The sequence below is a fragment of the Anser brachyrhynchus genome (genome assembly GCF_964034855.1).
Source record: "Anser brachyrhynchus genome assembly, chromosome: Z".
NCBI classification, from domain to species: domain Eukaryota; kingdom Metazoa; phylum Chordata; class Aves; order Anseriformes; family Anatidae; genus Anser; species Anser brachyrhynchus.
Window position 1 is genome coordinate 39407239 of NC_137697.1, and position 71920 is coordinate 39479158.

The following is a 71920-nucleotide window of genomic DNA, read 5'->3' on the forward strand; positions in this document are numbered from 1 at the left end:
TCCCGGTGGTGCTCTGCTCCTTCCCGGTCCCTCCTGCCCTGCTCTGGGTCATGGTAACCCCTTGCCCTGCCACGGGGTCATCCAGTGGCAGGGTTATGCTAGATGTGACAGCAGCTATATAAATATTTAGGAGAACCATGCGGGTGCTGTAGGTCAGATGGGACACTGGTGAAGAAAAACCACGGAGCACACCAGAGAAAGTTGCTGCTTGCTTAATCTGTGTTTGGGGTTTGCATGGGTTGCCAATTGAAATGAGATTATTCTCCCTTCGGAGAAGATACTGATCTCTTTTTGCATACCAGCCACCCAGCAGCCCACAAACTGTGAGCTTTATCGTTTGAGCATCAACAGCTACCAGAACTGCAATTGTTTGTAAGATCGGCTACCCAGCACTAGGTCCTGTGCCAACAGGTGCTTGTGGTGCATACTGAGGGGGGGATAAAAAAAAAAAGACAAGCCATGGAAAGGCTACCAGCTGGGATTATACACAGATTCTGCTATGAAACCATGCTGAAATAAGGGCATCTACAGTGTGTTTGTGCTGACTGTAAGCCACTGAAACATCACATTATTCATATAATGGTGTAACTGTCCACAAAGAAACACAGATCTTAGTCACTACAGTGTGTGTGCCCACCACAACACAAACTTTCTTTCAGCAGGTGTCTAATAACAGTTGTTAGAGACCCTGTGGTTACTCTGGGGAGTACCAAGTCCCTGCACTCTCTCCTGGCCCCTTGGAAACAAGGCAGGCTTACAAGTGGTCTCTTTTCTGATACAGTTCAGGTGTTGCTATTTCCTACATGAGCCCCAAACTATGCTTGGTTTTAAGTTTCCTGTTTGAGAAATGTGATAGAATTTCTTGATAAACTGGTGAACCCAACAACTACCTGTGTTTGAGATGGGGATGGGGGGGGGGGTGAGTGACTATATATGAGTATAAATATATACATGCAGTGTGCACATATTTTGTTTGCCAGAAAAGAAAACTAGTGCACTAGCTTCACAGTCAGAGTGTACAATTACATTTTCTATGGTAAGGTTGCCTTGTCTATTACCTAGACCCTCCCAGCCTTTTCTCTTCCCAGCTTCCTCTTCATTCTCTGAGATTTAAGTGTTGCCTGTTTTGCTGTTGAAAGCAGAGATTCGGGAGCACATGACAAAGAACAGAACAAACAAGTACATGGTGTACTTGCTGATCCTAGGCGGATGTCACTATTACAACTTTAAAGAGTACCAGATAAACACCTGTAGAAAGAGTGCTTTGATACCTGAAGCAGTACTGAAATCACATCCACAACCCCTGTGATAACAATGCCTATGAGCTAATACCCATTCTGTATAAATTTATGCCTGCCTTTATTCAACCTGTGGCTTTATGAATAATAGAACATAGTTGTAAGCTTCGCAATAGCCACTGGGGTTTCTTGGCAGGAGTATTTTTAACTCCTGTCCATGTACTAATATAGTTCATGGTGAGTTCTTAAGTTCTTAAGTCTTGTCCAAGTATGGCTGGGGAAGTGGAGCAGGGGTGGAAATGAGCAGATGGGGCAGGAATTGGTTAAGACAAGACAGTCAAATAAATGTCCAGGTGATGACACCAGTAAGAGACAGAAGGGTTATAAAGAAATCAGTATGCCTTGTGCTTTAAGTGACCTAAACCGCCATTTTTCACTCTCCTATTGCTTAGCATAGTTACACATTTCTTTTAATTAATAATTTTTACTTTTATTGCTCAATGAATGCTTGCTAGTTTCACAGCTGATTCCATATCTCCTTAGGGAGTGTCAGTCATGGCAGCAGGGCACTAGTAGGAGTTGTCTAGGAGCAGTAAAATAATGTGTGTAAAAGGGCAAATGTAAATCTGAAATTATAACCTTTCAAAGCAAAGGAAAATGGAGGTGTATCAATGGCTTTGTGGTAATAACTGATCTTCTGTTGCAGCAGATTACAGATAAAACGGGAGTGTGTATGATTTGAGTGTCACATTTGCAGCAACTGTTTATTACAAATTGTGCCATTGAGAGTTCCAGGTCTGTAAATAACATCAGGCATTTTCCTGTTCACATGTAGACTGAAATTCTGTTGCAATGTAACTGCTTTTTCATCTTTATTAATTACACAGCACAAGACTTTTGGTCTTCTCAGGGCTGACAAGATAAAAAGCACCTGCAACAAAACCTCTGAAGAAAAGAAAATCCAGATAGTGGCATTGCAAAGGTTTATATGAAAATCCTGTCTCAAACAATACCAAAATGTAATGTCAGATCAGATAGGGGTACTGATACCATTCCCTTCTTTCTGTTAGTACTATGTAAAGTAAGTAGCTTCTGTTTACTAATTAGGCCTTTGTTTCTACATTTGCATCACATAAATCAGAGTTAGAGGATTTTTACATTTGTCTGCAAGGAGAAATGAAACTTTTGTTTTTCCCATCAGCCATTCTCGCTATTTCTCTTGCCCTCATCAAGTGGGATTTTCACCGAGAGGTGGGTGTTAAAATGCTAGACTCCACCATCCTGAAAGGTACTGTTTTTACTGTACACTGAAGACAGATGAGCAAGGTCTGAAGTAGAAAAGCCTTTAGCTGCTCTTCTGGTGTTTCTGTACACAAGCGAGGTACTCTTTCACATCGTCCGGAGAACCGAGAATGAGAGGAACCCTCTGGTGAATACCCTCAGGTTTCACATCCAGCACCGCCTCAGTCCCAGTAGTCGCCATCCCACCTGCCTGCTCGATGATGAAAGCCATAGGGTTGCACTCGTAGAGAAGTCGGAGCTAGAAAGGAAGAGGGAACAAGAAACTGTACTTGAGGGTAATTACATCAGAGGTCTTACCAGAACGTAGCCTGTGATTTGGGCAAATTTTGGACCTAAGTACAAAATTAACCTAAGTAGCAATGTATCTCTCATCAGTCCCTTCTTTCCTCCTTTCACCTCCCTTCACACTTTCTGTTTGAAGACAAATGCACTGACCCTGCTCTCAAGCATCAGTGCCATAGTTTCCAAGCTGACATACTGACGTGTATCATCAGTGAAGCTGTATTTTGTCAAAAGTGTCAAAAGAAGCTGTTGGGCCCACAGACATTAGCAAAGCACTAAAGCCAGCTAAGCAAGACAACCATACCGGGAAAGAAAAGTCAAAACGTCTTCCTATGTATAGGCTTTATTTGTTATCTCAAAGCTTGGGGTAATCACGTTGTGTTTGGTCAGGATATTTTGGAGTTTGAAACTTGAAGCTCCCAGTTTCAAATTTCAGGTTTTGATTGCAGATTTTCAGAAATGTGAATAGATATCAGTGGCTTGAATTCATGCAGATAGAGACTCTAGTTTTGAAAGTAACTGCAGTAATTATTAAAAGAAAGTTTTCACTTTTAGTATGGAGTCTGTTGATCCCTGTTCATGGCTTTAAAAATGTTGCCTCTGTTGTGCCTGTGTTCCAGCTGAATGCAAACTTATTTAGGATATGTGCCAAAATATTCTGTGTTTAAAAGAATATAGATGACAGCTAGTTATTTTTTAATGGACATTACCTCTGTAGATTTAGCTGAATATTTCGCTGGCATTCTAAAACATACTCGTGTATTATAATGTTACTTCATGTTATGCTTAAAAGTCTTTTCATGTGTGCAAGAGACAGAATGTTTTCTGGGTAAAAGGAAGCACAACAGAATGCAATTATTAAGAAAAGGGGTGGACACAGGACTTTCCTATCCATAGTTCCCTTATCACTGTGTTTGTAAAAAATCCATGATACACCACAAACATAAACAGCACATATTGACATCGTTCTTATCTTTAAGGCCCACCAAAATGCTGTTTCTGCTACAAAGCCTCTACCTGACAGGCAAAGTGGGACCATTAGCCCTCATTGTTTTCTGTAGTGTACGGCCAACTTTTGAAGGAGCCAGAAAACAGCAGTGGCACCACTATGGAACCATGTGTTGAGTTTCTTCTTTCTTCACTGTGACTACAAGACTGAAATAAAGCAGTTTTTCTTCAGGTAATAGTTCAATTGCTGTATCAAATATTGAAATCAAATTTGCCTGGACAGACATTAAGACATTTTTGGTGTGTATTCTGAAAAGAGTTGTTTTTCTGTTCTCCCCATTTTCCACAGCTCTTGGATCTGCTGTTCTTCTGATAAATACGTGTTCACCAGGCTGTAACCAGTAGTCCTCCATCCTTAAAGAACTGTAGACAGCAGCGTGTTCTGACTCCAGCGGGAGAGATGGGACAAGTAGTTTTAAGAAGGTAAATTCCTGTACATATCCAACCAAGCATATAAAAACAATTGAACAGAAGGTTTCAACCATGGTGTTGGTCAGGAAGGAAGAAGGTCTAGGAGTCAGAACACTATGACTAATATATTACACATTGAGCTACTCATTTCCTAAGCATGACCTGCAGGTTAGTTGTAGTCCACAAGTCAGCTGTATACTCAGACTGCTTTTAAAACATCTTTGTTGAGAAATTCGATAGTAAGGGCATCTGATGCCACAGGAGAAAAGTTGAGGTTGACTACGGCCCATGGTTCAGCATGTTCATGGAGTCACAACATTGCACTGTGGAGTCACTGCATTCCACTGAACTGCATTAAGCCATGGCATGTTTTGTACAGGTGCCCAAATGGGAAATCATATTTTCCCAGAATATTGGTCTCAGTATGCATAAAACTCACCTTCCACTGACAGTGGTTTGGTCAGTTAGTAGAAACCTGTGTTTTCAGGGCTGGTGATAGTAAGCTCAGTACACTTTGGAAAGAGTAGACAGGCAAACTCAGATGTCTAGCACTGAACAAAACCCTGACTGTAGTTAAGCATATCCCTTCTGGACTCTAGCTGCCAGTAAAAAGGGTGAAGGTCTTTCTTAGACCAGTGTTTTATCTGCTAGCTGTGCATAGGTATCTCAGTGGGCTTCTATGATACAGCAATGATTTTCTTCAGAAAAATGAATAAAGCCCTTGGGTTTAGTGAAAAATATTTGGGAATTTTTTAACATAAAAACACACAGGAACATTTCTTGCTTAAGCTGGCAACTGCCTAATTTTCTTGATTAAATTAGATTGCTGACCATCATATCCATTAATAATACTCTCCAGAGATGGGAAAATAATTATCTCTTTATATATCTAAACTATTCCTGTATATCTGCTACTATTTTCTTTACAGGAAAATCTGAGGTATTAAGCTGACTAAGTTTACCAGAGAAGTCAAATGATTTACCTTTCCTTTAGGACTCTTCTGATTAGCAGGATACATGAAGATCCCACCATACATCAACGTACGGTGAACATCAGCAACCATGGAGCCCACGTACCTGGCACCATATGGGGAACTGCCATCCTGAAAGACATAGAAATGGAGCATTACATCTACCAGGCTAGACAATTGTTAGCACAGGAAAATATCATTTTGTTATAAGCCAGGTATCTAAGCTACTTAAATCAATTTTTGCATATGGACACTGTAAATGCCTAAACCAGCCTTACTTTTGTAAGACTTGGTGATCATCATGAAGTTCTAAAATAAGGGCTTTAAAGACAAACACTCACAATGTGGAAACCGCTTTGCCTGTAATTTGAGTGCACAACAATATTGTATCAACTGCTCACCTGTGAAAAAGCAAGTAGTGAAAAAGTGAGTGAAATCTTCTTCCTGTTATCAGAACAAAGTACCCGTTTGATTTCTGATCCTCCACAGGTCCCTAAGCTGGGGCACAAGGAAGCATATCACTTTTCACTACACATCCAGGCAGTTCCCAGAGGACTCTCAGATTTTTCCCTCTGACTTGTTTTCAAGTTTTGAAGCTGGTTGTAGCATTCATTCTGGAGTTTAGTTTGGGAGATAATAGGAATTTAATCATGTAGTTGCTCTCAGATTAGAAATTCATATTGCTAAAGGAGAGGTCATTTTGGTGAGAGCAATTAGGGAGGTTTATTAGGCAACCAGTTTCAGGTTTGCTAGTGATAAAAATGGTAAGATAGAAGATAGAGAAAAAAAAAAAAAACACACACAAAAGAAAACACACACACACACACACAAAAACGGGTGACTTGCACAAATAGAAGTGATATACACCAAATTAGCTCCACCGTGAGAAAAGTGATGCATCACTATACTTTTAAGAAGGGGAGATACACAATACAGATGTAAACTGAAGGAAAGCTTTCTGAGAGCTAATATGCCAAGATGTCTAGTGGTCTACTGATATCTCTCACTCTGTCTTCAATAAAGCAGGAGTGGAATTTTGGTTTCCCCTAGAAATTGACAACGACTAAGGCTTCATGCAAATTTAATGTGCATACATATTTGTGTATTGCAATGCTAAAAGTTTGAAAAGACCTCTGCATGTTTTTGCAAGTGTTTTTTTTTTTTGTTTGTTTGTTTATTTGTTTTTTGTCTGGCTGAATCCATTGTCTAATAAAATATCTCAGAATATCTCAGTGCTTTCTACAAGGCTTGCCTTGTGCAAGTACTAGGTATAGAGAGACATATAAAGAGAGAACTTGTGTAACAATGCCAGCTCCAAGAACACGTCACAAGTCAGCCACCCTTCCCAGCAAAATCATGAGGTTAGCTGGGAGAAAAAAAATAAAAAAAAACAAACAACACACAAGTGGGAGGGAAAACCACAAGTGGGAGGGAAAACCACAGATAAAGAAAAGCATTTTTCTATTTTGAAATCACTTTATCTAACTAACTGTTTTATGCAGCTGTGAAGTTTTGATATTTACTGTCATTTAAAATGGGAACAGATTCTCTTCAAGTTACACAGCATAATGCAATAAAACACTAGGAACTCGAGTCCTAAGCCACTACATATGAGACTTAGATTTTTGTTACAGGTGGTAGTAAAACTGGACTACAGAATTGTTCCAGACAGTGTGATATTCCTTGTTCAACTGTATTTCTGCTATTTTCTATAATTCTTGCCTGTACAGATGAGGAGAACTATTGAAAATTCACAGGAAGACACTACAAAGTATAAAAGACTTGATGGATAATACACAGCCCAGAACTCTTAGCTTTTGTTTAGTTTAAACCTAGCTCTTGGTCTTATTACTTCCAGACACAACTGAATAATACCGTCAAGTACTTGCTCCCTAAATTTCCATGGTTTTTGCCTAAATAATTATTTAGACTTCCAATGACAGCTTATTGACCCCACAGCTGTTTGCATTTGTGACTTTGCAGCTGTAAAAATCTGAGGTCAGAAAAAAAGCACCTTTAGAGCTGTTAAAGAGAGACGAAAAGTACTTTTGCAGTTTTGGAAAAGAAAATTTTCAGGCAAAACTATGATTATAGTCTAAAGCTATCTTTAAAAATACAGACAAAGAAAGAGTTATTTCTTCCAGTTTCAGAAGGGGACTCTAAGAAAAGTTCTTTAAACTTTAGGAAAAGTCATAGGATATTGGTCACAAGCAGACCATGAAACAGAGTGCTAAGCACTGCTTTTAGGACATTATCAGATAAAGAACCTGCAGCACACGAGTATACTACTTACTGACCATGAGCTGCACAGCTGAGCCACCTGTGTACAAACCATCAGACACTGGGATGTGCTGGATTTCCTGTTCACAAGCAGATGATTTGCACAATTTGTGTGTGTTTGGGTGGTGTAAATTGAAGATAATGAGAGGCCACTGAGAATTTTAGTTGCTTCTTACCCTGACATAAATTCAATCTGCTAGGAACTGCAACTGCGTTACTGAGACTGTGCTAAGAAAGAAGAGAAATTTCTCCATTCCTATAGATTTGTCACTTCAACCACTGACTGAAGTAGAATTTTCACTTCCCTTAGTATCCAGCTACCTGCTTAGGAGGGATAAATAATCATTTTAGTTACTAGAAATGTTCTTGTTTCCCCAGTTTGGTCAGTCAGACATTTTTCTTACAGATGAGAAAGTTAATAGGTGTTGCATGTTTATTGGTATATTGCCCAGGCTTTCATCTCAAACAAAAGTGCAGAGCTAGGGAAATTCAACCCAAGTTCTGAAGAGTGCCAAATAGTGTGCTTGCCCAGTGAGCATTTTGTAGTGTTTTGATGTTAATGAAAGAGTTGGAGAACCTCGATGTTCCCTTCACCTGCATCCATAGTGTTTGAAGAAGCTTGTGATTGCTCTTGGTTTCACCCTTTGCATTGCTTTTCTTAACCCAGGGAAACAAAAGTGGCTCATAACAGACAGGTCCTCTGATTTTTTTCTCTTCACAATGTGATGGAAGTCATTTTCTCCCCTACTTATTCTACTAATTTCTGAAAGCTATGTTCTTCTGCAGCAGAATGAGACCTTGTTTTTCTTGCATAACTATGATGACTAGGAGAGTGAGGGGAAAGAAGTCTTTTCTACAGACTATGGCAACAATCTGCATCCCTCCCTCTCTGTACAGTTATGGTGACAAAAAACCACAATGCTTTTCTTAACATTTTAATGTCACTTGGGCACAGCTGGGCTGACTGGCAGAAGAAAGTTTCCTGCTCTTGATGGCAAGTTTTTGATGTCATTGCTAAGAGAAGTCTCCACTGCATGGCTCTCAGCCAACAAGCTGCGATAGGACTCAGCTTCTCACAAAGCTGCAGGAGGGTCTGGAGCTCTTCTCCTGTGAAGACAGGCTGAGGGATTTGGGGTTGTTCAGCCTAGAGAAGAGAAGGCTCTGGGGAGACCTCATTGCAGCCTTCCTGTACCTAAAGGGGGCCTACAGCACGGGGGGGGGGACTCTGTCAGGGGGTGTAGTGATAGGACAAGGGGTAATGGCTTTAAACTAAAAGAGAGTAGATTAAAGTTAGATGTAAGGAAGAAATTCTTACTCAGACGGGGCGAGCACTGGCACAGGTTGCCCAGAGAAGCTGTGGATGCCCCATCCCTGGAGGTGTTCAAGGCCAGGCTGGATGGGGCTTTGGGCAGCCTGGTCTGGTGGGAGGTGTCCCTGCCCATGGCAGGGGGGTGGAACTGGATGATCTTTAAGGTCCCTTCCAACCCAAACCATTCTGTGATTCTATGATTCTAAGTCAAGGTAAAAATGAAATGGAATAGCAAAGTATAGAGATGGCCACAGCATGTTTCAGAGTTCTACTGTCAGTGAACCAGTTCCAGCTGGGTGCTAGAGACCTAAGAGGATTACTGGAGGAAATGTTTAGACTAAAATTTTTGCAGAAACAATTTCTGGCACAATAGTGCCATTATATAGTGCAGGCTGAAGTAAATGTTGTTTTACAGGAAGCCTTACAAATAGCAGCTTGCTCTTCATCTGTTGAAGCAATAAGAGATTTTGGGATGCTTAAAAAAAAATACCTTTACGCTGGACTGTCATTCCAGAAGAGATTCGACTAGAAAAATATTTCCCACCAAGATCTGCATGACAATTGTAAGGGGCTTACAGCTGATCTGCAGAACAGTAGCATTTCTTTAGTGCTTTTAATTCAGATCTGATGCTTTTTTAGTGGTGTTCCACAAGAAACTTTGAGAGTCAACATGGCTCTGTGGTCCAGACTATCTAGTCTGGGACACTGCTGTTAGATAGTAAGGGAAAATCTCTCCTCTCCTTATAAAAGGCCAATTTTTAATGTTTGGTCATCAGTGACAGTGATACAGATCATGGGATACGCTGTGAGCAACACTCCACTTGGTTTTCCTGTTTAATGTTTAACTTTTCAATTCTGTTTGGCAATGTTAAGAGAGTCATCTGAACAGCATGTTGACCAAGAACCTCAGAAAAGGGGAAACAGAGTTTGGATCAAAGGAAAAAAGAGAATATGATAAAGTGACAAGAAGCTGAATTTGGTGCCTTGGCTCTTGGCTTACAGTGGCCAGAAGGCCATAGGGTAAGAGTGGTCCTCCTGGTTGAGAAGGGGCCTCCCATGCCCCACACAGCAGGAGATGGAGTCAGTCCTCCCTCAGGTCACAGCTATCCACGTGGTGGGCACCCAGCAGGTACTCCCCACTGCCCTTTTGCGTGCTGAAGAGCAGGAGACACAGACCACAGCTGTGCAATGCTCTGCCTGGGGCTGCAGGAAGGTGGGAGCACCAGCAATGGAGCTGTAGCTGGGCTGTAGCAGGAGCTGAAAGTTTGATAAATATGTCTTATAGATGATGCTAGGAAGCAGGTTTTATGCTACGGAAGAGTGCAACACCTCTCTCTGTACTCTCACAATGTGAATATAGGGTCCTTTTTAAACCAAGGAACCTATTTATACTATTTTTGGAGCTCAAGCTCAGGGCAAGCTTTCAGATGGGCAGATTTCCTTCTGCACTGTGGCCATAACATCAGTGCATTGGCTCTTCTCACGCAGACAGCACTATGACTTGGAGCAGCAAAGCACTGCTTGGCTTGATACCCTTGTGAAGTCTTCGCCTGTTCCAAACAGCCTATGCAATACTGTGCTACTTGCTTTAAAGTAACAAAAATATCTTCTGCTGACTGGAAGCAGTAGTGCAACAACACTTCCAATAGTTTTTCCCCAAATACAGCACAGATTTGAAATTAAATAGTGTTTGCAATCTTTTTTTTTCTTTTTTTTTTTTTTTTTCCTGTATGCCTGACCTAAGGATTTATGAATCACATGGTAGAGCTGTCCTCACAGAGCCTGTGGTGAAACATCTCTGTCTGGTCTTTCTACAGAGTGTATGAAATCTCTTCAGCCTTATCATTTCTGCCTGAGGTTGATTATTTGTTTAAGGTTTTGCTTTTTTATTTTTAAAACACTTGAGTGGTTTGCAAAAACACAAAAAACCTGTTGTCAGTGCATTACACCAAATACATAGCTCAGCATAATGTGAGCAGAATGAGAAGCACAGATCTCTTTCCCAGCTGGGCCAGCTTTCAGGAAGTATGAAAGGCGTGTAGTGGGCTTCCACTTCTCTCATAGCTGGTCTGAAAGTACGCATTGAAGTTTCAAGATAATCTCAATAAGCATTTACAGGATGCCGTGAAGTGATCCTGTCTGTAGCAGCAATGTGAGTAATACAAGAAAGAGGCTTTGGTAAGAGATCGGCATTGCCACTACAGCCAATGTGGTGAACTCTGATTTTCAGCTCAGCAGGAGCTTCTCACAGAACGATGGCTTGGAATCTTACTCATTACATTTCCATTCTACAGCACTCTGAAGTTTTCTACTGGATACATTGGTTTTTACATAAGTGCTGTGCAAGAATTTTTGACAGGTAATAGCTTTAAAAAATAATCTCATGGGCTTTTCTAGCAGGAAAGCATGAAAACCATCTTCCAGGCCAAGTTCATTCCTGAGCAGTTACACTTCTCCATATTTTGTTATGACTTACTGGTCACACAACTACACTTTCCAGGGAGCTTTTATATTTCCACACTGAGAGCTTGTGTTGTGTCCTCCTAGCCCTGACTGCAGGCCATACAGAGCTGCTTATTCTCACAAGAAAATTCATCAGACACAGGATGTTCCCAGCTCTGTCTCTCTGGAGGAAACTGTATAATCCTCTTAACAATAGAAGGTGGTGAAATTGTGCCTCACACCCTTTTATTTTTTTCATCCTCTGGGTGGTTTCATGGTCCATGTGATGCAAACAGATCATGCAAGAGTTATGCCATATTTCTCAGCTGTGAGCATGTACAGGAATATGATGGAGGTGCCACCCAGATCCCTGGAAGCACCTATGGGGCAGTAAGTGGAATCTAGCCCCAAATGCCCAGCTGCACAAATGACTGAGCTTCATATTCAAATATGCTAGAAAACAGGGTTATACTTCTCTCTATATACCCACATTCTGCTTGCATGGTTTCAGAGTATTTATTTCCTCCACATAGTGGTGAACAAAGCTATGAATTTATTTAGCAAAGTCTAAGTTATAAAAGATATCATGCACTGGAAGCCAGCGCATGAGAGGCATACCCACAGCACTGAAGTGTTACATAGAACTGGATTCGGAGATGTCTTCAAAACCCTTCCCACTAGCCTGGACAGTGTAGAAGGTAATGCTTACCAGTGAACACTGGATACAGTGCTAATATTCTCTTACCTCGGGGAATTTCTTCTTTTGTAAGTATTCTGTCATTGCAGGATCAAAATACTTTGCATAACCTTCATTGAGACTGTAAACCTTCCCTTTCTTCTTGATTTTAACATCTCTATCCACCAAAATAAACTCACCGAGACCCTACAGAAGAACAGAGGAGACCAGTTATTAGCAGGCACCAGAACGCTTTGTTGACTTCCCGTAAGAGTTGTCAGACCAGAGATGGCAGAAATGCTAGCACAGCTTGGTCTTTTCAGCACCAGTCTTGTGTATAACTTCACAGTATTCAAACAGAGCAGAAAGCACAGAATCTGTGTTAACTTCATGAAAACTTGTTACATCAGTAGCATAAACAAAAAGAAGTTTGCCTTCAACAGTTAGCATATCAGATGAACACCAGTCAACCCTGAAAGCAGATGGATTGTAGATCTTTGTGTCCACAAATCATGAGGTTATAAAGGAAGAAATTACTTTTTATTTTTTTTAAACTCTTCTTGACTGTCTTGACTTAAAGTGAATATGATCATATCCTCGCATGCACTGCTGTAAGCAGTTGGGGTGTGATATCCACCTTTCCCCCTCTGTCTCTGACCAGATCAGTTCGGATCACAGTTCTTCCTGCCTGGAGAAAGCTTATTTACAAAGATTAAAAGGCGTTTGGGCAATAATGCACCCTTTTATTAAAAACAACTTATAGTATTGGCTAAATCTCATGCCGGTTTCTAAAACGAGCAGCTTCCTTCTCACATTCCTCCAGTAACATTTGTCAGGCTCCTGGGCTGAGATTTAATGGGCAGCAAAAGTCTGGTTGTGTGGGTACCGTTCTGCTTTTGCAACTTGTTGGGTATGCAGATTAAAGGACTTCACCATAAAACTAAAATGAACTCGGGAATGATTCTTGCCCCAGGCTAAACACTGAACATGGTGGAGTCCTTTTGCAGAGAAGAAAAAACAACAACAACAACCAAAAAAAAACCAAAAAAAACCACAAAAAAACAGGAATCCTCCAAGTGGAAGCAAAGACACTGGTTGCAGTATTTTTTTTAAGTGTTTTTCTGTGCAAACCAGCAGCCTGACTTGAATGAATAAGGTCTCAAACACTGGTTTAACTTAAACTCTCACTCACTGAATGGACAAAAAAAAAAATGAACAGAGGCAGTGCAACCAACATACATGATTAAGTGCAAGTAAGATAGCTGTGGGATGCTATGAGAGTGAAAAGAGAATGGCATAGATCACCTAGATTGCAGAGACAAGAAGGAACCAAAAGCAAGTAGACCCAAGCATGGGAAGCTCTAAAAGACAGTGGCAATGTTTCCAACACTACAACCGTACCGGATCAAGCATGAAGCAGTCCACTCCTTGCCCTGTGGAGAGGGCGACCAGTGTAGCGCTGCCATACAAGGCATAGCCTGCAGCAACAATATTGCGTCCGGGCTGCAAAGCGTCTTTTTCAGAGGGCTCGTCATCCGTTTCCTATGGAAAAATTACCATTGGACTGAGGGTTAAATACTTATGAGAAACAGTAAAAACAACATCTAAATAATAACTTGGGGCAGATCTCCCTTTGGTGTCTTACCCAGGCCTTTGAAACTATCAAAATAGAGACTGCTCTCGTTAGTTCAGGGCAAATTTGGTGCAAGCAAATGTGCATGCTGTGACAGGACATGGGGAGTTTGTCATTTCATACATCTCATGTGATCAGTATGATACCTGCCACAAAACTGATACCTTAGCATTGCAGCCTACTGTATTAAGTCAAGATCATCAGAAATCTGAGACAGAACAGCGCTACTGGTTTTCTGTAAATTCAAACATAAGCTATCACACTGATACCACTCTGAGGGAATAACTGCGAGGGGAATGCAATAATTAACACTGCATAGCTTGCAAACAAATTGCTTCCAGTAAAGCAGAATAAAAGGGCAGAGGGTGTGACGCGGCAGAACCAGAATTGTGCATTGGTCTGTGCTGATGAAGAGATGGGCAACTGAAGTGATATAAGTGTTCATATGCATATAATAAATGCCTTTGTGTATGTAATGCATGTGCATGTGTAGGTATGCACATACAGCTCTGCACAGAACTTTCACATGCCATTTTACTTCAGGCATCTGATCTGGTATCACATTTCCTTTCAGCACTGCAGTTATCACTGAACAAGAATAGCCCAAGCAGACCTGGTACAAATATTTCCAGCCAGCTCTGGGAGTGTGTTTCAGCCATAGCTTACGAGAGATTTGTGAGAGTACTTGGGAAAGCTGGCTCCAACCTGCACTTCTTGGGACTATAAAACGGGTAGGGAATATTAATGCTTCTTAAAAAGTTTGCCATTTGTGGTGGAGATTCTGTGGATGTTTTGAAGCTGGTTCTCTGGCAATTAAAGTGAGAATCTCCCTCAGACGCTTTCTTGGGGCCCTCGTTTAACACCTTATTATTTCAAATTCATCCAGTTTCTCAGTAGTTGCATGGGTTTAAAGAGATTGAGTAACAGCTAAATAGAAATAGCAGGTCTAGCCCAGAGTATCTGTTCCAAAAATGAGTAAATAAATAAAAGTCAGCAGAGACTGTTGTGTGTAGCAAATAAAATATTTCATGAACTTTGAGTAAATTCTTTAAAAGATCAAGAATGCCTTCCAGAGATATTTCCAAAGGAAACCACCCCCCAAAAAAAATAGAAAAATTCTCTGCTCTGGCAAGAAGCCTTCAGGGTGTCCAACAGGATCCAGCAAGGTGGAAGGCGTAAGGGCAAGCTGAGGATCCTGTTCATCATAGGATGCCAACATCTAGAGGAAAGCAGACACATGGGACAACAGAAGTTCTTTTAAGACACAGGAGGACAGTAATTTCACAACAAAATGTTTTCATTTTCAGCTGAAAGATTTTGGCTGAAAGTATTTGCTACTTTAGTTCACAGAGCTTTTAGCTATGTTTTGCTCACAATATTTGTTAAATATTATTTTGTCAAATTCTTCCTTGGAAAAAAAAAAGAATTTCTAACCAGCTCTTCATGGGAGCTGAAATATGACATGGACAAAGGTACCTGGTATGCAGTCCCTTAAAATTAATCATTCTATCTCCAAGTGTTTATTCAGAAAGATTATGAGCGTGTAATGAAGGAAAAGTCATTAAAATGCCTGTCTGTGTACATCAGAGCTATGAATACTGATTATTTGCCAGTTGACTAGTTATTAATCCTCTGCTAAACAATTTTTTAAAGAAAAAATTATTTTTTGTTCCATAGCATCTTCTCTTTCAAAACTATATCCCCATGGCACATAGATGTCACCACCAAAAGCAATGGTTGTCTATAGTAAACTAATTGTTTGTAACATTAAATACAGAAATAAGTATATATTTAGACAACGAGTTGCAAACATACTACGTTTTTTTCTAGCTTTTTGTATGTTTTCCTCATGAAAACAATTTAATTTTGTATAAATACAAAAGAAATGTGTTTTACCAAACATATTGTGTATACAGTATGTGTAGCTGCAGGTTACAGATGAAGTTGATTTAAAATACATTTTTCTAAGGTGAGCTTTTCAGGCCTATCACTTAAATGCATTTTCTAGGTTTATATGGCTCAGCAGCCATACATTTGTTGACCACTTTGAAAAACAAACCAACCAACCAACCAGCCAAACAAACAAACAAAACTCCCTTGGAAGATGGGCAGTTGGGCAGAAATCACTTGTTTTTCCATCTTCATTCACAACGATGTTTCCAAGAGCCAACTTCCAAAAGGAAGGAAGAAAGTTCAGTTTCTAACAAACGTTTTGCAGAGCTCATTGGAATGTAAAAAAGCTACTGATCAGCCGGCATTTCATTGTTAACACTGCAGGAGTTTTGCCAAGTGCCATGTACTGTGGGACAAACCAGGGATTTAAGCTGACTCTGTTAACTGCTGAATATTTTCACTTCTTTCTGGTGCACAGATGGATTTCCTTTCTATTATATTTTGACTATGAGATGGAGGTAGTGAAATCTCTTTGGAAGTCTTCATGCAAATGACTGAAATAGGCATTGTCTTTCAAATCGGGGGACTGCAAAAAGGTTCTGTCAGCTCTGAGACAGCCACTTTAGCCCTTTGTTCTCATGAAGCAGATGAAAGATGCTCCACAGAGTCTAGCTATAGGGGAACCCTCAGGTGATACCTGAGTCTGAAATTTTTTGCATGTAAGATTTACCACATGATGTGATTTGCCCACATCAGCCCTTTGAGCAGCTCTAGAAAGCCTGGGTTTCCGGGTCTCCATTCATACCACGTGTTTCATGAATATCCATTACTTTTGCTCTGAATTTTTATACCTTCTCCATGGGGGACAACATGAAGTGTATGTATCTGCATGTGTGTGTGTGTGTGTGTGAGCTGAGTATTGTCCTCATGACAATGGAGGAGGAGGGGAAGAAAATCCATCTGACGCACTGGGTAATGTTACAAATTTAAAACAGAATTCAACAAAGCAGCAGAGTTTCATAGCATGTATGTTGGCAGCGAATTGACAGTTGTTAAGTAAGCTCAGTGGCATGAAAAATAAAGAGGAATCCAGGGAAAAATTCTAATTATCCCCACAATACTGACACTCCACCAGCTAAGGGCACCTCAGTGGCAGTGACAGTCTAGGTCCTATCCCTTGCCCTGGCTTCTGCTGATTCAGTCCCTCAGCCCAATTTTTCTGGCTTTTCTGGTCTTTTTAACAATAACACACATGCTTCAGAAAATAAAAGCCAGGTTGAACATGAAATGAAATAAACCTAAGGTGGAATTTATTTCCTGGTGTTTTTTCTAAGAAACAAATTTAGTGTTTTTTGGCAGGAGGTGATATTACCTGGGGTTGTAATGGTGGCCCTGGATCAGGAGCAACAATAGACGATCATTTTCAGGTTTGAAATGTATTGTCCAAGTCTGGCCTTGGTGGAAAAGTGCTGAGTATCCTCAAGCTAATGTTTCAGTTCTGCAGTGTGTGCCTTTGAAAATGGGGTTAAGGTGCTGACATAGTGGCAAAATCAGTCATACAATCAGCTGAGAACTTGAAGGTACCAAATATCAGACAGATGCCAAGGATCATCCATTGGAATTTGAATTGTTCTAGCTTTTCCAAAACAAGGTTCATGTATTTTGTATGGTTTGAAATAAACTTATATTTTCTTTCTTAGAATCACAGAATCATAGGATATCCCGAGTTGGAAGGGACCCATAAGGATCATCGAGTCCAACTCCTGGCACCACACAGGTCTACCCAAAATTTTAGACCATGTGACTAAGTGCACAGTTCTTAAGTGATTCTCATTCATTGGGATAAACATCTCACTTGTATTCCCTTGACACTCTCCTAGAGCAATAATTAATAAAGCCCTTATAATTATTTAGTTATTTTGAAGGGTTTTAAGTTTATAGTGTTTGGAGTTAACAATGTTGCTAAGAAATTGTCTTATTTGGAAGAAAGGCACATTAATTACCATCTACATTAGAATTAACATTTTTATGTCAAGAATTATCCCAGTGAAAGTCTGTGAATGCCACATTGTTTCTAACATTCCAAGCAAAATTGATAAGTTATTCTTGTAATGGAAGAACTGCATTTCATCCTAGCAGCAGTGTTTTTATTTGGATATGAAGAATTTGTACCAAGGAACATAATTTTCTCTTTCTGAAGTGCTGAAGTATACCCACCCACATGAAAAACAGGAACTTAAAAACGGTATTCACAACAAATATATTAATACATAATAGAACAACACCAACTATAGAGAGATCAGAAAATGAATTGAAAACTTGAGTGCTTTGAAAGGACTTGAGTTCTTTGGGAAATGTTTCTATTCTGAAGCAGAATCCTAGGGAAGGCTGGGTAGTCCATAGTCATTACATGTCTTAACAGGCAAGCTAAAGATGATAGAGAAATCTGTGCTGTACTTCAACCTGTTATGCTATATGAATCACACTGAGCATTTGCCCTTATATTAGTGTACCCTTATGCAGTGTAACCTAAACGCACTTCTAAACAGAAAGCAAATGTTTGTGACACTGTGCCTACTGTCTCTACTAATAGCAGACAACACAGCTATTGCCCATCTTAAAAGTAGGGAGGTGCTGTAGTATTTTTGGCTGTCTTTACAGGGATAAATGGAAGGGCTGAGGGTCCCTTTGCTTACCATAAAGGCATATGGCATGGGTTGCCTCTGTACAGCTAAGCTCTCTTCCCTGAGAAAATCAGGATGTTAGATACACCAGCAGCAGTCCCTCAAGCCATACACAGGCATTGTTTCAGACAGTGTGGTTTGGCCTGGGCTGAATCCAGGTGTCACTAACCACAGACACCATGGACAGCCATACACCAGCACTTCTTTTGTGCTGTGACTCCATTCAGACTGAGCTGTGGCTGTTTGGTTTACCAGTAAATGCATATGCTTGACGATGAGTGTTTCATCTATGAGAAATGCAAAGATAAGAACTGTCTGGAAAATCGTGAGTTAAAAGATGATAGAGGACTTTAAAAGTGTATCTTCATGCGTTTGAAGTGTAGTATCTGAGTCTGCAAGTATTTCATTGCAGTCATGAGAAATCTAAATGTTGCTTCAAAATCATGATGGCTGAGGGTCTCCCATAGTCATCTGACTGTGAGCTCAGACATAAGAAAAACACCAACTGCTGGGAGATTAGCAATCAAATCACAAGACTTGGCATGACTCTAGCTATTAACGTTTGTTAATTCGCTGCACAGTTGCTGCTCTGTGCAACCCCACAGGGGGAGACCTGCTGGCCCTGGTGGCTGTAGGTGACTGCTTCCTCCAGCTTCAGGTGGCCTCCATCGTTAGCGTGTGTTTAAACTCCCGTCTGCAACAGGCAGAGAAACTCATACCAGGAGGCCGCCACAACACTAGTCATGATGGGGTCTGGTCAGCTTCTGGGAAGCCCAGCAGTGACACCACGACACACCTCGGCTCTCCTGCAGCGAGGAAAACTGCACTGAAGTAGCTGACTAGCTGCCTGACGGTGGCTTTATCTAAATGTATGTGTGTCTGGGGGAAGGAAATGATGCCACCTAGCAAGGACCAAATGCACACTCCCTGGGACTTCGGGAAGCTCTTTAGCACAGGTAAATCTCAAGTGTTACCTCTTCCACTCTTTCTAAGGCTCTGCTGAGCCCAAAGACACTTGGAGGACCTACAAAAGAAACTAAGCAAGCTGATACACCCAAGCCATTTTGCTTTCACCAAGTGAACTTTGCCATGTGTGCTTTGTTTGTCCTCTTACCTTTTTGTAGATAGCAAATATGGTTCCTATTGGTGCCAAGCAGTCTATGTTGGATGAGCCGTCAAGGGGGTCGAAGCATACCACGTATTTACCCTAAAACAGAAGTGGCAAGAAGTGGAAACGTTAAATGATAGTGTTGTCTTGCAGTACTGTTTCCTTCTACCTGGTGAGCCCCGTGTTTTTGTGGCTGTGTGTAGCCCCCCGAGCGCACGTGGCGCAGCTGCTGACCCAGCTGGCCCTGCAATAAAAACATGTTTCCCCTGGCCCTGCAGTACAGCATGTTTCCCCGCCAGAGAAACAGGAGAGGGCACGTTCCTGCTGACAGCACTAAAGCTGATGGCAGAAAGGAGAAGTCCTCTGCGTCCAAGCGGTGTAAGACATTTGAAAGGAAAGGGTTCAGCCGTTCTGGAGGCCAGCATCTTGCTCGAGTAAATGTGTTTTGTTTTGTTACACTCAGAACCAGGACTTACTGGTACTGTGAGTTTGAGGGCAGAAGAAAAACATCGTGGGGAAAGGGTAGGTTACATCGGTGCGAGTAGTGTCACTGCAACAGGATCCCCTCCTGGGGAACCCTGATGAAGCAGTCAGGTGTTTCCTCCGGCCGTGTAATGCAAAACCCAGCTCTGCTGGCCTCTCAGCTCATTTTATCTTGCCTAAATATTAATGTAATCCGAACCCCGAACCCCAGCGGCCAAGGAGTGTAACAGTACACTTACATCTGGGAGCTGGGGTGTGCTAACAAGCTCCGAAATAATTATTTTCCCCTTTCGCCAGACTTTAATACTAATTTTTGCCCTCCACATCTCCTTTAGCTGCTGCAATCACGCCATCCACCTCAGTTATTAATCAAAACAATTCAGCAATGGCGCAAATTTTCCGAGCTCCCCCCGGGAAGCGCTGATTTGGGGACCGGGGCCGGGTTTCATGCCTGAAACACGAGTGCCCCCTGCTGCTGCCCGAGCCGACACCCCGCGGAGGCAGGAGCCGCACCGACCCGCTTGTCCTTCGGGGTGATGAGCGCCTCCTTGTTCTCCTCCGTGACCAGGACGCAGGTGCTGTAGGAGGACTGCAGCATGTTAATCACCAGGGCGTTGGAGAGGACGTCCAGCTTCTTCACTTCGTCGCCCGTCACGTTCACGGTGCCAGCTATGCCAAACCTGGGGAAAATATATTAAAAAAAATTAATAATAATTAAAAAAAAAAAAAATCAAGAAACCTGCGGTAGTGAGGGGACCTTTTAGAAAAATACAAGCCAGGTATCCCTTCCTCTCATCTTCCCACACCTTTAACCTTGGATTAAACCACTGGGATGCATTAGGAGGTGTTTGCTGCTGCTAGAAAATAAAAGCGTCCGGGAGCAAGGGAAAGAGCAGTGGCATCTTTTTGGGGGCTCCATCAGGGTCCTTTGGCTCCTGCTTGGACGTTCTGCAAGCCTCCTCCCAGGAGCAGAGCCTGCAGCCCAGCTGGCAGGTGCCAGGCTTTGCCGGCAGCCCCAGGAGGCTTTGGGGAAGGAGAAGGGACACGTACTGTCTGCGTCACCTTCTGCTGCTGGAGCAGCTCATATGGCTGCTCAGAGCTCTGGGAGGGTCCCACATCCCCTCAGTCCCCAGCCACCCCAAAATCAGAAGCCTTGAAGACAACCCCTGATATTTCCACATGCTCCTCTGGATTCACACGCTAAACTGCTCCTCTGGATTTTATTCAGATTAATTTATTTGGTGATCCTCAGCTGGGTTACGGTGATGCTTCTATTCTATATTCTGATTTTAGTAGCATATTAATTATGTAGTACATAGTAATATATATTTCTGAAATTTCCAGCTGAGGAAGAACTATTTTGACCTGATGCGTGTGGTCAGGGCATGTCAGAAGTATAAGCAAACATACAGGGCATATATATTGCATTTTTATTCATTATGAAAAATAAGAAAGGAAGGGAAGTGGGACAACTAATTAATCTCTATTGTGTTGGTCAGCAGCAGGCCTGACTCGTGGGGGACAGGTCTTTTCTCTTATTTAAAGCTAAGATCTGCCTGAACTTTTCAGAAGTATTGAGTTTTTCAGGTATTTGCATTTTGGAGTGCCAGGTTTAAGATACTGGAAAGGAATGTGATTTTTAGGGCACGCTAAACATCCAGTCTCCAGTCAGTATGTTTCCAGGTAGGTTTCCAACCCAAATCTATGACTCTTTTTTTTTTTTTTTAAAGACCTTCTTCACCTTTAAATGGCAAATTTGTTAAAAATTCACACTGCACTGTTAAGCATCAAAGAAGTTACTGCACATTCTCCTGTTTGGAGAAACCAGAAAAATCAGAGCTCTCTAGCTGCGTTTTTCTGTTTAATGATAAGGTCCCAGCTCTTGCTCATGGGAAGAAGGCATAAGTGCAGACAGATGCAAGCCAGACACCATGGTTGAAAGCTTGCCACAGGAATCTCCAAAATTTCATGGTTTCAGCAGCAGTTTGAATGGTACAGGTTACTCATTTGTGTGTTTGGATATTTTAGATATTTCTTGGTCATTGCCTGAAAATTTTTGTTTGTAGAAAAAGATGTTTACTCGTTAACATAATGGGATAACACAATCCTTCTGAAGGGAAGATTCATGTAGCGCTGAGGCAGTAGTAGTGTCTTGTAGGCAAGGTGGCTATTCCGCCTCCAGTCTATTAAGCAGTAGTTCTCCCCACTTATGAAATAAATACGAAGTTGTATATTGAAAGACAAAAAATAAGTAAAAGCAACATTTCCTCTAAAATGGGAAGAAAAAACAGCTCAGCTTCACCTAATAACTACAAAGTACAACTTAACAGTCAGGGCATAGGAACATGAGGCCACTGCTAACTTCGGGTACGTCTCTCTACAAATTACGGTCCACACCCGTAAAGTGAGTATGGTAGTACTGAGACATTGAATTTGTGATTGGAAAAGATCATTGAGGGTTTTGACCAAATAGGCAGCAGAAGCACAAAAAAAAAAAACAACAACAACAACAACAAAAAAAAACCAGGGTGTTAAAACATTTCAGTGTTTTCGCAGGATGAAAAAATAATAATAATAATAATTAGAAAGGAGTAAATGACAAGCATTGTCTTTCTTACACAGATATATTCCCTATCTTCTACAAATGCATGCATACATACATGCACAGGAGTGTGCACAAATATACTTTATTACATAAACAACAACTGTATATTTTAAATACATAATTTTATTAGGAGTTTCCAGCTCCCTGAGCTGCTTCTGATAGATCACCATTAAAAGATCACCATTAAAAGGCTGATAGTGAGGTTTTTTGTTTTTTTTTTTTTTTTATCTGGCTGTGTGAAGAACAGCTCAAGTCATTCCAGGATTTGCTAAGGTAAATTTTTACTTTCCAAAGCACTGCATGCCAAATTATTTTGTTTGCTTTTCATATAAGACCTTTTAAGTCTCCCCATCTGTAACGCTGGCACCAGTTGAGGAGGGAGGGGTAAATGTACCCATGCATGACAGCATATGCCATTTCTTGCAGGGTTGTTGCTTCAGAGCATGACTTACACTGCAGTCAGGCAGAACATCAGCTTCCCAAGGCAAGCCAAGGTCTGTTTGCACCACTCAGCACTGTGCTTGGCTGTTAGCAGAAAATATCACGGTACATTTTTCTCCAAATTCACAGTAAATTTAAAAATACATCAGGATCGACCTTTACGAGGTATAATGAGGTGAATGGCGCCCTGAAGTCCTGACTCATGATTTAGCAGCAAAATATTGCAGAACAGCAGCTCGCCTACGCTTCTATCTAGTGCTCAATACTGGAGTGCTCCAGAGAGATCTCCGCTTCCCGCTCCTGGCAACCCATGCCCTGACCTCCTCCTGCCTGCAGCCACTTGCAATACACTTAAACATCCCTACCCTCTTCCCAGCCTTGCAGTGCAAGCAGGAGCCTCTCCACCTCCTCATCCTCCCCGTATGTCTCAGTAGGACTCACATGTGGGCAAGGCCCGCCTTTCTGACTGCGGAGGAAATGGCCTTTATGGCAGTCAGCATGGAGTTGAGCAGCTGTGTCAGCTCCCCGGTGGCTCCTTTGACTCGCCGTCCCTTTTCCATGACAAACCGCGTGAGTGTCAGCATATCTGTTTCGAAGGGGGTTTTGTCGGACATTTTTGCTGGGTACCAGTGTCCCTATCCTCTCGGCTGGGTTGGGCGCTTTCTTGCTGTGTTGAGATGCCGGGCAGCTGTTTTATTTTGAGGGGAAGCTACCGGCTGCACTGCCAGCCAGAGTTTATTAAAATGCTTCCAGGACCATGTGATGGGGTGCTCAGAATAGCTGCACACGGACTGGCTCTGCGGCTCCTTCAGGATGCAGGAAGGGAGCCCGGGACAGGGAGCATGGCTGAGCAGCTGCCTCTCCGCTGCCCTGCCCACAGCTACAATTCCTGGTGCCCAGATCTAGCAACACACCCTCACGGTACATTAGGCTGCTTTTAACGCAAAGCTCTTGCTTAGCCACGTGGCTGAAAACTGCTTTCCCAGAGCCACTGCTCAGCAGCAGTCTCAACGTCACAAAGTGAGAAAAGCGATGCACAATTTGCAGCTGCTCTGCATCTGAAACGAGAAGACTATTTAACCACCTAATACAGTGATGTGGAGGTTAACTCAACATCCATGGGAAATGGTTCAGCCAGGGCTAGGCCTTGTCTACACCAAGATTTTTTGCATGATAACCTACAGAATGAGTGCACTCAGCATCTAGGCAGGCATCTATTAAAGATGCTTTATATTGCTGCTGCAAACCCATTTTAATAACTTCATTCCCAGTCTGGGCTACTTGTAATATCATACTGTTTGCATAGAAAAGTACTCATTTAGCTACGGCTTACAAAGTAATTAACCCTTCAATAATGTACAAATGAAGCTTATTTTATTTTAGCATGTCTGTGTCATAACTCATAAAATCAAATTTTAAGTCAGGGTTGTTATGGTAGCGCACCACGTACAGAAAACACTGTACAAGAAACATTTGGTCTTTCAGGAGGCACATCCTTACTGTGCAGGTGATGGAGCACAGGCACAGGCTGCCCAGATCAGCAGTGCAGGCTCCTCCTTGGAGATCTGCAAAAGCCCCTGGACGTGGCCCTGGGCAGCCTGCTCTGGGTGGCCCTGCTTGGGCAGGGGGTTGGGCCAGGTGGGCTCTGGAGGTCCTCTCCAACCTCACCCATTCTGTGTGTCTGTGATTCTTTGTAAGTATAGGTATGTCTTAGTTTGCAATTATATTACAAGTAATACTGCCATAATTTCTTTACAAGCTATATCTTAGATCACATGGCACTAACATGAAGGCAAATAGAAATACCAGTGAACTAAGTACATCTTATCAGCTGGAATATAGAAATTGCAGATTTAAATTGCAGCACTACCCTCCCACTCAGAGGAGGCAAAAAGAACAATCATATGTTGTAGTCTTCATTTTACTCATCAGCAGCACTCTCTTGTTTTTAAGATAAAGATCTGGAAAGCCCACAAGTAAAATGAGAAAATCTGGAGTTAAAGCAGAAAAGTTTCACTGAGTTTCATCATTATCATTCATTGAACTCAAAAACTGGGCTAAAATCATGCCAGGGAGAAAGAAAGCTAAATTCAGCAACAAAACATACACCGAGCTTTCTTTTTGTTAGTATTAACTGCAGCTATAAGCAGAGTTCTGATGTCCCTTTGCATTACTTTTTTAAGTAATTTATCATTTATCTGGATTTTCCTAAAAGTATCTCTTCCCCTATGTAAGATATGTTACTTGGAGATTTGTAAAGAGATTTGAGCGCAAAGGTTTTCTGCTTTGAAATCAGCCTCAAGCAAAACTGTCAGGGGCTGACAGCACTGAATACTAGCAAAAAGTGGAAGGACACAGTTCAGTGCTGCTCATATCCTGTGTGCTTAGCTTTGAGGATGTTTTTCAACTCTCACTGTAAGGAGAAGGACTTGTGAGCAGAGTTCCCCAGGTGGACTAACAGACAGACTTTCTACTCCATCCTCAAAGGCAGAGAAAGAAAAACAAACAAACAAACACATGCTAATATTTCTTTTTCTCATTCTTGTGATCTAGTTAAATGTCTATGATGCCATTCCTGTCATGGTAAAATATTCCAGAGCACTTTTTGCCATGATAAGAGCCTTTTCTTCTTTCAAGAGACTTTGTCCCAAACCAAAATATAACATATTTAGTGAGCTGTGGGATAGCTCATGGTAAAGCTATTAATAAAAGAAGGGAACAGGATCCATATTATACATGCAAACAGATCTGCTGGCTTAAAATACAGACATTACATTCTGTATATTATTTCATCATTGTAGTAGTTCTCAGCCTGAATAGTACTAAAATGCTTTTAATTCAAAATCTCTCTGCTGTGTAGCTAGAATACTGTTGGAATACCCAATCAACTTAGCAAATAAGAATTGGGGGGAATAGGAGGGGGTGGATGTACTATGGTTTCTAACATTTGTCAAAAACATCACGTGCAGACCTTCTTTACTATTGATTCCAAGTGATCTTTTACACTGGTCAAAATGACAAAGTTCAGAACCACTTCTAACACAAAGTTTGTTTTGGAGCTAGTGGTTCAAAGGGTGTTCTCAGAACTAATAAGGACATTATTTGCCTCCTCTCTCTCTCTCTCTCTCTCTTTTCTTTCTCTCCTTTCTTTCACTGAAAAACTCCCAAATGCTTTCCACAGATAGTGGACAGTTTTTAGTAGGTATAAAGCACAATACCTTAAGCTACTTCTCAGTCACAATCCTTCAGTAAGAAATGAACTCACACAAGTATGTAACGAACAGACTCTACAGACAGGCTTTCCAGAAACATTCCTTATTCTGTCTGATCTCAGTCAAGATAAACATTTGATAAATATCATGGAGTTTTCATTGAGTGGTAAAACCTCACAATTAAACTCAATATATTATTATTCTATAGGTGGGAGGGAGATAAATAAGGATAAATAAGTTTGTTTTAAAAATGTGTGATGGCTATAAGCCTCAGTGATAGCCATATCAGGGATATGATAGAAAGGATAAAAAATAATAATAATAATAATTTGACAGATCTGCAGATTTCTCCTCCAATACAATGATTACACAAGAGCTCTCAAGGCTGATTCATGTTGCCATTGGCGTATAGGCTAGCCCTGTGCCGTAAAGGTGACACCTCTTCTAACTGCTTCTAAATGTTAGTCGCTTGGATGGCACTGGCTGAAATTAGAGCCAGTGACCTTTCACCAAATGCCACAGTTCAGCATCTGAGCAGGGCAAGATGTAGCACGTGAGCTGAAGATGGACACCGTGTCAAGGCGAACTTTTTTGCCCAACTGTGATAATCCCGGCTAGCTCTGGAAAGGAACTACAAGGTGAGCTGATGGAGGGGTTCTCTCTCTAAGTGGCTGTACGCGGAGCCCTTTTAAACATGGGTGTATGTATTACAGACAGAAAGGAAGAAAAATAAAGAAAACCAACAGCAACAAAAAACCCTCATAACATGAAAAACACTATCTATGAAATGTCAACCCACAGGCAAAACCAAAACACTGGTAACTGACCTAGCAAATGCAGGCAGTATTGCCTTTCTTTCTATAACCTTTCCGTGATGCCAGTATGTTGTCTTAAAAATAGATGTATGCAGCCCAAAGATTCCTGAAGAGGCTGAGGGTAGAGTACAGCTGAGGAATTACTATAGCTAGATTAAAGTGTCTGCTGTTAGATGCTGCCTGTCTGTTAAGTTGGGCCTGCAGACTGAAGAGACACAGCAGTCCAAATTGGGATATGGAAAGCCAGAAAACTGAAAGGGCTTCTCACTCTCCTCTAATTAGTGTATTAATAAAAAGCTGTCCAGATACGGCTTTGAGGACAGATCAAATTAGAAACTTAAGGATATAAAGAAGTTCTGAACTTCAAAAAAAGTCACATGCTTTGCTCTACAGGTAGCATGCAGAACCCCAAGGGGTTTAGAGTCCTTCCTAGCACCATGCCTGCTGCGGCTGATGTGGTGATCTTGGAGCCTTTTAAAGTGCTACTGGCCATGTGCTAGAGCAAGCCAAGTGGGAAATGCTGGGGACAGGGCCACACCTTTTTCATGGGAAGTGTCTCAGCATGGGACGTAGGCACCTCCAGCTGCTCCTAGCACCTTCACTCATTGTCAGAAATGGACAGAGACTTGCTTTTACTTTTGAAATCACAATGAGAAAATAAAATAGATGCAAGGACGGAGATTGGTTTTTTTTTGTTGTTGTTGTTTTGTTTTGTTTTTTCTTTTACAAAAGTGAGAGCATGGCTATACCCCAGTGTCTGGTGTCTCACTTGACCAGGCAGAGGGAGCAGCTCTGGTCCTAGCACAAGCAAGAGTGGCCTGTGAAGAAAAGCCCAGGGCACAGGAATCCCAGCTGTCCCACTCATCTGGCCCACGGACCCCAAGACCGCTCCCACACAATGGCCTGCTCGTTTCCAGACCACAGCTTGGCCTGTGGAGGAGCCTGGTGCTGCACAGGGCCTGACTCGGGCCTTCACGGCTTTGGAAGATGGAGTGCAAGCAGAGCAAGATCTGAATGGAGATATTCAGGATTTTCCAGACACTGTAAGGCATTTGCATGTCTGGACTGATCCAGAAAGCTTGTGAATCGTGGCCATGCACTATACGCAGACAGGCGGATGGCCCATCTAGCTCCCAAGCACCAATGTTGTGTTCCCAGCAGTATGCTCTGAATCAGCGCATTAAATGTCAGTGTGCTTTCTGGGAATCTTTGCAACTTACTTCAGCTGGTGCAGCACAATCATTTTCTGTGGTAAAAAGTGACACAAAAAAATGACTGGTAAAAAATGATGCTCTCAAAATAACACAAAGAACATCTGGTGAGGGTTGCTAGCAATGCGTAAGTTCATCTCCTCACCAAGCAAGCAGATTAATTTCTGGTAAAGATGGTCATATCAACACAGCAGAATGGTAGCAAGCTGCCTACATGTGGCCTTTCTGCAATTCAAAATCCGTCTCCAATATGTCATATTTTCCATCCTTGTGTAACCAGACCTGATAGAGTGTCAACTGGCAATAATAATTGAATGTGTCAGAATTAACATACACTGATGTATATATTTCACGAATGTTAACTCTTGGTCAGAATAAGCCCAGACTAAAGTACATAGAGTAACATCTGGGGCCCAGAAAGAATGTGTGAAGATGTTCATGTTAGCCTTTGCATTTATTGTCAAAGAGCTACAGACTGGTCAAGGAACAGCCACTCAGTGTATGAGGCTGCTGAGCCTTCCCCCTCAAGAGTTTTAAAAGAGGACAAAATCAGATATTCTGGTGATAGTCTGTAGTTTGTGTGAGAAAGTTCGGTCTTCCCCTAGTTACTGAATGCAGTACAGTATTTTCTTGTAGCACAGTTGGTTTTGTTTAATTACAAATGATAAATGAAAAAGTAAACATATTTTTCACTTGCTTTTCTCTTAATGTTTCCTTTAATGCAACCTTTTAATGCCTTTCGTTGCACAGTACAATTGCACAAGATTTCACTTTAAAAATTATGAAAATGTGGCTCATTTGCTCTCTTGCTACAGAGGTCTTACAGTTCAGTCATGCAGTCCTGCAGTGTGTTCTTTGGTTCAGCTGTAAGGCATTTCTTTCCATCTGCACAATGACTGCAGTAAGCCTTCTTTACTTAGCTGAATGCTTTTTGACAATCTCAAGGTACTCCTTCACATCATCAGGAGATCCCAAGACAACAGGCACTCTTTGGTGAATATCCTCAGGCACTATATCCAGTATTGCTTGATGACCTGTTGTTGCTATTCCCCCAGCTTTCTCAATAACAAAAGCCATAGGATTGCATTCATAGAGCAGTCTCAGCTGTAGGATAAAAATCAAAATGGCAATAGTCAGTCCAGGCAATAGTGACAATCATGAAATCTAACTATATTTGGCATTTGGTTAAAAACCAATCAACAATCCAAGTACTCCATATTTAATATAAACTTGACTCCAGAGTTAAATTGTATAGACTTTTCTTTTAAATAAAACAGTGAATGCTGGATTTGCTCAATTCAAGCACTTTCTCCATATCTCATATTTGCATAGTGCACTTTACACAGAGACAAAGCTCATATGTAAGACACAATCTTTAACAAGGCAGCAGATCATGTAAGCCTGTGTGAAAGAAAACACTGCCCCTGAGTGTGCCATTAGGTTTCTGTAATGAGTAACTGCATCTTATCTGCAATCTGAAGCAATAATTTACGGACAATTACAAAACAGATTAAAGGTCTTTGCTGAATAAACAGTCGCCTTGTCAGCCTGTAAGAGTGTGCTTTTCCATAAGGGACTGTCTGATGTCCTGCAGAGGCAGCCTGGCATGGTTTGTCCAGATGAGTCAGTGTCACCAAGTACAAGATGCAGATGTTTTTCTGTTTAGCAGAGCTTGTCTTATGGAGAACAATACACGTAGGCTTCTGATATACCGGTTTGTAATAGGAATCTCAGTGCAGTGTGCGATGTTTATTTTGCTTCGTAACTTTTCACCTGGTTGGGTATGGCATGGCTTGGGATGAAACGGTACAGAGAAGCCTGCTTAAACAGCACATCCCCTGGTACATTCCTGCCAATGTTCCATAATGTGAATGTGTTTGGTTATAAAGAGAAATCAGTACAGATGACACATGTTAGCAGCAACCCTAACATAGGTGTGTTTTATACAACAGGCTGCTCTCACTTGTGACAGCGTGCAATGGGTGGCCATACCTGCACGCCAGAGATGTAAGCTACCAAGCTAAAAGAATTACATTCTGGAATCAAAATACTGATCCATGACAGTAAAATATCAATCTAATGTGGCGTCTTCTGTAATTGCCTTTATGTGGGTTTACCTTTCCTTTAGGACTTTTGGAGTTAGCAGGATACAGAAAGATTCCTCCATACACCAGTGTGCGATGCACATCAGCCACCATAGATCCTATATACCTTCCACCATATGGTGAACTGCCGTCCTACAGAAAGACATTTAAATAAGCATAGTTTTTGAGAACATCGGGTTAGTCTTTTTTCCCCACTAGGTGTGGTCCTAACATCTAATTCCTCCACATTGTAATTCATAGTATTCCAAGGAGCTTTGGAGAAAAATTCAATTTCTTCCTCATTTTCTAAATGGGAAAATCCAAGGAAAAGGACAGACAGAAGATTTCATGATAGATGAGTGGTGATGCCAACAACAGAAAATGTTTCCCAGCTCTCCATCAGTGCTCTAACCCTTAGAAAATACTGCATTTCTAGTAGCAAAAAGACCAAGTGGTAGTAACTGATATTGGACTTTTTTCTATTGTAGTGCAATAAAATAAATAAATAAATAAATAAATAAATAAATAAATAAATAAATAAAATATAAACAAGAAAGGAAGCAATCTTTAGTACTTCTTTTACCCATTTTCTCCTGATTTTACAACACTTCTGCTAACAAAACGTTCATAGTTCACTACTAAAATTAGTTCTTCAATATAGCTCAGGTAGTATATTTTAATATCTTAAACAGCACCTTAAGCCTGGCAAGATGCCAGAAGAAAATGCCACTCTGCCTTCAAAGCCAGGAACTCATGAGCGGCCATCAGCATTTAGCAATAGTAAATGTTTACACTTTGCTATCCAGATAATAACTGCAGTGATGACAGAAGGAAGGCATGAGAACAAACATGATTTTTATGGGCACTCCTGAGAGCTTCAGGCCTCCTGATACTAGGAAACTGCATGACCACTAAGCAGACTTTGAAACTACACGAGGCTTTCAGGTGGGAGGCCCTTGGGAACACTGCTTGTGTTATCACTGAGCACATTGCCCACCCCTGCCCAGCTTCTCCACCTAATCAGCCACTGCAGTGATGCAGCAGCAATCTGACACCTGTAGAAAACATGCTTTCAACAACAGATGAGCCTTCCTATCCAGTCTATCACTAAATGCCCAGTTTTGCCTCCAGCACCATTACTCGGGTCCCCAGCAAGGATGGAAGATAAGTAAATAAATAAATAAACAAACAAAATAGATAAATAGAAAAGAAAAAAAAAGGGGGTGGGGTGGGGTGTGAAGTGCAATACTGAAGAATGGTGAAATATCTGGTCACATCAGTCATACTGGTGGTAGGGGAATGGTTGGATCAGGTGATATTGGAGGTCTTTTCCAACCTTCATGATTCTATGATTCTGTGATCAACTGCAGCTCTAACCAGCAGCCCTACATACATGCAGATATATTTTAAATAGATAAAGAATAAGAAGTTGTGGAACAGTACTTCATAACAGTCATTAATTGTAAAGTAGGAAATTTGAAGTGTAACTTGTCATCCAGAAACTGAATCTCTTACCTCAGGGAATTTCTTCTTCTTGAGATACTCTGTAACTGCAGGATCAAAGTATTTAGCATAGCCCTCATTGAGGCTGTAGATATTTCCCTTCTTTTTGATTTTTACATCCCTGTCGACCAAGATGAATTCTCCAATTGCCTAACAATAAGAAAGAAAATCAAATTGTTAATATTAGCTGATCATTTATTTACAAAGCGAAAACCAATCATACATACAACTAAGGAAAAATTCACTACAGCTTCCGTCTTCAGTAACAATTCAGTACCTATGAAAAAGTGATGATTGCAGTTCAGAGGCAAAGTGTTTTGCTTATCCATAAAACACAGAGCGGCAATCCCAGGGTCATGCAAACTTCTTCATGCTACCATTCCCAGCTCTCTTTCATTTTTCTATGCCAAAAAATGCTGTTGCCTGCAAATTTGTTTAGCTCTCTGCACTTTTGCTAGACTTATAATCAAAGTGCGGCTCTGAGGAGTTCAGAAACTGACAGTGCCAGCTGGAGCAATGTGCAGTTATGTTCAGATAGCTATAGACATTAATAAACTCCAGTTTGCCTTAGCTTTCACTAACTAGAAGCCTGGAGTGAAGAGAACTAATCTCTGTAACCAACAGCTGGGCTCTTTCATTTTCACTGATGTAACTTTCGATGTTAGCGCTAAAAGCAAACAAAATAACATGCACACATGCACAAAGCGATATCTGCTATCTGAATATAGACAAAAACACATGCAGCTACTTAAGCTGTTACTTAGCAGGGAGCACCACATTATATCCTGCTGCTTGACCACTGCAGTTTCTAAAAATTTAATACAGGCAGGTGGCACATGCTGATTAACTGATGACACTAAGATGGTTCACCATGGCTGCGGTCAATATGCCTTTGATTTTAAAATTCCTACGGTCAATGCATTCTAGAATGTCTAATGCATCCACACACGTCACTTACTCTTTTACTCATCATGGTGAGCCCTGAAAATGTAAAAGAAGGTTAAATATTTCTGCTTCTTCAGGTTTACTAAGGTCCTAGCATCACGGAAAAGACAGAAAAATCCACAAATGCATTCTGCATGGTTGAAAACAGCTTATTTTAAATATCACATTATCTGACACATGCCACATACTCGCTTCACTGCCCTGTCTTCCCATTGTTGAACCACCCACCTTGGTAGGCAGAGAGAATATAAAAATCTCTCGACGTTATTTTTGACAGGTTGTTGACTTCATTTTTCCACGTCAGCTTTAATTTGAAAATTGCTCTTTGATTTTTTGATGGACAAGGCATTCTTACGGAGTACCTTGTTATCCCTAACAAACAAACAAACAAACAAGCAAACAGAAGACTTCCTCACCGGATCCAGCATAAAGCAGTTGACACCTCCAGCAGAAGTGGCTAGTACCAGCATCGTGGCACTCCCATAGAGAGCATAACCAGCTGCCACGAGATTACGCCCTGGTTGTAAAGCATCTTTCCCAGAAGGTTCCTCAGGAGTCACCTAGAATAAGAAGGAGCATAGCAAACTTTACTTCATTTTTCTAGCTGGTATATAACTGGACTCTTTGAGATAGGGATGGCCTTCTGCTTTGTACCCATGCAACAGGTGTCACAAATGCTTCCATGAACTACAACTAGGATTCCTACTGGATGCGTTATATTACTGGATGCATTATATATAATGCACAAATTACATGGAGGAGACAAACACATTGATCTAGAAATGCTCTTGTATAAGCCTGGTTGGAATGCAGGAAACAGGAAAGGATTAAGGAGATATTATAGAGCTGTGTGCCTCCCCGTGGGTCATGATGAACACAGCTAGAAGCAAAACTCCGGAGCACAGTTGAAAAGCAAGCAACAAGACATGACTCATGGAGTTTACAGCTGATCAAAAGCAGCTAGGGTTGTTTTGTTTTCCTTTGCTTCATATAAAAATGAAATGGAAAATAGATACTTTGAGGTGCGTGACAACATACAAAAGATGATTAAAACGGACAGTTGGGTGTGTTTTATCTGACTTACTGTTTCCCCCTTCTTGTGACATGTAAGTCCGGTATTTCAAGCTCCTTCAGACAAGATTTCTGCCTTTCACACTGAATTAGACACTTGAAATGCACACGCCATGTTTCAGCTCTGGTTTGTATTTGAAGCCTATCCTCAGGCTAGCAGGACTATTAGTACAGAGAACAGGAAAACCGGAAAGCACATTCCCCAGGTAGATGTCAAACACGTGGTATTTTGTCTCTATAAAGGTATTCATGAAATCTAATACCTGCTTTGTTTGTAAGGGCTAATTCCTCTAGCTGGCTAATTAAGCATCAGCCAGGCTCCCATGTACATGGAAGTACCTCTCATCTTCTAACATCTAAAATCCCTCACAAATGTGTTTTATACAAGTGTCTGAAACAACAGATTTATTTAACTTAAAGCCAGTCCTGAAAGCCTTTTTCACAAACAAGTTTAGTTAGATTTTATTGAGTCTTCATATGCAATTATGTATTATCAAAAGGTGCACAATAATATTTTTTCCTACCTTACATGAAAGCATTTTACCTTTCTATAGATGCCAAAGATGGTCCCAATGGAAACAAGACAGTCAATATTAGATGAGCCATCCAGGGGGTCTATGCAAACTATGTATTTACCCTAGAAAATACAAAATAGAGAGCAATAAGATTAGTGACATTATTTGCCTCCCTCCCCCGAATACAAGAACTTTAGTATGTAAATATTCTCACACAATTTCAAATCGATATTAACTAAAATGCTGTTATAGATTATGAAGGACTGGAATTCCAGTAATATTTACTATTCAGGCTACATTTTCTCATCTTTAATAAAACTGCTTTCTGAATTATAAGGAAAAAAAGGACGATTTAAGAAGATCAGTCTGTTAAGAGCTAAAATTAGAGATATCAAAAAATGACTTTAACAATTGACATTCATAAAGTATACACTTCATTTTAATGCATGTTCCACTTTAAAACCCTATGCTCAGAACTTATCTTAGCCAGTTTGTGGTCTTATCCTATATTGTTTTTTCCTTCCCATCCCTTGCCCAAGCACTCCCCCCCCCCCCCAAAAAAAAAAGGAAAAAAAAGGAAAAGAAAAAAAAGAACTGTCTCTGCCCATTGCTGTATTATGGATTCCTGCAAGTACAGGAAATTGCCAATACGGGGAAAATAGCTCATTCCACTCTACCTATTAAATAGCTTGTTTTCCCCTTATCTTGCCCACAGTCATTTTAATAATCATGTGTATTAACAGTGTTTGACTATTTGCTCTTCATTTGATTTAACCCTGAATACCAAAAACCTTTTAAGCACAGAATTACTTTCCTCTGCTATCATAAGCGTAGAAATTCTGATAAAAACACATTAGCTTGCATTTAGTTTAAAAAAGCATTAAAATTAAGCCTACAGATCCTCAAAGAGCAGTGAAGGAATCATATTTGTTCAGATCTCAAGCAGACTTTGCTCATCCAATGCCCATGGAATCAATTTTCAGGATTTCTCAACAAGGAGCAAAAGCGAGAACTGTTTTGACAAAACAAGTGTTATACCTTCTAAATTAGATTAAGATTTTTGTTTTCTCTATTTTTATTTTTAATCAGATTTTTTACACAGCAGAATATTAGCCAGGAAAAATGAATTATGATCATTCAACAAGTGTATGCGGACTTGTGCACATAAGTAATGCCTAGGCCAAAAAGTCAAAATTATTTCTTGTTTCACTGTTGTTAAGTCCTATTTTCATGGACTTCTGTGAGAATTTGCTTAAATTAAACAACCCAAGATCTGATCTGCACTGAACAGATATTCAGTCTTTTACTGACAATTCTACTTTACAGAAGTGCTGGATTGACTCAGAGCATAGCTCTAGAGATCAGGAAGAATAACCGTGAAGTTTCCTCCACAAGTAGGAAAAAGTGGGGTAAGAAAGAATGTGGAGAAGAACCACAAAGAAAACAATTTTTTAAAAATGTATCTTGGGAACAGAAATAACAGAGAGAACAAATGCTCAGGCAGAGAAACACACCAGTAAATTATAATAAAACAAAATAAAATAAAATTCCAAGAAACTGCTCATATTTGCATTTCCAGAAAAGTACATGTTCTCCGAAATTTTCAGCTCAGTTTCAATTTCTTACATTTGAAGAAATACAATTGTAAAGGCTTATTTGGAATGAAGCACAGATAACTTTTAAAGCTACCAACCCTTTTGTCAGCTTCCACTATTACAGCATCTTTGTTTTCCTCTGACACGATGACACATGTGCTGAAGGATGACTTGAGCATATTAATCACCAGATCATTGGAAAGGATATCCAGCTTCTTTACTTGATCTCCTGTCACATTGGTAGAACCAGCAATTCCATAGCTAAAGTAAAGGAAGGAGAGAGCATTTAGTCAGAGCAGGGCGCTATGCCTTCCTAAGCATCCCATTTCTGGCAAGGTAAAACAAGCCTGGATGATATCTCATTTTTTTAAAACTGTGTTTTATTTATTGTCCATTGGATTCTTGCTGAGACCTGCTAACATTATGTCTGTTGTGGCAAATCTAGAAGACATCAAATGTGAGGAACACAAAAAAGGGGATCATTTTTATACAGTCCCTGAACTGTATATAGGCAGACATAGCCAGAGCAGGCTGTGAAGGCTGAGTTACAATAATTATGTTACTTTATATTAACTATAAAACCTAAATATTGTCCCTCAATCCTAGCCTCCAAAATCCCAGCAGTTTACCAAAAAAACTAAGATTTGCTAGAAAATTTATACTTAAAAAGTAACAATGGACCTGACTACACTAGTTACACTATAACTTTTCTCTGTAACTTGCTTTTGGTGAGCCATATCACATACAGATTCCAGAACAAATATTGCGCTCACACATAAATCAACATTTTCACGATTCAGTGTTTTCAGTTTTGATTTTACGTAGTAAGCATTTCTTTGGGAATAAAACTGAGAAACACAAACACGAAACACAAATACAGTCCTGCCAGCTAATCAGAATCTAGCCATCTGGCATCAGGAAGTACTGGGAGACTTCGCGATAGGCACTTTTGAAAGCATACAAAACAGAGAACGGGAAGTGTAGCTCTAAGAAGAGCAAAACGAGACCCGGCCCCGCACACATTCAGACGACTCTTATGTACTTCAGCTGTAGTGCACCGGTTACTCTGAATACTGATATTTCTGGTCGTCTGCAATAATGCTGCACTTAGGAATACAACAATGTACTGCATTTCTTCGATTTGATGCAAGAGACAAAGAAAAAGACACAGAATAATTCTCTCTCTGTCTGTCTCCATCTCTGCCACAGCAGCTCAAATGCTTTCCTGCACCTGGGGGGATCATAAGGCAAGGGTATGGGCACAGATATCGAACATGTGTGCAGCTCAGCAAAGCAGCAGGAACAGGACCTTTGAGTGTGACAAATCAGGTCACTGATGGGAAAACCTGGTCTCTTCTGATAGACATAAGAGGCATGGGAAAGGGCAAGCACACAGCAATTAAAAAACTATCCCAACCGTTTAAAATCTGAAGTTAAAACAGAGAAAAATAGTTCAAATATACAAAAAGCAGGACTTTTTTACTGTCTCCTGCAGTTGCTTCTATTTTATTAACTTCAAATTTTTCAGCTCTGATGCTAATAACACATTTTACAATAAAAATTGCTTTGTATTGCTAGGGGCCTTTTGCTTCATATATTTTCCACTACATGGTACGTAGATGCAAATTCATTTTCTCTCTACCACATTTTTCATTAGGTAATGAGGCAGCTCACGTCTAAACCCCTGATCAGCATACAGTTTGGCATACCAATGATATGTAAAATACCTAGGGGAAGTAGTTATTAACAAATAGTTTTGTTTTTAACATTTTGAGAGCTCTAATTTCCTCCTGATTCTCCTCCAGTCCATGCCCCTGGATGTCAGCGCTGACTGGCTGACTGCAGACACTGCTGTTCCTGATGGAGGCTCTTGCTAAAAACTGACATTGCTATGGTGCAACGAAGAGAAAAAGAAAAAAAAAAAAACTACAACACTGAATTTGATTAAACACCTCATAGCACAAAGTGGTGCTTTGATTTTGAGCAGTTGAGTACTGAGAACAGTAACCCAGCCATATTTTGGCAGGCTTCATCTTTCAGCCTGCTCCTTCGGTCTGCTGGCTCAAAGCATCCAGCCTGACGGGGGTCTGCATGCAAGCCCATCACCTGCCAAAGGCTGCGTGCCCCGTGGGTGAAGGAGCAGCACAACACAACACGCTCCTCTGGGGAGAAGCCCAAGCCCACGGCGCTACAGCAACAGCTCTGGGGAGGAGAGGAGAGGAGGGACGAGTGGCAGGACAAGGGGGCATCTCAAACTATTTCCAAGGACCTCCTGGGCTGCTGCTGATGGGCGCAGGGATGGGGATGGAGATGGGGATGGGGATGGGAATGGGGATGGGAATGGGGATGAACATGGGGATAAGGATGGGGATGGGGATGGAGACAGGATGGGGATAGGGATGTGGACAGGGATGGACATGAACATCAGGATGGGGACGGGGACGGGGATGGACATGGACATGGCGATGGGGATGGGATAGGAATGTGGATGGGGATGGACATGGGGAGGGGCAGGGGGATGAGGATACACACAGGGACAGGGATAGACATGGGGACAGGGATGGACATGGGGATGGGGATGGACATGGGGATGGGGACGGCGCACTCACAGGTTGGCGATGCCCGCCTTGCGCACGGCGGTGGAGATGGCCTTGATGGCGGTGCAGAGGGAGTTGAGGAGCTGCGTGAACTCCCCGGTGCCCTTCGCCCGCCTGCCCTCCTCCATCACGAAGCGGGTCATGGTGATGACATTGGTGTCGAAGGCCGAGCGGTCCGTCATCCTGCCAGCACCGCAGCACTGCCGCCGCTCCCCCCGCCGCCCGCAGCACCAGCACCGGCCGGGGGGCGGAGGGGGGGGCGGGGAGGGGGGGGTGGAGCCTTCACATGCCCCCGCCCATCTCCGCCCCAGCCCCCGCCCCCACCCCCTTGTACAGCCACAACTCTCTCAGGCACGCGATCTGCTTTTTTTTGGGGGGTAGTTGGAATGCACCCAGTTGGATAAGCACAGCCTTAAGTGATAAAGCCGAAGCCACGGGCTGAAATAATTCCAGGCGGCTGACAAACGCAGTGCAACAGTTGGATAAACACAGCCTGAAATGATAAAGATGTGCACCTCTCAATATACACGTGTGCTGTCTTCCAAAGCACGTTCCGTTTCGTATCTGTGCCTCGCCAACATCAAAGGTGTGCATAAATGCCTTCTCCTGTAGGTGTGCACAGCTTTGGCCCAATTAACCCATGCCTGGCGTTACAGACACTCCAGACAGCCTTAGGTGTTAGTAGCTGAAATGCTCTTCTAAAAGGGATGGTTCAGTACTTCACATTTCACGTGGATTTTGTAAAATTGATAAAGCATTGATATTAGCTTTTTCTTTAAGGGTTTAATGCTTTACAACTACATTACACAGCTACATCTGTCCAAATAGTTGAGACCAATTAATAGTGAGCATCCCATAAAATTTGAGATGAGTGGACTTAACCTAGTTAGAAATAAGTAGGCTAAAACAGCCTGGAAATATATGACTTCAGGAAACAAAACTCAGAACTGCTGATTTGTTGCAGTTTACCTTAATTGTGAAGACCCTAATAAATACATCAATAATCTGTAGGAAGAGTTATACATTTGTGTATAAAAAAAGTCAAGATCATATCAAAACACTTGCAATCCAAAGTTTAGTATGCATGCCTGAGGACTAAGCTCTTTCATCTCACTTGCAGGGCTACGCACTGTTCTCAAGTCCTGAACAGAAACGCGTGCTCTTTTGGTGATGTAGAGGTGACTGGGGAAAGTGTTTTGCTCCTCTGTTCCTACCATCAGGTTCAGGTAGAAACAAACAATCCGTGAATTGAAAGAGCAGTCATTTGAAAGGGTGCTGGTTTCACACTGGTCTATCCAGATGCGTGTTTTCCACTGTGGGCAGGTAGCTTAATTATTTTTAGCAGTTATATCATGTTCATAATCTTCTGAACTGAAGACAACTTTGTTTACAGTAGATTAACCCATTTTCATACCCATGGCCTTAAAATAAGCCCAGATATTGGCAATTCTGGGGATTCTACTATCATGTTGAAAGCTGACTTCACATTAAATAATTGAGATCAAAATTGTCAAGGGTAGACAAATGAAGAGAACATAAAGCTTAATGCTATAAACTGCTTTTCACACAAATTTTCAGGCAGAATCTGCAACCCACAGAGAGTTCCCTGCTATGAGAACCAGCTATCCAGTCAAGATATCTGGCTAAGTTTGTCTATATTAGCCAGAGACTATGGTATAGGTATATCCTGAGATGATTCCGATCAATTCCCAAACCTGTGTTTGTTAAAAGAAAACACCACTAGCTTAGTCAATGTTATACTAGGGGCTTAATTTTTGCCTCTTTGTCAGTATTTTCACATATCTTAAGACAATGCAGAAAGATTACAGGAACAAAATTATAAATGAAACAACACAAGTGTCAAAAGACCCTTGGACTGCAGAACAAATCTTTTAACTTCCTAAACACATAGGCAATCCTACAGCAACCACGCTATGTGGTATCTATAAAGCCAGTACAAGATTAAAAGTAGGTTCTACATGTTTTGAACTTTTCCCCTTAGAAACCAGTAGTTAAACATTTATTGAAAATGAATTTGTGGCGTTTGAGAAGAAAGGTCAGCGCTGGTAGATTAAACATTGCTGAAACAGCTTAATTCTGAATGGAAGAAAACATGGTCTTGTTTACGAATAGATGACGTTCAACCAGCCATGGTTCACAGCTGACTTAGAACTGTAAGCATCCAAAACCACAACTTTTTTGAAGCAAATTGCTACATTGAAAATAAGATACATGTTGATGAATAATTCCCAGGTATTTTATGGTGAAGTTTGCCACTTCTTGTAGTTTCAAAGGACAGACAAAAGGACTATGGGAGTAAAACCCTTTCACAAAGCCTTCTTTTTTTTTTTTTTTCCCTGAAGTCAGAGTGTCAACATGGAAAGGGTAGTCTTAGATCCCACTTTTGCTGAGAAAAATTCTCTCTGTGCGAAAGTATTGCAGCTGCAGAAGTTTCTTGCCGGCTGGGTGGACTGAGGGTCAGATCCAAAAAGTCACACAGCAGTCACTCACAAGACAGTATCAGTCCAGCTACTCTCTGCCTTGCTATGCCATGATGTTTGGGACTGGAGCAGAATGAAGGGGATTACAAAGGCTGCCCATCATTTACTGCAGGAGATGGATCAGGAGGAGTTGCAGTAGCATGTGTGGAACTTCAGGCAGGGAAGTGTACCATGCGGGAAATTCTCAGGTGGATTTTTGTTTAGGCAATCAATCTTTCATCTTTTTAGCTTCAGGCAGTTCTTTGTTTCTCCTATGTGAATTGGGCATGCTGGGCCAGGATATTTATTTTTGACTGTGATAACAAAACACATCCCATCTCCAAACACAGGTGAAATATACCAGAAAGCATAAAATTCAAAGGGATGTAATTAAGCATACAAATTAGCTAAACATTAATATCTGGTATAGTAGCTGTAAAATGGGATTAATTTGTTATTACGTATTAAATTACTTTGCCAATTGAACTAGAAAGTAGGGATTAATTTAAATCCTCTGGTAAGGCATTTTCCTGTACTGTGCTTGTATACTGCCCTCTTGTGGAAGTAGCGTATGAACACTTTTAGCATTTTGTGAGACCTGGCTCTTTTGAGAGTACATTTGCATTTTTCTGTAGGTTGACAAAGCACTTAACATGCAGACAACAGACGCTGTTGTCTGCAGACAGACGCCTATACCTGCCTCTGAAGAACAAATATTGAATTGTAACTTTTATTGTCATTTTTAAGTATCTGTATTTGTTACTTATCCACAAGACTCTACCAGGAAAACAGACCAGAGTATGTTACCTGAACATTACTTATGCTATCACTTTGTCTTATAAAACGTGTAAACTAAAAGTATGTTAAATAACCATTGCAAGTCTACATTGTCAAGATTCAAAAGCTGATAAAAAACTGACGAGGTTTCAGTTCATTCTATACTAAGCTAAACACAGGGTAGAGTTATTGTGTTCAATTGTTCACTTTGCAAAAAGAAATGATTTTTTTGTCAACACTGAGTAACATAAAGTCATGATGATATGATACAATTTCACAATGCAACAACCAGATGGAAAAATGCCTTTCTACATTTAAAGAGGGAACCTAAGAAGTCAAGATTGCCAGACGAAGGACACTTGGTATAACAGGTCAAATTCTCTGCTCAGACCCAGCTCCTTGGATAGATTTCTGAGGCAGATATCCCATCAATGTCCTTGTGGATTTCACTGACAGCTCAAATACCCAGTTATATTGTTCCACTTCGAAGACCTATCTGCTCAGGTTTTTCAGATGCAGTTGTTTGAGATGATTTAAATGAATGGTATTAAGGAGGGTTCACTGTGAGGGTTTAACTAGGGCATTTGTTTGGCTTTGGCAATTTTAACTTTGTGTGATTCAATTCAGAGTTTTCACATTTCACATCTCAAATGTTTATCAGCACGATAAAAATTCTTCTCTTATTTAAAGCTAGAGAGCTTGGCTTTTCTACTTTTATTTGCAGTATAAGGAAGGTCTGACTCGAAACTATTGTGTTAGTGAGATACAGAGAGATAGAGTATGGTACAGAAATGCAGCATGATATTCACAAAAGCCTCCTTTTGTGTAAGTCTATGAAATAATACAGCTGGAAAAAAAAAAAAAAGAGAGAGAGAGAGAGAGAATGAGTGACTGTTTACCAGGTTATTCCCTGTTGCTCTTAGCCAACTGTATTCTGTTACATGCCAAAAGTACAGGCAACAAAACTATCTAAAATGACTATTAGCTTCTGTATTTCTAATACTAATTCTATCCATAGTTTGCATAGTTTGCTACAGCTTCTAAATTCCACTTAAACATCAGCTAATTGGTAAAACTGCCTTGTGAGGTAAGTAGGCAAGAAAAGAAGATCAAGGAAAAGACTTTGTCCTATGCCAGAGAGCAAATCTGTGTATGAATGAAAAGCTGCCTGATTGCTTTGGGAATTCACACAGTGAGAGAGAGAGAAAATGGGAAAGGAAAGCATTTAGCTCGACAATACAAGTAACTGCCTCTGTGACCTTTTATTTGTTTTTCCTCTTGCTCTACTGACTTGATACACATTTGGTGTTACAATTGCAGGCAGTACAGAGGAGAGAAGGGATGTGCCAAGCACATGCTGAGTCAGCTCTGGAGAAATAACCTGAATCATAGAATCATTAAGGTTGGAAGAGACCTTCAAGATCATGCAGTCCAACCATCCCACTACCACCAACGTCACCCACTATACCATGTCCCTAATCACCACATCCAACCTTCCTTGAACACCCCCAGGGACGGTGATGCCACCGCTTCCCCGGGCAACCAGTTCCAATGCCTGACTGCTCTTTCTGAGAATAAATGTCTCCCAATTTCCAACATACACCTCCCCTGGCTTAACTTCAGGCTATTTCCTCAGTCAGTCCTCACAGGACTTGTGTTCCAGGCCCTTCACCAGCTTCATAGACCTTCTCTGGACATGCTTCTTGTACTGAGCGGCCCAAAGCTGAACACAGTACTCTAGGTAAGGCCTCATCAGAGCTGGGTACAGGGGAATAATCACCTCCCTGGTCCTGCTGGCTACACTGTTCCTGATACAAGCCAGGATGCTGTTGGCCTTCTTGGCCACCTGGGCACACTGCTGGCTCATGTTCAGGTGAGCATCGACCCACACTCCCAGATCAATTTTCTTCTGAACAACTTTCAAGCCACTCTGCCCCAAACCTGTAGCATTGCATGGGGTTGTTGTGGCCAAAGTGCAGGACCTGGCACTTAGCCATGTTGAACCTCATCCCACTGGCTTCTGCCCAACCTGTCCAGGTCCCTCTGCAGGGCCTTCCTACCCTTCGGCAGGTCGACACTTCCACCCAGCTTGGTGTCATCTGCAAACTTACTGAGGGTGCACTCAATTCCCTCATCCAAGTCATCAATAAAAATACTAAAGAGGATGGGCCCCAACACCAAGCCCTGGGGAACACCACTGGTGACTGGTTGCCAACTGGATTTCACTCCATTCATCACCACACTCTGGGACCAGCCGTCCAGCCTGTTTTTAACCCAGCAAAGCATGTACCTGTCCACGCTACGGACTGACAGCTTCTCCAGGAGAATACTGTGGGAGACCATGTCAAAGGCCTTGCTGAAGTCTAGGTAGACTACGTCAACTGCTTTTCCCTCATCCCCCAGGTGGGTCACCCGGTCATAGAAGGAGATGAGGTTGGTCAGGCAGGACTTGCCTTTCATGAACCCATGCTGACTGGGCCTGAGACACCAGCTGTCCTGCATACGTTGCATGATTGCATTCAAGGTGACCTGTTCCATCACCTTTCCTGGCACCGAGGTCAGGCTGACAGGCCTGAAAGTTCAACCCATACAGCTAGGACATTACTGCGAGACTGTATGACTTTAGTAATGGGAAGGAGAGGTGGGTAGGAAGAAATCTACTCTTTAGATTGCTATACAGAGTCCATTTGGTTGTGATGAGTATGTCGTAGGTCAAAATCCTTTCCAATCAACTGGTTATACAAATAGCTATAGGTAGCTATAAAATCCTGAACTAAAGTTGGATTTTACCTCACAAATTCACATCATTGTTGCAAGTAGTCTCACATTACCAATGACAGTAGTATAGCAAATAGTATAGTGTATAATAGTATATAATATATAATAGTGTAGTAACTTTTTTTCTAAATCAGAATGACAGCATTTTCCAGTGATGGAATTTCTGACAAAACAAACAAACAAACAAACAAAAAACACATTTAGGACTGATTAGAATATTCTGTTCTGTTGAAATAATAGTAATAATAACGATAACAATAACAACAATAATAATAATAATAATAACAGGATTTATTATTTATTTCTGGTGCTTAAAAATATTAATCACTTTGCCACACTTAACAATATATATATATTCTTTTCATTGAGAGTTTGCTAACAGAAATTCTACTGAAATCAACTTGTTCCTATTAAATTTTTCATCTGAGTGAGAATTGCATTTTCTAGAATATTGTTCAGTCAGCTGTAGCATCCCTGTTACTAAGAGTCCTCTAAGTCTCAATGCTGGCACTAAATATCATTGCCGATGTTACTCAAATAAGTTGGGCAGCTCTGAACACTGTAATCATTGACTCATAGAATCGTAGAAAGGTTGGGGTTGGAAAGGACCTTAAAGACCACCCATTTCCAACCCCTGTGCTATGGGCAGGGACACCTCCCACTAGATCAGGTTGCCCAAAGCCCCATCCAACCTGGCCTTAAACACTTGGAGAGATGGGACATCCACAGCTTCTCTGGGCAACCTGTTCCTGTGCCTCACCACACTCTGAGTGAAGAATTGCTTTCTTATACCTAACCTCAACCCACACTTTTTTAGTTTAAAATTGTTACCCCTTGTCCTGTTACTATGCTCCTTGCTAGAGTACCTCCCCATCTTTCCTGTAGGGTCCCTTTAAATATTTTAGATCATAAAAGACCAATGTTTTACAGAATAAATTACAATTAAAGAAATTTTGACTGGACTAAGACTCACTGGTTAGGCTGAAGTAAGCAACCAATTTTAGAGTGATCATGGAATTAATATGCAAATAACTGTATTGCAACCAGGCTCTTTGCCAAAACATTATTTATATATTTCCTTTCCTAGCTCACAGGGGTTTTAGAAGTGATTTGTGTTAACAGAGTTTATATGTCCACTGCTAGGTGTCTCCGCACTGGTCTGCAAGCATGAAGCAGAAAAAAACTCCCTCCGGAACGTGATGCTTTCCTAGCTATCTGCCAAGTGTGGGTTGTTCTGCTTCATGCTATTTTTACTCACAGTTACTTACGGTAAATTCAGAAGGATTGTCCCCAAGACTCTAGCACCATATGGGCTGCTCTAGAAATGACTTGGTAGATTGTTCAGCTAAAATCACAGGAATAAAACTGGTTACATTTTTCTCAAACATGTCTCCATTTCTGATAGGAGTGAAACTCCTATCATATATATTTTTTGATGGTTTGTTTGTTTGTTTGTTTGTTTGTTTGACAAACACTTCTTTCATCCAGAAATACAATAACATGAACTGCCACAAATAGGAGCAAGATCTTTGCTTCTCTCAGGAGACACATTTACAGAGCTACATCCCATGCCAAGGCAAGCCGTGGGAAGGTTAATGGCCACAGCAAGGTAGCATTGGCCAGTGTGTGATTTTAATCTGAAGTCAAAGGAGTAAAACAACAATGCAAAAGTGGTCAGAACCAGGCCTTTTGGGTTTCTGGCAGTCAACTGAGTAGAAGTCTTGAGTCTGAGGTGGGGAAGCTCAGATGAGGAAGAACTGGGGTTATGGTGAACAGTAGCACTGTGGAAAGAAGACAAGAGAGGAGCTGAGTAGGAAAGTTGACACTTAGACAAAGACATGTCAGGTAAAATAAGGCTACTGGAGAGTCTGGAGTGGCTGGAGGAGTTCTGGGACAGGAAGAGCTTCAGGACAGGAAACATCTGGGGAAACAGTACATTGGACGAGATGGGAATATTGAAGCAGATTAGAAGAAAGCAGTAGGAGGAGGTGGGGCATGAGGTCTAGCACTGTGGGAGCCAGAAATGACTGCTAAAGGATTAAAGAGATTCTGAGGGAAGAAGACCAGGAGTCATCACTCTAGTAATTTCTATTGTGAAGATGAGCATATCACTACTGTAACAGAGCACCCTGTTGACATGTGGTACACACTGGTATGGACAGTGCTGCCAGTGTCTTGCCTCTAGAAGAACAAAAATTAAGGTGACCTTGTAGGTGTCTTGTGCTGCAGTAGCCTGAAAAGCAGACTGAAAATAAATAGTCTCCTCAGAAAAGGAACTTTGTATTGACTGCAGGTGAGTGTGCAATGGGAATGGGGCATCAGTCTAAAGTTTCACTTCTCAGTTTTTAACAGACTGGAATAAAATTTTTTGACACCTAAATTCCAAGCCATAACACAGGGGAGCTATGCTCTTCCCAAGGAAGACAGGTCATCAGAGTTGTGGTGGGAAGGATGCTGAGTCAAAAAGTGCAGCTGAACACCTTCGCTAATCTGCTGCCCATCATCTAGACTAAGTTTATACTCATAACCTTCCACCTCTCTCTTTCTTCCTTCTTTCCCAATAGATTTAGAATATCTTTCCACAGCTGCATCTTCTTGAAGAAGCCCAATCTCTGATCTCAGATGAGAGACAGAGGGTAACAAAGCAGAAAGCAGTTGAGAAGGCCAAAGTCTGAGAAGGCGCTGCCAGATGGTGCAGCTGACAACTGGGTCAGTGAGGAATCTGGAAAGGAGTGCAGCAGCTAGTGAAAAGAGCTAGCAAGGAGGATAACACTGGCCACTGATGAAAGCGAGCTGCATATGAGCCAGCAGTGTGCTCAGGTGGCCAAGAAGAGCAGCAGCATCCTGGCTTGTATCAGAAATAGTGTGGCCAGTGGTACCAGGGAAGTGGTTATCCCTCTGTACTCAGCTCTTGTGAGGCCACACCTCAAATACTGCATTCAGTTTTAGGCACCTCACTGTACAAGGAGGATATTGAAGCCCTGGAGTGTGTCCAAAGAAGGACAACAAAGCTGGTGAGGGGTCTAGAGAAAGTCTTACGAGGAATGGCTGAGGGAACTGGGGTTGTTTAGTTGGAGAAGACAAGGCTCAAGGGAGACTTTATCATGCTGTACAAATACCTTAAAGGAAGTTGTAGCAAGGTGGAGATTGGGCTCTTCTCCCAAGAAGCAAGTGATAAGACAAGGGGAAATGGCCTCAGATTGTACCAGAGGAGGTTTAGGTTGGATTTTAGGATAAATTTCTTTGCTGAAAGAGTTGTGCAGCATTGGAATAGGCTGCCCAGGGACGTGGTTGAATCACCATCCCTGGAGGTCTTCAAGAAACACGTAGATGTAGAACATAGTAGTATGGCTTTGTGGTGGACTTGTAAGTACTAGGTTAAAGATTGGACGAAGTGATCTTAGAGGTCTTTTCCAAACTGAATGATTCTATAATTCTGTGATTTTATAAACCATCCTCACCAGTCCTGACAGAGAGAAAAGACATCCCTTCAATGTAATGGCACCTTAACTGGGTGACATTGAGTCTTATTAAATACCTGTATTCAGTATTTAGGTGGATGACTGCTGCCTACATGGACCTGTCAGGATAAATAACCTTTTAATAGGTAGGAAAATGGAGAATCCAACACTGAACGCTGTTTGGCCAGTTCATGTCCAAGGTGATCAGGATATGGCTACAGCACAGCACCATGCCCACAGATACAAATCAGCACACAGATTTGAAGCTGCTTTCACCATGGGCAAGCTGACTGTAGGAACAGACTCTCATGTTAATCCCATCTGTTCTCTACCATGCAAAACACATAACTGCTTAAACCATTCTTGTAGACTTGTAGAATTTAACTGTTTCCCCACAGAAAATGGTATTTCATGTCATTATTTCATCTTTTTCAGCAAGTGATCATCTCGCGTGTGAAATGCCTACAGCTAGGGCTAGCCTAGGTCTAGGACATATGAAGATACCCCAATTTATAAACTATTGTTTATTCCCTTTTAGAATAGGATTAGATGAGAAAATCCATGGCAAATTGTAGTTAGGTTACAATTTCTGGGAAACATTAGAGATTTCATTATTCTCAATTTTCACATAGGCTAAGATAAAAAAATCAGGCTTGAGGGAGAAAATTTCGTGCTCACAGCTTCCAACAGATGGGTGAAGGATGTTGGTAGGGGTGATACCAGTGTAAGCAGGAACCTCATACACACTTGTGCCATTTAAACTTATGCTTCTCTCGCAGACATTGTACTACAACAAGGCATGAAGTACCAGAAAGAATAATAGTGAGGAGTATTCAGCATGGTGGAAAAGGTATACATACTTTTCTTTTTCCTCTTCCTTCTTCAGTACTCCTTGAGGTGTATGGACTGTGAATTATAGTTTTCCTGCCTGAAACCTCTGTTGGAAGTGTACAAAATCATAAATGAAAATTAACTGTATTCTTGACAGGGAGTCTTTTCTGCAGCGTTGTTTGTTGAGCATAACTAAGGATCTGGAGGACTAAAAACTTGAATCTCAAGTTCCTGGTGCTTGTATTGAGTGAGACCAAGCAGCAAGTTGAAGGACAAATCAATAAATGTCTTTGAAATTTCATTGATTTTAAAGGCAGAGTTCTTTGTTATTAATGAAGGCTTAGAATTTAGCTAAATTTCTTGTAAATTTACCTGATTTACTCCCTATTTTGCACCTCTCTTCACATGTTATGCTGTGCACAACATTTGGTAAAAGAAAGATTTAGTTTGCAGCATGCTGCAACCAGCATGCAACAGAGTAATGGTGGAGGAAAACATTGTCTTTTTGAGTATAGGCCATGACGAAGATGCTTATATATATACATATATATATATATATATATATGGTTGGAACAGTTGTATTGCAACACAGTGTTCAAAGCTGTCTTGCCAGTAGTTGTTCAGGTTTTTTTCCCTCTCTTGCACTATCCCAGTTGCAGTGCTCACCACTGAAGACGATCATGACTGCAGTCTGGTCTCCATGAAACAGAAGCACCTCAGAAAACTTGGGGGAGAAATCATGTATTTCAGTAATTAAATTATAGGCATAAATAATAGGGAACAACTTAAGAAACCAATCAAGAGATCAAGCTTGACACAGGTTTAGAAAAAATAGTCACATATGGTGCTTTAGATAGAACACCCAAATAAGATTCTTGGGAGCAGGCAGGAATAGGGTGAGGCAAAAGGTTTGTTGAAAGGATTTGGATCATATCTCCATTTCACTTACATGTTTGTGCATATGAATGCAAACAGAAGGCTGGCACCTCTGTTTCCTGTACCTGGAAAGCTGTTACTACAGAATATGGTAGAACATACTGAGTAAGATATAAGTAGATATCCAGCATTTATAGATAGCACTGTTCCTGTGTAAATGTAATATCATTTTACAAAGGTGAAAAGGTATTTGCCAGGTGATGTTACAATTGTGAGAGCTCTTTTAACAGTAAGTCCCTGCATGGCAAAGGTTATTAAACTGAAGGGCAATGTTTTAAAAAGTTTGAGCCAGCTAGGTGTGTTCCAGTTGTCAAAGGACTGTGAGTTTTGCAGAGCTCCATGCTGATACCAAGAAGTAATTTAGCAAGTTTAAAACCAACACATACCTGTCTCCATATGGTATTGCAGACACAGACATGCAAACCCTGAGAAGTGTCTTCTCCAGATCACAAATCCAATCTTATCTCAATCTGGCCCTGTTTAGTGGTAGCACCGTGATCATTAATATCTCTTCTGTGATGGTTATTGAGCGCAAACTGGAAGCAGAGGTCTGCAAGGAAGGATGGGCTTCCTACACCAAGCAGGTGGAAACTAAAGTTGACAGTGGAGAGGCTGAATACAGTTACGCAAAGCACTGTCAGCTGAAATATGCTGCTGTGGTCTTCATAAAGAGTGTCTGTCCAGGCTGCCACCTGAAAGAATAGTGTGGCACTCGGTAAATGTGCCAAACGTCCAAAATCACGGCACAGGCACACAGAGAGGTTTAACTTTCTGTCACCCCGTGCTTCTCTGAAAGGCTGTGAGTGGCCCCTCAGTGGTGAGGGATGAAAAGGGTTTTTGACATTAAAGCGACTTCTCTCCTGCCTCCGGAGCCCTGCTAGTTTCAGGAAAACGGGATATTCATCAGAAGCAAATTAAAAAAAAATTAAAATTAAAATTAAAAAAAAAAAAAGGCGCGAAACCCAGCGTTTATCCACGGTCGCTTCTTCCCCGGGCGGGGACCCAGCGCAGTGCTGCAGCCAGGCCGTCAGGTGGCGATGCGCATTTACGCCAAATCGCTCAGAAAACGGAGCCGGGGGCCCCTCCGCCTTCCCCCGCGCCGGCACGGGGTCGCCGCGGTTGGTTTTGGTCCAAGATGCCGTTTGCCGATTCCTAAGGGCTATTTGGGGTGTTTTCTAGCAATGGGAGGAATTATCGGCGCTGCGCAGGCGGGGAACAAAAGGGCTCGCTTGTCCCATGCAGCCACAGCCTGAAAATAAGAATAAAATAAATAAAATAAAATAAAATAAAATAAAATAAAATAAAATAAAATAAAATAAAATAAAATAAAAAAATAAAATAAAATAAAATAAAATAAAATAAAATAAAATAAAATAAAATAAAATAAAATAAAATAAAATAAAACCAGGAAAATCTAAATGTGCTCGGTTTTCCCATGAGCTGCTTAAATGGTTGTATGAACAAAGTTCCCACTGTCATTCAAAGCTTCGCTGCTATCTGTTCTGTGTTCTGCAGTCTACGTGTCACCCCATGAATGTCCTTTTGCTCCTGTGAGCAGAATATGTCGCCTTCCAAAGAAAAAAGAAACAAAAAAATCCAGTGAGACTTTAAAACAAACATACAAACAAAAAAGCAACATGTGGGAATAACATATACTGAGTCTGAAAAGCTCATTTTCAGTGCAGAAACTGGGTGGGGTTGACACATCACACATCCATAATGCTCCACACTTACATAAAGAAAAGACAGCAAACAGTCTGTGCACATTCAGTACTTCCGTCTGTTTGCAAACCCAGAGCACTGCTTCAGCCAGTTACAGGATGAATACCCTGCAAATTAAGAATTAAATGGGCCCCGTGTGTTTTTTGTGACACGAAATCCTTATGAGACAGCAGGAGTCAGAACATCCTACCCTCAGCTTCCACTGTGTCTTAATTGCAAAGGATGAGCAAGCACTGCACTACCAGGCACAGCTGGAAGTTGATTTAGCCTGTCTTTATAGAGGAAAGAGGATAGTTATTTTTTATAATAGCTGATAGGATTTCTATTTCGTGCCACAGATGTAGGCCTAAATGGAGGATTATATGTGTATTTTATTCATTACAGATGCTACATTCACGCAGTGCTCAAGATGAACTAGGTGCCCTAGAGCAGTGGTATCAAAACATACTTTGGTCACACACCTGTATTTGCAACAAATTTCTGGGTACACACCCCCAGTATATGTATATTTATTTGTAAGTTATATACATGTACTACTGTATTAATATATAAATCATAAAACATACATACGCACACCAAAAACAAAAGCAAACCCCACAGAAATTAAGGAAGGATGGCAATTTACCATTTATTAATGATAACATTATTTTCTTCTGGTACTTGAGTGGATTGTCTGCTGCACCCCATGGGGTGCATACGCCCTTCTTTGGGCACTGCATAGAGAAGTGCACAGAAGCTGTGAGGTCTGATATCCATTGCCCCATATCCAGGCACCCTGCATCCAGGGTGCTTCTGTTCTGATTTACCCAGGATATGAGGTATCTCCCCTTTCCAAAGGACAAGATCCTGCATCATCCATTTAGCCTGCTTTATGTATGGCTTTATGGATGGCTGAAAACATGAGATTTTCATAGGTAAGGTACTAAGGTAATAGGTAAGGTACTAAGAGACATTGCAAGCCTGGCACCTAGAAATTAATCAGCTCCTGAGAAATCATATGGCAAATGACACAGGTTTTGAGGGATAAAAAGATTCAGAGTTATGATTATGAGCATATGCATTATAACAGTTTCATGTAAGTGTTTTTAACAGCATGTTGGGAAATGTTTAAAATTGAAATTTAATGGGGAAGTGTTTTTAGAAACAAAAGAATTAGATGAAATAAAAGAAATACAGACATTGAGAAGGGAAGAAGAGAAAAATGACAAAAGCAAAGGGATGAGGAAGGGCAAACAAAAGAGCAGAGAAGGAAGCAAGATGTTTTGCCAGGGCCAGGACTTTAGAAGAGGAACCAGTGCTGCTTTATGAAACCAGATGTTCATAATAACTGTGAAAATCTCACAGCAGAAATATATGGATCGTTTTCCCAGTGCTAATACATATTTTAAAGTATTTTTTTTGTCAGTCCTGTATAAGAACCATGCCTTTCCTACTTTTTAAATAGCATTTTTGTATAATATGATCTTCAGCTCCTAAAATTGAAAATATTCATGTTTAAAACCATTTTCTAGCTACTGATGACCAGGTAATAATATAGTATAATTAGAATGAAAAAATATGTCTTCTGATGAACTGCCCAGACATTCTCACCATTTTACTTCCAAAAGATCAGAAATAACTGATTAAGTTCATTTAAGAAGTCCTTGGCCCTGACAATTTCGTCATGCAGAAAGACCTCTCCACAGCAAAAGTCTCCCTAGGGTCAAATTCTAATAGACCCACAGACTTTGTAGGTGATTTTTTTAGTCAGGAGTTTGAGCATTCAAGGTGAAAGGCTATCATATCAGTTCTCAGACCTGCCTCGACTCCAAGGCCAGCTCTCATGATCATATTTACCCAGTGGCTCCTGCAAGCCCCAGCTCTACATCGAGCTGCGAGGCACCCGCCAGCATCTGCCGTGGCAGGGCACAGGGGCTGGTTTGGTCCAGCCCAACAGCTGGAACCACGAGGAGACTTAACTCTGCCCCCCATTTCAGGTTATAACATTCTCAAGCACCAAATTTTAACACAGCCAATAGCCTCTCCGTTGCCTAGACCACATCATAGCTGTTTGGCTCATAACCAAAATCTGACATTTATGCAGTGTTAAGTGATCCCTTTATTCTGAAGTATAAAGGATTACCATCTGGGCCCTATTATCACCAGCCATAAATTAGCATCAGGACCCCTTCCAGACCCAGCACCAATCATAGTTAATCATTCCCCTTGGGCCCCAAATTTAGGTTAAAACTTGAATTTAGCCAAACCATCATTTATCCCAGCAGCTGCTTCTGGACCTGTCCCTACTTAGTTTATTAGCCTTCCTTATGACAAACCTTAATCTCACTCTTAATCTCAATGTCAGAAATAGACCAGTAATGGCTGGAAGTGCTAGATCTGCTAACCATGCGGAAGGTTTTATCACAAAGTAACATCTTCATCTGTATGCAGCCTTAAACCCAGCTTCCTACAAGGCCAAATCCTAAACCGAATATTAATTATAGGCTCAGGGTTTGCCCAATGGCTGCTGCCAGGCAGAGATTCAAATACAACTACTTCTAAACAAGGACCAAGCAACCCCTCGTTTACTAAGCAGTAATTGAGATTTGCAGGTCACCTTTTAGCCCTGATCCAAACCCCAGCCTTCATGTGGTGATCCCCCGACCTCTTCTAAGCACAGCATCCTCTGCAAAACTCAGAAAGGGAAGGGAAGGGAAGGGAAGGGAAGGGAAGGGAAGGGAAGGGAAGGGAAGGGAAGGGAAGGGAAGGGAAGGGAAGGGAAGGGAAGGGAAGGGAAGGGAAGGGAAGGGAAGGGAAGGGAAGGGAAGGGAAGGGAAGGGAAGGGAAGGGAAGGGAAGGGAAGGGAAGGGAAGGGAAGGGAAGGGAAGGGAAGGGAAGGGAAGGGAAGGGAAGGGAAGGGAAGGGAAGGGAAGGGAAGGGAAGGGAAGGGAAGGGAAGGGAAGGGAAGGGAAGGGAAGGGAGGAGTTGCAAAACAGTTTGAAAACATGATCTGAACATAATGAGCAGTCACATCCCTGAGGTCTAGGCAAAACTTAAAAAACAGTAGTTTGAGGCCTGGAATAGACTAGAAAAATTATTTCAAGCCATAGCACTAATCAACATGTGTTAGCTGAAGGAATGTAAACACCATTAGGGGATGAGATAGAGGAACTCAGCGAATCCCTCTGCAGCTGTGCACATGGTGGCCGGCCCTCGGTTTTGACCTCTGCCTGAAGCTCCAGTCCCCACAGCAGGGAAGTTACCAGGTGGCTCCACCTCAGTGTGGATCCCACTCCTGCTGCCATCTTTCAAAGGCCTGAATTCAACTCCTAGGAGGTTTGCTGGCTGCATTGAACCCCAGGATTTATTAAGGAAAGCAATGCAAAAACATGAATAAGGAACCATCTCCTTCAGAGATATCATTGGCAAGCCTTACATATTTTTATATAGTTGGTTAGTAGGAGTTTAGCCAAATTATTTACAATCATATGGATTAAATCTGAGTGTTTGTTCTTTTAAGGCAAAAACTACAAATTATTGACTACAGTTGCAATGGAGAACTTCACTGAGTGCTTTTTTTTTCATTTCTTTTCTTTTTTTGGCAATTTGCCATTCTATAAATGCTTAATGATACATTTATAGTAAAACAACAACAACAACAACAAAAAACCTGTTCTCACATTTAGCCCAATTTTACTTTCAGTAATTTAGCCTTTTCTTGTCTGCAACCCAAAGCAAGAGGTTTTGGAACTGGAGAAGGCCTGTGTTGTTATTTCACCAATAATCTCACCATTTTCAACTAATAGCATGCATTTAAATCACTTTTATGTATTAACATTAGTGCCAGAGAATACAACTTCAGTACATAAAAGCCTGTCTGAATAAGTGTGGAATTTCTGAGTAGGTATGAGCTATGGTTATTTTCCTTATATAAATGAATTTTGCTGCAGGTATACCCTGTTATAAAGATTATATCCTCTACTGGAAATTAAATCAGCTTGTCAGCAAATTTGGGTGTCCTGATATTACATTAATTACACAAATATTTAGCAAGTGTATTCTTGCTTCCCACAGAACTCTTTTTGTTTGAATGCATTTTATAAAAGCTTTGCTACCTAAAATAGCTTGAGGAATGCATGGCATTACAGAGGCCTTTTTAAGGAAAAGACAAATCAGGGAATCTAAAGGGAGAACTGAAATTCCAGTGTTTCATATACTAATGCCATCTTTGATGCTGATCTCATGGACAGAAAACAAAAACAATCTCAAAAGTTGATTGGTGCCAAAATGGACAAAACTGTGGCAGGAGGATGCAGAGTTTCTGCACAGCATCAGAAAGCCTTCTTCATCCTATGTTCTCTGAGTTACCAGTCTTCAGAGCCCGGTCACAACTGTGCTTTCCATCTTGAGATCAAGGTGGGAACAGTTGAGAAAGCCAGGCACGGAATTTAAATAACAAAGTACTGAAATGCTGGCGTGGCATCACAGCAGGGAAAAGGCAAAGGGCTTGGTTGCCTGATGGTCTGAACAAATATAGCTCTAAAGAGAAATGAAGTAAAAAGAAGGGTCCGTGAATAGAAATAAAATGACAGGTTTCTTTAAAAGAAGGGCAGTGTTTGAATTCAGAACATAATTTAGTGGGATGTAGAGAATCCCTGAATGTCATGCCACTTCTGTCTAGTACGAATTTAAAAACCTGATTCTGGACACTTGTTTTGGAAATGTACGCCTTTGTTTTCCAGATCTGAGTTTTGATGGCAGGAAAACCTATAATGTGGACACTGGGATGATTCTTACCAATATCTTAAATGAGGTTCAGTGTGTTGCCAGTAAAATGGCACTTGCATGCTATATACTCTCTCCTCCTTTTTCTCTCTTGGCTTAGCCAATTTGGTAGGCTACTGTCTTTGTTGTTAACACGGTAATTTTGTACGGTCAGTGAGGAGCTTGCTGTTAAATTGTTTAAACAGTCTTAGAAATTGTTGTTGCCTTTCAGTTTTGACTTTGGATTCTACTTCAAATGGTTTTTGCTTTTTTTTTTGTTTATGGTGCCAGCCCTGTAATTGTGTTCTTACTGGGTTTGCATGTCTATAAGAAAAAAAGATTCCACAGCTTAGACTTTCTTAACATTTCTGTAAACTGGGGAAGCTGGGAATGGTTGGTCTTCCCATTAGGTCTCAACCTCCCCTATACACCTAAGAGCAAAATGTTGGTAAAGGTTATTTTACTTAGAAAAGTAAGCAGCTAGGCTCTTACGGAAAAAAAATAATAATAAAAATAAAAATGTAGAACCTTGGACAAACAAGTGGTTAATGCTTTAACATTTACATTTTGGGGGAATTTGTAAGTCTGTTTTCAGTCTGTTAACTTCAGTCTCAACAGGAAAATAAAAGCATAAGATTGCTGGAAACAGTGATTGCTTTGAAGAACCAGAGCAGAGTTGCAGTTAATATAAATGTGCTCACAGCACAGGAGGAGTAAGGACTACCTGGAGGCTGCAATCAACACACACTAAGGTAAACAGTGGCACTTTTTAAGTTTTATCATGCTATAGGGATTTTTAGGATTTTTTTTTTTTTTATGCATGTACATTGAATAAAAATAGTATGTGTGTATCTGAAGACTTGTGCTTTGAAATGAATTATTATAATGCTTCATAAATCAGGGACTCATGGTGACCACGAGTAACCCCCACACTCTCTAGTAATGGAAAAGTCAAAGCCTTTTCCTGCTGGACTGCTAGGACTCTCTCTGCCTCTCTACTCCCAGCCCAGCCACTTTCACATTTAATCTTTCACTGGAATTAAAAAAGAATACTGGAAGTAAAACTTAAACAAAACATGCCGTTGTGTTATGTCACTGTAATTTTTCTTATTCTTACACAATTATCACAACCAAAAGGTCAGGCTATGAAATGCCAAGAACATCCCCATGGCTGATCTGTTAATCCTGGGAATGCATAACAAGGTCTACATAGGCAGTCATAAAATTTTAAAGAGCTACAGTAAATCTCTCTGCAAAAACTGCCTTAATTTTTACAGTAAAGCAGCCGAGTGAGATATAAAGGGGTCACTCATCTCCACTGAGAAACCCATTTACTCCACAATAGCACACCTTATTTTAGCCCTTTTCTCAGAATGCCTTTTGCTTTCCCAGTGGTATTTCTGAATGAAAAAAAAAAAAAAAGAAAAGAAACACATGAGGGTTGAGAACTGATACTGGAAACACATGAGGGTTGAGAACTGATACTGTAAGCCATTAACTGAGTTTTGTTCACATCATCATTGCTCACTGCAGGATGAGTAACTTAATTGTTTTCTTGTCAAAACATCTATCTGTAGTTCCCTGGCAGATCTGCTGAACACACCACATTGACATTGTTTGGAGCCCTCGTGCTAAAACTCAGTTCCATCTTTTCTGCAGCTGATCAGAAACAATAATTGTGTGCTAAGAAAGAAGAGAAGTTTCTATATGGAATGAAGCAATGGAATGAAAACTAAGAGAAATCATTCCATCATTTTTTCCTTACATGATTACAGTCAGAGATCCCTTGTGTACAATAATTACGTTTACAAGAAGAGGCAAAGGAAGGAGTTATGCGTGTCCACTGTAAAAGCACTTTGAAGCTCCACTCTCTCATGGTTAAACTTGCACAAACAATGCTTTATGATTGAAATTCCACAGAATTGCTATATGGTACTTTTATTTTTTCTTTCCTACCAGAAAAAAATACAAATGTACAACAAGATTTCTTCTTATCCTTTCATTGCCTTCTCAGGTTGTTTGGGAATGCCAGCTCCCTCCCCAGAATTAGTGATATTTATCTATATAGGTTCATCACAGAACGGAGACAAGGTGCCTCCCTTTCACTTAGAGTTTACAGACAGAGGCATTTGTTCTGCTGTCAGACCTATAGGGGCAGATATTTATATAGAAGTTTAACTCAAATTCTGTCAGCACTGACCTAAAGGAACAACTTTTTTTTTTTTTTTTTTTTTCCCATCAGATTACAGGCCTTGTATGAATGAAAACCCAAAACAAAGTAGTTCCCCAGCTAGAATTTTTTACTGGAAGGGACTGCCCGGTGATCAAAGTCCGTTTTCTGATAGCCACAAAGCACAGATAAAAGCTGTCACACCCAGATCGGTCTACACACACCCACCCTAGCACCAACCTACACCGCATTCTCACTTCTAGCTCCGGGCATTCAATGGAAAGGTCATGTTGGCAATTGTCACGGGCATTGTCCCAGCTCCATGCATAGCAGAGGTTTGGGGAGGCAAAAATGCTCAGCTGGCCCCTTGGAGCATACAGACCACAGCCCCTGCAGCGGAGGGGGACAAGGCTGCCCGTCTGGCTCCTGCTGAGAGATGTGAGCAACAGAGAGGGGAGTGAAGCAGGCAAACATTAAACATCCGAACGTCAGGCCATGGGACTGAACAAGGAACATTCATGAGTGTAAAAACGACAGAATGCAAGTCTCACTGATTCCCTCGTGTATAGGGGAATGGCTCTAATGAAGCAAGCTGAGCAGTGGAAAAGCAGGGGGAGGAGGCTGTGTGAGATGCTGAGGCTGTGGTCTGGTTCAGTGTATGAACTGTACCTATTAGCTTCAGCATCTGCAACTGCTCACTAGTGACGATAATAGCATCTGAGGTTACAGCAGTGGGAATGGCTGGTCAGAGCTCAGCAAATAGGAACCACACAGGCTTCATCTCTATCGTGCTGTGGGTGTGCATTTACAGTCCAAGCCCAGGGCGAGGATAAAAGCAGACAGACCAGTGATGACTTCCCTCTTACAGCATTGCTTCCCTCTGGAAGGGACCATGCTGTGCAGGCAGAATGTGGTGCTGTGGCAGAGGAGTAGCAACAGTATTTGGAAAGGAAATTGTTTATTACCTGAGGAATTATCATATTATCATCCCGCTTTGAAGTAGGCATTCAATTCCCTAGACTTAATGAGAAAATAGACTGAAGTGCAATAGGAATTGTATTGACTAATAAGCATGAACGTGGTATCCGAGTAACTCCTGTCCAAACTTAGTTTCTTCTCTTGGATGGCCAGTCAGTTCTCGGGAGACAAGGAGTACAGACTATTCTTCTTCTCAGTCCAGGTCTAAAATCACAGACTCTATCCTCTCTTTGCGCCAAGTATAGCAGAAAATTTGGCTACCCTCACTAAAATTTTTCATCCGTTGGAGTAGCTTACAAGCTGATAACCCTTGTCACCTACTCTGTTCCTGTGATTCTTGGAAAACTTCAGTTCTGTTCTGTGCCCTTTTTTGAAGTTCCCATCCCATAGGAAAAACAGCAGAGAGTTATAAGAAAAAAACACATTAGAAAAACTCTTAATACCTTTTCAGAATCTTTATCTTCTTTCCCTACCAGAGAAAAGATTTGGCCTCCTAAAGCACAGTTTTGAATTCAAAGTGTTGATGAATTCTGGAGGAAACAAATCCTTTTTGTTTTAGATAAACAAGAGGGAGAGACATCAGAGACATCAGAGAGAACAGACCTCAAACATGGAAGGAAATCTGTGAAAGGCTGTGGGGGATTTGGTAAAACTCAGTTTTGAAGTCTGTCTGCAGGCAGCAACTTTATATGTATACATATTTTAAAGTCCTTTATTCAATTCACATCCATTAATGAGAGAACTGTTCCCCACACATCTGTGGTGCTTATTTTATGATAAATCCAATGCACATAAAAGATAAAGCGAAGGGGAAAATGAAGAGCTTATCAAAATGTCATTGTTCATGGAAAAGTAACTGATGAAAAAGTTAATATGGCAATAAAGTACCAGCAAACACTTCAGTTTTGAATTATTATGACAAGCATTTAGTGCATATTTTTGTGTTATGGCAGACTTGGGTGATCCCATGTTGAACTAATCATACAGTGGTAAGTTCTCAGGATGCTACAGTCACATTTGGTAAGATAACATGACAGCAACTGAACAAATTCACCACAGATGTAGGCAGACATTCAGAGCTGTAAATCTCAGTTTTTCAGAGCTGTGCTTTGCTATATCAGGATTTCATTTTGAAATAACTAAGTGATTATGACTCTTGCTGGGTTAAGATATAAAGAAACATCGTGTAAGCTAAATCTGATTTTGAAGCTTTGCTCCTATCTGTTGATTTCTTACAATACCTGCAGTACAAAAACACTCTTTTACTGCTAAATATGTTTTACCTTAATCAGCTTGTTTATATCTTTACCCATATAGCAATTAAAAGTCAGTTCAATACTGGCATTATATTCACCCAGCATCTGTGTGCCATTCGTCCACCTAGAAGGTAAACATCTGGAGTCAAAGGTGTTGTCTTTCCATTGTCTGGGTCTCTCTACACCACTGTGGTACAAATATTTAATAATAAATTAGAAATTACAGAGTTGCCATGACAGCTATTGCTCATTTTCAGCAGCTAACATGGGATCTGCAACTATTAATATAAACCCAGGACACAGTACTGCCTGTAGCTTTGTGAAGATTATTATTAAAGTTAGCACTGAATTAAACATCATACATTAAGATAATTTGTTTTCTCAAAGGTCTTCAAAAAAGTCTTCTAGGATAGGTTAGTTAGACCATGATTAGTTAGCATGACTTCAACTGTGTGGTTCTAATAATTTAAGGCAGCATTGTAAAACAGCTTTAATATTTTAGGATTAGTAATTCTTTAAGTTTTATTTGATTATATGTAATATAAAAATATATACTGTATATTTAAAAGAGCTATGTATTTTGTGTGTATTATGAACAGTTTATAGATAGAGGACAAATTTCAAAAATAGAGAAGGATGGGAAATTAATTTAGCAGAGATTATGATATAATAATGAGAGACACAGAGGCAATGACAGTGAATTTATGATTAGTAAGTGAAAATTAAACCATGAATGACCTACACTGCTGTCCTCAATAAATGAAATTATCAACATTGCTTTGCTTCATTGTATAGTTTATTTATATCAAATAAAATCTTACCTTCTGTGCCTTTTGCCTTTTTATTAGATTTTTTTTGAGGGACAGCTCTGTTTAATAAAATAAAGAGTGTTTGATTACTCTGCCGGCTTCCAGTCAAAATGCTAGTCATTACTTTTACACAAGGGTAGACTTGCATCATGTTAACATTTGTTATGGTTAACTAAAGATGGAAAAAGTGTTGTAAACTTCGAGGTCATGCAGCTGCACAAACCATTATACAAGTGTAAGCTTTTACTCGGAAGGTTGTGCACTTTTGTCTTTAGCCCTGTATTTTATCCAATAACTGTTTAATGTAAAACACAAAAATAGGCTTGAATGGAAGACAAGACACCCTCTTACAAAACAGATATCCTGCTGGTAAACAGGCAGGCAGCTTGGGAAAGTTCGAGTAAGACTGTAGGGGGCCTTTGGGATTTAAGAAGCACCTGAGCAAGGGTTTTCAGGTTCTTTCTTTTGAACGTGGACACTAACACTCAGCCTGACTTCCCTTCTCAGTAATGCTGACTCTGCACTATGCTGTGCAAAGGTTATTAAGCTAATGCCACAAGACATAATGTCTCCATACTTCTGTACAATTTTGAGTATATGTACTAGGTCACTTCTGGCAGCCTCAGCATCTCTAACCCTGTGTAGTCTGCAAACATACACAGCTCAAAATCTTTATGGAATTTTGCCTGCATTTCCTGAACAGCAAAAACTTAAAGACTTATCAAGATCTATTTTTTCAGAGATTTAACATCCTCACAGATAACACATGCCAAAATAGTTCCTTTTTTTTTCTTTTTTTTTTTTCTACCCACTGAAGGTTTTTCACAAGTTTTTATAGATCTTGACTGCAAAACTGAGCATTTTCAACTGCATATTTGGCTGTGATTTAGTAATAAGATCCATGATGTCATTTCCTAGTGCCAAACATTAAAATAAATCCATCATTGGCACATAATGAACTAATTCACCTCTTCCCTTGAAAATTCTGATTCCAGCAGAACCCAACAGAACAAGCTGGCAGCAACAAACCCCTACTCAGAGAAGACGAATCTGTCTTCCCAACACCTTCTGACTCACTCCATCTTCACAAGGAGATCTCTTTTGAGCTCTGCCAAGTGAAACAACATGTCTGTTGAATAGAGCGTCTATGAAATACGAAATTCTCCAGAATTTTCACAGTTATTCAGATCATTAAAAATAAAAATAAAATAAAATAATAAGGCTGCTTTATACGCAGCTACATCTCCTGCATCCCCTTTGAATATGACTGTGTCAACTTGCTACAGACAAGCAGAAGCATTCCAGGGATTTCTCAAATAATTCCAGATTTCCTACAAAATACATGGATATGAATCATGCTCATGGTCTACTTCGTTGACTGACTCCTTAAAATGGAGCTTGTGGAAAAACTCTCCCCATACTGAAACGTTACCTCTGGGACTACTCACCCATTCAACCTGGAGGCACTGGAGAGGGTCATATCTGCTACTTATAAAACTGGTCCCAACCCTGCCGGAGCAGTGCAATGGGAAATTCTTACTGTCCTTGAGAAGAGAGTTAGCCAGTTTCTCCATTGAAAAGGCAAATTTTCATATACAGTTGAAAGAATATCACAGGCTAAAAAAAAAGCCTGTGCGTCAAGCAGCCCCACTGAATGACACACATTTACCAGTTCTCTCCCTTTTGGTAAGATTGCTAAAGCTCAGTCTCCTGCAACGTCACCATAATAAAATATATCTCATAGTCATGCTTCTCACCTAAGCATACATCAAAATAGTCTCAGCAATGCTAACAGACTGATGAACTTTTCTCTTCTGATCCTCAGAAATAAAGAGGTTTCTACAGTGATCCTTCTAGAGATCACAACGCAACAATGAAATACGATGATCGTATGGTATTGGTGGCAAGCATGTTTTTCACTTACAGAGTAAATACAAGGACACATAAAATTCTTCCTCTGTTATTGTATGGGTTTCAGAGAATCATTATGGACACTTTTTACTTTCCAAAAAATTCAGTGTACAAGTTATTACCATCCTGTACTTCCATATCAATCAATGGCAGTGTCTTCTCAAGGCAAGCTCTACTTTTAAAGATTTATTTCATAAATAATCTGGTAAATAATACAATTAATTACATTTTAACAGCAAGGGCTGAATAATTTGGGCTAGTTTTAATAGAATAATACCATCCCCAAAGCATGTTTATTAAGGATATTGCCTTTTTTTTTTTCTTCTATTAAGTATTCAGACATTTCATATTGTCAGTGCAGATGGCAAATCAAGTTTTGAATTCAAACCGTTCAGCCTTCTTGATCTTCTGGCTTAGAAAAGAGAGGATACACACTGAATGCTTGAGAGGTCTCCAGATCATGAGTGAAACTCATTTCGGCACTGGGCAACCCATACACTTCAGGACTGCAGTTGCGTTTCTTTCTGACACATATGAAGCCGGGCAAGTAATATCATTACAGGCTGTTCCCCACAGCCTACATCAGAAGCTTTTGGCCCGTCAAATTATAAAATATTCTCTAGATCCTCATGCACATATATTTATTCCTATCCTCCAGCATCTCCAGTGTTCCTGAACCTTTTCTTTCAGTTTGCTAGTGACAAGCTACTATTAACACTCATTGGCCAGAAGGAAAATATTAAATTATGCATAAGTTTACTTACATTCTTTGTTTACTTTACATTTGGAGATCAGAGAGTGAATAGGAGGTTTTTGTGATGATTCACTCCACTAAACTTTGCTTTTGTGTACTCACTGTAAAGTTTCAAAATGAGCTGACCTGTCTACAAAGCATAATGAAACCCACACTTTTAGGGGACAGCAAATAATTTTCTTGTGTCAGTTGAGAAGGGTTTCCTGAAAGCAAGACTTTTCAGTCTCTTTAGCCCAAATTTGAGCGCCTGTGTTAGGATCTCATCAGGTCAAACTGGTCTCCAAGCTTGAGACCAAATTAAGACAACCACTGATGTTCATGTTTGTTGGATGATGAGAATTACTGCAGCTCAAATAGACCAGATAAAATAAGTAACTGTTTCAGGGAAAAACAGGTTAAATTAGATCGCAACACTGATGTGAGATGTGAGAGTAAAACTCTCCAAAAAGTAGGAGAACATTCATATTTAGCAATTGTATTAATAGCTAATTCTTACAAGTGCTGATCTGCTAGCAATAGTCACTGAACCTACATAACATTTTATCCTAAGATTATACGTGTATTTTTATTTTACATCTGCTCTCAAAAGGTAACTTCACACAGGAGTTATCTTTGGAAACTCAGAAGTTGAAATGTTAGATGTGCCTAGCTAAGATAGAACACAGCATCTCAAGTTCACTTTTCTCTTCTCTGATGTATTTTAATACACCTTTTTACTATTTTAAGATGTGCAACCAAGGAAAGATTACCAAGCAAGGTATAATTTTTCCCTGCCTCTACTGGCTTTCCAAATATGGCTCCACAGACGATTTTCTTTACAGGCTTCCACATATGTTTTTGAAGATTTCAGAAACTACTTTCAGAGGATTCTCTCTTAATGTGAACCAAAATAACGACAAAGCAGGACAGTGGCGTTGGCCATTAGCTGCAGAAGCTAAGAAGAAAAAGCTTAGCCACAGCAGGGTGCACCCATCACTCAGAACTGTGTTGGAAAAAGTTTCGGTTGTAGCATCAGGCAGCATACCGTGGTGGCAATTCTGCTAACTCTTTTTCCTAAACAATGTGTGGCCTTGAGGGAAACAAAACAAAACCAAAAAAAAAAAAAAAAAAAGGTCAAGAACTTGACCTATGAAAGCCATAAAAACAACAACAATAATAACAAAAGCAACAAGAACAATAAAACCAAAACCAACAGAAATACCCTCTGAGGCCATGTCTGCTTCCCAGGCTTTTAAATTTAGTTTCCCGCACACCTGCTTTTAGACCACCTCCTCCACATTTTCTTACTCAGCCTTGATTTTCTTTCCTTTTAAAATGCTTTTAATATTTATAACTTATATATCACCACTGTCAGAGGCATCTGGGAGATCCTTGCTGCCACCACACTGTTCACTCTGCCTGTCTGTAAAGCCCTTTTCCTCTGCCCTGTGTGTATGTGCTCTTTCCTTAGATGATAAACCGTTCCAGGATGTGCCTTCCTCTGTGTACAGCTCTTACGTGAAATGTTTTTTTTAGCCATTACTGTCACAAACATAATAATTAATAGCGTAAGGAAAGCCAAATGTTGAAAGGAGTTTGTAAGGAACCAGTAACCAGTTTCAAACTCTGCCTGCAACTGGGCACACCCTCAATCAAATGCATCTTCAACTTCAATCTTCACATGTAATATTCAACAAACATTAAGAACTTAATTTGCAAGAAGTGCCACACTGATATGCAGTGTTGATTTCTGTGGATCAACAGAGGTCATTTTATCAGACTGTCACTGTTCTTGAATATCACAATGTTGTAGTGTAATCAAAAAAGAGAAACTATACACAAGCTTTATTCCTTTTAGACTCCACAGGGTGGAGAAAATACCGGTTACCAAAAGGATCACAGGCAGAGCATTTAGTATATTAACTACATTAGTTAAAGGCAATACTCTTCACTCCAGAATGCAACCCTCACTACTTTTATTCTTTTATTCTTGGTGGTCAGCATCTCATGATCAGTTGAAGGGTGATCTGGAATTATAGTTGGTGAACTGCAGTCTAGATTCAACTTGTTAGACTGAGTTCTGCCTCTTCTCTGTGTTTCAAGTGCTTCTTCATCACTGCAATAATATGCCATCTTTATTATAGTGAAATTGCCCCAAATAATTGATACGATACTGGTGCCATGTTTGACACCAAAACAAAGTTAATCTGGCACAAGTGACAAAATATTTTTTAAAGTATTTAGCAGTTATTTTCACTATTTTGGACATGTAGAACCCTCATCTTAAGCCTGATTATGACGGGCATAAAATATTACTACTACTGAAATACTGCCCAAGTAACTTGTTATAAAAATAATCCTTTATGAAATCTTTAGTTTTCTTATTGTGTGAAAGTTACAGTAGGATTTTTACACTAAGCTTTTGTTTTCAATGGCAAATAAACGTCACTGTTGGAATCACAAGCAAGTACCTACTTTGTTCATGCTTCAGTCCAAATAAAGGAAACCTCCAATGTTTGTTTACATCAAACTATCCACTCTTGTCTTGACAATAGCATCTGAGTGTTTTATTGCAGATGGGAGGGGTGTAGGCATTTGGACAGTAACAGGAAATGCAATTTGTCAGATAGTTTCTTGTCTTTCAAGAAATAAATAGGTTTGTGGTAAATATGGAGCGAGAGAGTTTGGTTCATTCATGCTCGCTCGTGACATGGTCCTGCTCTAGATTTTTTTTTTTTAGGCTACAGCAATGCATTCTCTCAGTCACTGGAAAAGGCTTCCATGCACGTATGCAGCTGATTTCAAGAGCTCTGTACAACACTGTTGCCTTAGTAGAAATGTTGACTGTGCACCAAAAAAAAAAAAAAAAAAAGCTGTTGTAATGCAGCTTTTGGTTAAACTACTGCAGTACTGACCAGGGAAAAAAAAAATAAAAAAAATAAAAAAATAAAAAAGTGTTCCTTCTCTAGTGTTTGCACAATAACGTGTGTTTTCATGGTCATTCATTCTTGTTTGTATTTATAAAATCTCCTCAAACTGAAGTCTTGCTAACTGCAGTTCCACGTGGATTCAAAGCATATATTAATCCTATCTATCTGAAGTGGCACATGATTTCAGTCTCAAACTTTCCTTGATTACTGCAGGTAGTCCTAGCCAAAAATTCCATCCTAAGCATGAGTGGTGTGCCTGTGATCCTCAAAGAGAGGGTTGTGACTGGGTCAGAGATATTTTTTAAGATCTGTCTATGTACAGCATTACTAGATGGACGAGGGAAGTGGTTGTCCTCCTCTACTCTGCACTGGTGAGGCTTCAAGTACTGTGTGCGATTTTGGGTGCTACAACAGAAGCACATAAAACTATTAGTGTTCAAAGGAGGGCTACAAAGATGGTGAAGGGTCTAGAGGAGATGACATATGAGGAGCAGCTGAGGTCCCTTGGTGAGGCCTCATGGCGGCCTGCAGCTCCCTCACGAGGGGAGCGGAGGGGCAGGCGCTGAGCTCTGCTCTCTGGGGACAGCGACAGGACCCGAGGGAACGGCATGGAGCTGGGACAGGGGAGGGTCAGGCTGGGGGTTAGGGAAAGGTTCTGCACCCAGAGGGGGGTCGGGCACTGGGACAGGCTCCCCAGGGCAGTGGTCACAGCACCGAGCCTGATGGAGTTAAAGAAGCATTTGGACAATGCTCTCAGACACAGGGTTTGATTTTTGAGTGATCCTGCGTGGAGCCAGGAGCTGGACTTGATGGTCCTTCTGAGTCCCTTCTAACTCGGGATGTTCTATGATTCTATGATCTTCCTATCATTGCTAGTGTGTTCCAATTATTTTGGGCAGAATGAGATTTCTGGCACCTTTGACACTTTAAAAGCCTTCAATCAGGCCTTCTCTGAGTAAGCTTGCGTGGCTAGGTCCACAATGGCAATTTGGCATCAAAATTCCATATAGACACCTGAGTCTAATTTTGGGGAGCTTTTGAAACCTTAAATTCTCTGTTCAACTGTGATTTGAGCTCCTAGCTACCTACATTTCTGCAAGTCAGTCTTTAAGACAACTTTGAGGAGGTTTACACTGCAACTGATTCAAAGGTTCTTAACCCTGAAACACACAAGCCAGGTCTGGAACCAGCACTTCACAGTTGCGTGGTAGAGCCTGGGCTATTTAAACATGGCATTTAGCCCTGGCATTAAAACACTGCGAGCCAGATACATTGCTCTCAGGGTCCAAGCTTCAGTGCTGTGTTGCCCATGTAGATATTCCTAAAAATGATCCTTAGCCTTCTCCTCAGAAAGATTCTCTAACTACTTTCCCAGTTTCCCTAAGTACTCTACCTTGTCCACTGGGGACATCAAATCTGCACAAAAAATGATCTTTACATTTATTTCCCTAGAATCCAAGGATAATGTGGAGAGGCAAATCTGTTTGCAAATTTCCCTGATTAGCAAGGATCTGACTCCAGGTCTCCAACCTCCCTAGAAAATGCACTAGAAAATACAATGGGGCATTCTGGGAGAGACTCTCACATTTTCCCCTGTCAGTGTTTTTCCACTTTGCATAAATAATTAAATGTTCACGGAGCTAAAGAGGAGGAGAAACTGACTGTGCAAAGCTGTGGTTATGGCACTTACATTGCAAAGTCAGGTTTAAGTTCCTATTCTAATGAATATTTAATTATTCGTTTGACACCAGACAAGCTAGGGAGGCATTTCCGTTCCCTCCTCCCCTATGCTAGCGTCACTGAGGAGCTTTGGCACCTGCAGTCTGAGAACACGTTAAGTGGTAGACTCACAAAACTAAACATTGCAAAGCTGAAACAGGTATTTCAAACATCTTCCATGGTCTTGGTTTTAAGAGGCAGCGGCCTGCCTACCATTCCCAGACTGTCAGGATGACTCGGTGCTTGTAACTACTGGATATTTTTAGTGGCTGTTCCTTTTCCTGACAGAATTTTCAGCGGCTGTTCCTTCTGCTGATAGTATTGTCATAATAATCTGCCTGCTGGAAGCGTCCTTGGCTTCTTCATGAGCCAGCTGATGGCTCCAGCACGCAGCGTGCTCTGACAGAGAAGCAGGGCGATCGTGCCAGCAGTTAATCAGCGGTGAATTTCTCCAAGAGCTTAAACCATTCACTGCCAAACTAAATGCTGGAATGAAATACCTCATTAAATACGGGATGGGAAAATAAATACTTTTACGTGTACACCTTGCTGAGGTATACATAAACCCCCCGTTAAGGGCGGGGGGGGGGTGGGGTTCTTAGGGGCGGGGCGTGGTTGCTGGGGGCGGGGCGTGGTTGCTAGGGGCGGGGCCGCGTCGCTGGGGGCGGGGCGAGTGACGTCATCGGACGGCGCCGCGGCCGGGGCGGCGGGGTGTCGGCGCGAGCGTGGCAGGTAAAGCGGCGGCCGTTAGTGGTGACCGTTAGCGGCCGTTAGTGACCGTTAGTGCCGCCCGCACCCCGCCACAACCCCCCTTCGGGCCCGAGCCCGAGCCCCTGTCGTAGGACTGTGGTCCGAAGCATAACGTCCTGAAGGAACTGTGCCCGCAGGGGTGATTAACAAGCTGCTGTGGTCGTGGGCCTCTTGTGGCAGTCGGAAGCATCCGGATAGCGCCCGTGCCGTAGCCAGGGGCGGCTGGAAGTTCAGCCGGCGTAGCGTCACGCTAGGTGCTTTGCGCAGGGTGAAGCTGAGGGGTTGCCGGTGTCGGCACGGGAAGGGGAAGGTTGATTTGTCCGCCCTTGAGAAAATGGTTCTTTCACCTTGGAGGTGGTGGTTGTAAGCGGCAGCTGTGGTGTGTTAAAAACAGTCGTATCAACGGAGATTCCATTCGGTCACATCCCATATAGGCATGTCCTGTCACCCACGTGCACCGTTTTGTGAAGATCAGATCCCCCTCCTTCTGTCTACAGAATGGAAAAAACACCCGGTGTAATTGTGCACCTCTGTAGTGCTCTTCAGCATCTGCGCAGAGCCGTTGAGGCTGAAAGGGACCTCTAAACATGATCAGGACCGGTGCCCCAGCTCAGGCACAGCACGTTGCTGCCCTTGAAATGATTTTGTGAAATTAAAAATTGAGAACTTTACCCTTGCACCAATGGGTTTTCTATAAACTTGCAGATTTAGGGGTAGGTACTTGTAGAAAGTTTAGCTGCGTGTATTTGGGCTTTGGTTAACGATTTGGGTGTTTGGTTACTACTGTAGTTCATGGAACCACAAATGGATGAAGAATCAGAGTTCATGGGGAATTTCAGGATGTTCTTTGTAGCACATTTACCGTAAATAAGCTCTGCTTCTTTCACAAGCTTTGATTAATTATGTGGCTTTTTGTGGGAGTCGGTATTTTTGGGGAGGAAGGGAACCTCGACTTTTTTGGGGGTTTCACCTCCTATTTGAGCTGAAGGAAGGGAGGAGTTATTTTCTTGTAACTTCAGCTTGTGGGAAGCAACTTCCACAGCTGCTAACTTGTGGTAGGTGAAGAAGGTCCTTCGTTATGCTCGTTACTGCTGGGGTTCGCAGGCTGGAAAGGAGGCTACTGGAAGGGCATCAATTGCTTTGGCAAGAGATGTTATTAAATGAATTAAATTTTCACTTTAAAGCCTCATTTGGACCCCTGCCGGTTTTCTTGTGACACACAGTGAAATCTACAAGCTCCTTTCTATAGGTTCATTGACGGTCCTTTAAACAGTAGCAAAGGCTTCTGTTAGTTTGTTTCAGTCTTGCTTTCCCCTGTGGAAGTGCACTTGCCTGCCTTAAAAAGGCTCAGTTGTGTTAAGTGCTTGGAACAAAAATAAGTTAAAAATTACTGAGAATTATGATTAAATATTATTTGACATTCAGAGCGTAAAATTACTGTTGATGCTGGTGTTCAGAACTGACTTCTTGGTAAGATCTTTAAGTCTTACATTATATGAAAAATGTATAAAACTGTATTTGGAAGAAGGCAGTTTAAAAGAGAAATAGTTATAAACATAATTATTAAAGAGATTGTTTATCCAAAGACTTTTTTTTCTTCATTTTTTGATTTCTTTAAATGCTAAGTGGAGATAATTGTAGGTTATAATTATAACACCTGCATTTGAAAGCAATTGAGTTAGCTTTTATGTATGGATGAAGCACATCGTGCTTAATTGAAAGTGAAGGGAACCCAAACATGGCTTTGTTTTGCAGTGTATTTTATGTGGAGTTGTTTTATATAAATATATAGCTCTTGGATACTGGCCGGTGGCAGGTCGGGAAAGTCTGGGGTGGTGAAATACTTTTTCATCTTTTAAAGAGTATAATGAATACATAATACAAACAAGTTGTCTGTGCTCAGAGATCCCTGTTTGCTGCCCAGAATATTAGCTTAAGTTACCCATTATCCTACGTGTGCCAGGCTATGGGCTGGAGCGACTGGCCGTGGGGGTGCTCGTCTCTGTTGACAGTTGTTCGGAGGAGGTGATTCTGGTGGAACAGGCTGCTGGGAGAAGTCTCTTCAGACAGACTTAGCGTGAGTTGGTAGGGTTTGTCTGACAGCCCTTAGCTTTCTAGGCATCTCAGTTTTTATACATTTCTATTTAATTGCTGTAGTTGGCTATCATTTCAGGGAATGAGTTTGTGTACTGCACTAAAAAACAGAAAGCCTGGGGTAGAAATGGCCTCTGTCTTGGGGATCAATGTCTACTGTTTGTGTCGGCATTTGTGTACAAACAACTTAGTGCAGCTGATTTTGCCCGATTAAAGATACTTTTTTATTTTTTATTTTTAAAGACATTAACCAATTGGAATTTTATGAATGGCTTTAAGTTGGATATTTTCCAGTGGTTGGCAGACACCAAGGACAGAGTTGTAACTCCATGGTTTTTTTTAGAGATTACTTCTCTTGATCTTCTCTCATACAAACCTTTCCTTGATTAATTTCTGTTCTCTCAGATTTTAGAAATGCATGAAAGGAAACAGCTACAGGTTGTGCTCTGAAATAAGAAGCATCTTACATACATTCACAAAAGAGAGTATGCATTTGGCATGTCATATGCTTTGCTATGAAGACTTAGG

The 71920-nt window shown here is 41.0% G+C and overlaps 3 protein-coding genes and 1 long non-coding RNA gene across 24 annotated transcripts in view; 2 read left to right on the forward strand and 2 right to left on the reverse strand.

Annotated features, from left to right (window-relative positions):
* Window positions 1-1124: 1124 nt before the first annotated feature.
* Window positions 1125-23600, reverse strand: LOC308185208 (fructose-1,6-bisphosphatase isozyme 2). The gene is made up of 7 exons (XM_080573029.1): window positions 23208-23600; window positions 20238-20400; window positions 19244-19336; window positions 13321-13461; window positions 11989-12126; window positions 5225-5344; window positions 1125-2778 (listed from the first exon to the last, which is right to left on the reverse strand). Exons 1-7 carry the CDS (start codon window positions 23378-23380, stop codon window positions 2584-2586), a joined length of 1023 nt encoding a protein of 340 aa, XP_080429155.1. The 5' UTR covers window positions 23381-23600; the 3' UTR covers window positions 1125-2583.
* On the forward strand, window positions 3194-7156 carry LOC308185210. Its single transcript, XR_013943199.1, has 3 exons — window positions 3194-4002; window positions 4120-4253; window positions 5236-7156. It is a non-coding gene; the product is annotated as an uncharacterized lncRNA (long non-coding RNA).
* Window positions 23601-28689: 5089 nt separating the features above from the next.
* Window positions 28690-38561, reverse strand: LOC308185292 (fructose-1,6-bisphosphatase 1). The gene is made up of 7 exons (XM_080573210.1): window positions 38327-38561; window positions 35816-35978; window positions 34152-34244; window positions 32953-33096; window positions 31604-31741; window positions 30122-30241; window positions 28690-29108 (listed from the first exon to the last, which is right to left on the reverse strand). Exons 1-7 carry the CDS (start codon window positions 38494-38496, stop codon window positions 28917-28919), a joined length of 1020 nt encoding a protein of 339 aa, XP_080429336.1. The 5' UTR covers window positions 38497-38561; the 3' UTR covers window positions 28690-28916.
* A 30653-nt stretch (window positions 38562-69214) lies between these two features.
* Window positions 69215-71920, forward strand: part of AOPEP (aminopeptidase O (putative)) — a 198495-nt gene continuing 195789 nt past the window's right edge. For 19 of the 21 annotated variants that reach the window (XR_013943187.1, XR_013943188.1, XR_013943189.1 and 16 more), the window contains exon 1: window positions 69215-69280. The gene's annotated coding sequence lies outside the window, so the exon portion shown is untranslated. The remainder of the gene's footprint in view (window positions 69281-71920) is intronic. The other 2 variants (XR_013943198.1, XM_080573010.1) reach the window with 1 other exon arrangement.

Bases quoted from the DNA above. Each gene is read 5' to 3' on its own strand.
- LOC308185292 (XM_080573210.1), bottom strand. From the start codon at position 38,496: ATGACGGACCGCTCGGCCTTCGACACCAATGTCATCACCATGACCCGC. The intron at 33,097-34,151 runs GTAAAATGCTTT...TTCTTATTCTAG, and splicing joins TCTTTGGCATCTATAGAAAG to GTGACTCCTGAGGAACCTTC. The intron at 29,109-30,121 runs GTAAACCCACAT...TTTATCCTACAG, and splicing joins CCAAAAGTCCTAAAGGAAAG to CTGAGACTGCTCTATGAATG.
- LOC308185208 (XM_080573029.1), bottom strand. From the start codon at position 23,380: ATGTCCGACAAAACCCCCTTCGAAACAGATATGCTGACACTCACGCGG. The intron at 19,337-20,237 runs GTCGGTGCGGCT...CTTCTGTTTTAG, and splicing joins TCACCCCGAAGGACAAGCGG to GGTAAATACGTGGTATGCTT. The intron at 13,462-19,243 runs GTAAGAGGACAA...ATTTTTCCATAG, and splicing joins TATTTGCTATCTACAAAAAG to GAAACGGATGACGAGCCCTC.